This window comes from Natrix helvetica (genome assembly GCF_964273705.1).
Source record: "Natrix helvetica genome assembly, chromosome: 1".
In the NCBI taxonomy this organism is placed as follows: domain Eukaryota; kingdom Metazoa; phylum Chordata; class Lepidosauria; order Squamata; family Natricidae; genus Natrix; species Natrix helvetica.
Window position 1 is genome coordinate 328651464 of NC_138548.1, and position 72089 is coordinate 328723552.

Genomic DNA, 72089 nt, shown 5'->3' on the forward strand with positions numbered 1-72089 from the left:
AGATGACCCTGTCAGGTAGGCCATGTAGCCTGAAAACATGTTGGATAAACATGTGGGCGGTGGTGCGGGCTGTTGGTAATCCTCTGACACGGGATAAAATGCGCCATCTTTATCAGCATGTCTACCACCACAAACACTGTGGTAAGAAGACAGCAGAGTTGAAGTCCAGAATTGAAGTCCAGACATCTTCAAATTGCCAAGGTTGAGAAACACTGATCTAAGCTCTCTCCCAGCTTTGAGCCACTGGCTCTTAATGGGCTGTGATCCAACTACAGGGCAAACAAGTTGCAGGATCTTGCCTTCATCTATTGTCTCTGGTTTAAGAGGTCGATCAGAGGAGGAGGAGCTTCCGGTGATGGCGGTCGCCTCCTGAGCTCCGGAGAACGCCGCGGAGCTCCCCCGATGGGTTAAGGTCTGCTACTGGGCCTCATGGCATCAGAGGCCCGAGGGTCTGATAGCCCGTCCACCCTGGCTTGGTTTGAGCCCGTTTCGGGCTGCCAGGGTGGTCGGGGGAGTCTGGAGTCTGGTGGAGAGCGCGGAGAGCGCGGAGAAGGAAGGAAGGCTATTTGGAGCGAGGAGAAGGCGGGGCTGTAATGGCGGCAACAGCGGCAACAGCAGCAACATGGAGCGGAGCACGGAGTGGAGCGGAGCACGGAGCGGAGCGGAGCGCAACGTGGTGCGCTGTGAACTGCGGGTTGTGCCAGGGCGAATGGTGAAAGATACTGGTACTGGAGAGGACAATAACAACAACACCAAAGCAGGACAGATGGATGTGAGGCGCAAGCTGCATTGCTGCTGGTGGCTAAAGATCTTGTGAATGAAACCGGAAGAACCAAAGGCCGGGGAGGAGAACAAGACATGGCTAGGAGGTGGTGAGTTAGCCGGGAGAAATTAATTGGAGGCAGCTATGGCGGCGGGTGAGGGAAAGAAGGGTCGCCATTGCCTGGACTCCTGCTGTTTGCTTCCATCATATCCTGGCTGCTCCCAATGCCCCTATGCCCCCCCCCCCCAGGCCTTGTCGACGCCAGCAGGGGACGCCAAACACTAACTATCAGTCTTTGTGGACCTCTAAGAAGTTTAGTAAATTTCTGGAGAGGACTACCCTAAACATCTGGAGAGGACTACCCTAAACATCACCCTGCATTTTTGGAGAACCCTGGAACACCGGGTGGGAGCCTCTGGAACTATCCTGAACCACTGAACTAGTGCAAATAGTCTCCCACCTTTGGGTCATCCTGCCATGAAACATCTTGAACAGTCTTTCACCTAATTACATGTAATTAAGGGTATTCGATCATTCCCACCCCCTTCTTCTCTATCTAACTATTTTAACATCTCCTTCCTCCCTCCAAAACCCCGACTCATCAGTCATCAACTTTTATTACCTTTTATCAACTTTATCAACTTCCTATCAACCTTTTTAGCATCCTGATCCCATTGGACTTTTAACGAACTATTTATTTGAGGTCAGACCTGCTCCGCCTGAGGGAGGCCCCTCTCTCGCAGGTATGGCCCTTGGCTCTCTCAAGGGCCTGCCTTGATGACGGGTTTGCGAACCCCGAGAGGTGGAAGAAACGGAGGCTGAGGGGCTTTTTATCTAGATGTTTTTTATTATTATTAAGGGGTTCCAGGGAGGGGGGGTGTGATAACCAGGCCGGGAGAGGAGCCAGTGCCAATGCCGGATGGACAGGTGAGTCTGGAAAGGAAGTGAGCGGAGTGGGGGGAGGAGAGGGAACATGTTATTCCAACAGAGGGTTGTTTGATTACAATGGGGAGGGGTGGATGCGAGGACAAAAGAAGATTACAAGGTCGGTTGGGAGACCGTGGCTGTTGGCTACGCCCGGTCGTTTGTACCAACCCCCGCAACCTAGGTGGCCAGGAACTACAGAGCTCGGGCCTACGGCTGATGCTTTGCAATGCAAGGTCCGTAACCAACAAGGCCCCCCTCATTAATGAGCTGATCTCCGAGGGGGAGCTGGACCTTGCAGGGATAACGGAGACCTGGTTGGGCCACGAGGGTGGTTTACCCCTCGTGGAAATGTGCCCACCAGGTTTCCGCGCATTCCATCAGCCTCGGGCCCTGGGTAAGGGTGGTGGGGTGGCGGTAGTTATACGGGAAGGTCTAGAGCCGAGGGAGTTCACTGTTCCTCAGATATCCGGGTGTGAGTCCCTTGGTGTGAAATGGGGCCTAGGGAGGCAGTTGGGCTTGCTGATTGTATACTTGGCTCCTCGCTATACATCAGCGGCCCTGCCCGAGCTCCTCAAGCTGATCTTGGAGACGGCGGTTGAGATCCCCAGGCTTGTGGTTATGGGGGATTTCAACCTGCCGTTGATGGGAGCAGCGTCTGAGGTGGCTCGGGAGTTCATGGCTTCCATGAAAGCCATGGGCCTGACCCAGTTAATTCAGGGCCCCACACACGAAGGTGGCCACACATTGGACCTTGTTTTTGTATCTGAGCAGTGGACGAGTGATCTGGGTATAGGGGACTTTGTTGTTACACCCCTGTCATGGTCAGATCACTCATGTCTCCGGCTGGACTTCCCTGGCGCTACCCCCCACCGCGAGGAGGCGGGACCAGATGGTCCAAGCTGGTACCGCCCCAAGCACCTGATGGAGCCGGATAGGTTCCATACGGAGCTTGGGCCATTACCTGTACCCCTGACCCGCGCTCGGTCGGAGGACCTAGCAACCGCCTGGAATACGGCGGCGGCTGGGGCCTTGGACCGGGTTGCGCCTTTGCGACCTCTCCTGCGGCAGCGACCCGCCCGGGCTCCTTGGTATACCGAGGAGCTGAGGGTGATGAAGCGCCACAGGAGACGTCTAGAGAGCAGGTGGAGGTCCTCACGCTCCGAATCTGATCGAACACAGGTAAGAGCCTACTTACGGACCTACCTTGTGGCATTAAGGGCGGCCAAACGTAGATATTGCGCTGCTCTTATTGTGTCCGCGGATAACCGCCCTGCCGCCCTGTTCAAGGTGACCCGCTCCCTCTTGTCACAGAGGACGCAGGGGGCACCCTTGCAGGGCAGAGCAGAGGAGTTTGGGGAATATCTGCAGGATAAAGTCGCTCAGATCCGGAGCGGATGGGCCCCCCTCAGTGGACCGGACGGGCCGCCAACAGCGAGTCTTGTGAGACCATTCTGGGAGGAGTTTGATTCTGTTGCCCCCGAGGATTTGGATAGGTTGCGTGGACGGCTGCGACCAACCACATGTTTAATGGACCCATGTCCCTCCTGGTTGGTACTGGCATCTTGGGAGGTGACCCGAGGCTGGCTTCTGGGCCTGGTGAATGCCTCATTGGGTGAGGGATCCTTACCAACCGCCTTGAAGGAGGCGGTGGTGAGGCCCTTACTTAAGAGGCCTTCACTCGACCCAATGGAGCTAGCTAACTATCGTCCAGTCTCCAACCTTCCGTTTCTAGCGAAGGTTGTTGAGAATGTGGTGGCGCAGCAGTTTCCGCGACACCTTGACGAATCCGAGTATCTAGACTCACGCCAGTCCGGCTTCCGACCCGGGCACAGCACAAGACAGCCTTGGTCGCGTTGGTTGATGATCTCTGGAGGGCCAGAGATAGAGGTTGTTCCTCTATCCTGGTCCTATTAGACCTCTCGGCGGCTTTTGATACCATCGACCATGGTATCCTATTGCGCCGGTTGGAGGGGATAGGAGTCGGAGGTACCGTTTTGCGGTGGTTCGGCTCCTACCTCTCCGACCGGAGGCAATGTGTGTTGACAGGGGGACAGAGGTCGACCCCGAGGCCACTCACTTGTGGAGTGCCACAGGGGTCGGTCCTCTCGCCTCTCCTGTTCAACACATATGTGAAGCCGCTGGGTGAGATCATCTGTGGTTTTGGGGTTGAGTATCACCTCTACGCTGATGATACTCAGCTGTATATTTCAACCCCAAACCACCCCAACGAGGCTGTCGAAGTGATGTCCCGGTGCTTGGAAGCCGTCGGGGTCTGGATGGGGGACAACAGACTTAAACTCAACCCCTCCAAGACTGAGTGGCTGTGGCTACCGGCACCTCGGTTCAGCCAGCTGATCCCATCGCTGGCCATAGGGGGCGAACAATTGCCCCCTGTGGAACGGGCGCGCAATTTGGGCGTCCTCCTTGATGCCCGGCTGTCAATGGATGACCATGTGGCAGCCGTGGCGAGGGGGGCGTTCCACCAGGTTCGCCTGGTGCGCCAATTGCGCCCCCTACTGGACCGGGATGCCCTACGCACAGTCACTCATGCGCTGGTGACGTCCCGCCTGGATTACTGCAACGCTCTCTACATGGGGCTGCCCTTGGGACGCGCCCGGAGACTGCAGTTAGTTCAGAACGCAGCCGCGCGGGCTGTGATGGGGAGTACGAGGTACTCCCACGTAACACCTCTCCTGCGCGAGCTGCACTGGCTGCCTGTGGTTTTTCGGGTGCGTTTCAAGGTGCTGATTACCATCTTTAAAGCGCTCCATGGCACGGGACCTAGTTACTTGCGGGATCGCATCCTCCCACATACATCCCTGCGGCCAATTCGCTCACACAGGGAGGGACTTCTCCTGGTGCCGTCCACTAGGCAATGCCAACGGGCGACGCCAAGGAGTAGGGCCTTCTCTGTGATGGGCCCAACCCTCTGGAATGACCTCCCCCCCGACATTAGAACCACTTCTGACCTCCGCTCCTTCCGGCAAAAATTGAAGACTCACCTGTTCCGATTAGCAGGCCTGGCATAATTACAACTGTCCCTCCTGGCAAATGTATTATTATCTGGTTATCTTAGGGGTTTTTTAATTCGTTGTGTCTGTTTTAGGGATTTAAAATTTGTATTTATATAGCTTTGTACAGTTCTTTTAATTGCATTTTAACCTCCTCCAAACTGTACATATTTAACTTTTTTACTGTATTTTCTGATATTTCTATGGACTGTACACCGCCCCGGGTCCCTTCTGGGAGAGGGGGCGGTCTAGAAGCACCAAATATAAATAAATAAATAAAATAAATACTGGAGACTTTTTAGGTTCTGAAATGTGATAACATTAAGAAAGCAAGAGGAGGAAACTAGTTAGATTATCATTCATCTTAAAAAAATTTAAAAGTATATATCAAGGTAAGAACAATATGATGCAATGAATTAATTTCATTTTCTCAGTACAATTTTTTTTATATGAAAAAGAACTTTCTGTTTGGTATCATATGGAATTCCGATATTTAGTGAGCATATTTTAAGATGATATACAAAATGTTTGATATGCAATATCCACTACCTATCTTTTATGCTAAATGTAACATGAAGATGAAGGTCATTTTAAATGTGGAAAAAAATGTAGATGAATGAATACTTCTAGCTGGATCATAGATGGGAGACAGTGAAATGAATGTACATTTTATTGGCATACTTTTATCTATAGATGCAGATGCTGGTGAGTCATAAAAATTGCGTATGTATGTATGTATGAATTCTGGGAGTTGAAATCCACTAGTCTTAAAGCTGTCAAGTTTGCACACCCCTGTTTTTTTTTCTAAAGGGTTGGGGGTTCAAGGGTCTTGTAACTTGACAGCTTTAAGACTTGCATGCTTCAAATGCCAGAATTTCTGAGCCAACATTTTGGTTGCTAAGCAAGAGTGTTGTTAAGTGAGTTTCACCACATTTTGCAAGTTGGCCATACCCACCAAGTCACATGACTTCCAAGCCACTCCCACAAAACAGGCCGTACCTACAGAAGACGTTCTAAAATTTTTTGAAACCCATCACTGGGCAGGATCTAATCTGGGTTGATCACCAGGACCAGAGGTTTTGCCTTCCGAGTTTCGGACTCATGCTAGAACCCATTTTCCAGCAACTTCTCTCTAGCAGAGTGTGAGCTATTCCATGTGTGGTATTTAGATGGTGCCTGTTGTATGTGGCTTTTTAAATGCTGATTGGGGTGTCTTGATGGCTGGCTTTTAAGTCGTTGGCTGTTGTTTGCTTGTGCTGCCCTGCTCTTATCATATTGTACTTGATATGCTGGTGGTAAATCACTTGTTGTAAAGTTGAATGTGTGTCCTTGTTCAGTCTGAGGCTACCAATGAGTTCAGGTCTCCTCATCTGACTGCTCGCTTGTGTTCTTGCAATCTGGTGGTGATTGTAGCTCCCTCCCCATCTGTCCTACATAGTCACAGGGACAATCCACGCAGGGATTTGGTAGATTACATTGGAAGTATCTCCCACCTCCAAATGATCTTTACAATGCATAATTTGTCCTTGTACGGGCCTCTGGGCAGTCTGTGATGCCCACTTGCAGACCTTGGAAGCTGCATTCTACAGCTTCCAAAATGTTTTTGATGTATGGCAGGATGTGGTATGTTGCTTCTTGTTTCTTCCTTTCTCTCCACACAATGTTGCACAGACTACTTGTGACAAACGATTGTGGGTACCCATTCTACTTGAATTGTTCATGTAGGGTGGGTTGTTACCAGCATTACTGCCGATTAGGCACGCTCTGCTCACATGCGCATTTCCACCTAAAAAGGTCTGTGCATGTGCACAATGTTAGAAAGGGGAAAAAATAACATTTCTGCAATGGAGATTGTTCTGCGCATGCGCGTAACCAAAAGTAAAGATGGCACCGCCAACAAGCAAACTGGTTCGGGTGCGTGAGCGGCCGAGTTACTACCTACTCGGACAAACCGGGCCGAACTGGTAGGAACCGAACCTACTTTCCAGCTATTTGGCTCGCTAGGTATTACAATGGGTCCTCACCCTGCCATATATTATTCTGATACAACTCTTTTTGTGTGTGAGAGTGGATGGTTGCTGTTGAAATTCAGAATGCATGGAGGGTTGGTGGCCTTCCAATAGAATGCCCTTTATAAAGCTCGGAAGACTAAATCTCTTCTTCTAGTGCAGTGTTTCTCAAACTTGGCGACTTTAAGTCCTGTGGACTTCAACTCCCAGAATCCCCCAGCCAGCATAGCTGGCTGGGGAATTCTGGGAGTTGAAGTCCACAGGACTTAAAGTCGCCAAGTTTGAGAAACACTGTTCTAGTGCCTGAGCCAAATTGGATCCTACAGCATTATCCTGGGACACATATATTCACCTTTCTTCATTTAGTAACTTTGGATGAATACAATGAATAGTTGTAAGTCAAGATTACCTATAAATACTTGTAATCAAAGCATGTCTGATCCTGGAGATCTACAAAATGGGTATCAGATTTATAACTGTACTAAGTATGTTTGACACACTCTCTAGCTTTCTAGCAAGAAGTCGGCAAAGGCTGCTAGGTTTATCAATCTTGGAATTAGAATTTTCAACCATTAAAGTAAAAAAATGTTTCTAACCAGGGGTGGGGCTTCAAAAATTATAGCAATGGGTTCTCTGCCTAGTTGCTGGGAAGGTGTGGCCATGGTGGGTGTGGCCTAGCTGGCTTCCTGCACCAAGGCGGGTGGGGGGGAGGCATTTTCGCCTTCCCCAGGCTCCGGAGGCTTTCCATGAGTCTCTGGGAGGGTGAAAACTGCCTCCCCCTCCCTCCTCTGAGGCCCTCTGGAGTCCTGAAAGGGGCCTGTTCCCGGCCTTCCGGAACTTCCAGGAGTTCCGGAACTTCCCTCTCTAAGCCCTGCACTTATCTCGCATCCAAAACAGGTCGCATGGAGACTCCTGGGATGGGCAGGGTGGCAGGGGAGGGTGGGGTAGGTGGGGCCAGCCAGGGGTGGGATTTGGAGGCTCTCAGAACCAGCCATAAAATAATAATAATAATAATAAATTTTATTTGATTAGCCGCAACCCTCTCCCGAAGGACTCCCGAAGGACTCGGGGCGGCGTACAATCAAAAGGATAAAATACACATAGGACACACATACATACGAAAAAAACAAGGACAATTACATTACATAATGTTAGCTATGGATTCTCCCAAACCCAGGCGAACCCATAGCAGCCCACCCCTGTTCGTAACATTTGAGGGAGACAGTGGATTCCCTGGCACATGAAACAAGAAAAACCAATGTTTTAAGCTTTGTATTAACAAAGATATTTATAATACAAGCTGTTTTTAAAAAACCCTGTGGGTGCTGAATTCAGTTAAATAGAATCACCCAGTAATAGGAAGGTAATAGTTTATTAAGTGGTTCATCTTACAAACATATCAAAATAAACAATCTAATTCCAGGGTAAGATAGATAAAAGAAAATACAGTAATACAATACGTAAGTGATAAATACAAAGAATACAAAGCATTCAGGGAAATACGACACCTTCACAGGATACCTGTAAAATAATGGGAAGGAATAAGAGCAGTTTGGTTACTTAGGAGAATAGGAAAGAACAACCTATCTACCCTCAGCTATAGAAGCAAACTATATAACTTTGGGCTAGTTTCTTTCTTATCCTAATCTACCCCATAAAATTATTGTATATTGAAATTAGAAGAGGAAATGCTACTTTGAACTCCTAGAAAAATAGTCGGATAATCTGACCCATGTATAACTATACCCAATCTATATCTATCAAATCAATAAATATGTACAGGGAAGTAATAATAGTTTGCCATTTCTCCATATAAGGTGTCCCTATAGAATAGTTAAAGATCCAATTTAGGTCTCTGAAAGGTCACAGATTTTCTACCTTGAATACACATAATCAGTGTTATTATTGTTTAAAAAATTAAATAGAATAACAGAGTTGGAAGGGATCTTGGAGGTCTTCTAATCCAATCCAGGCAGGAAACCCCCACACCACCTCATACAAATGGTTATCCAATCTCTTCTTAAAAACTTCCAGTGTTGGAGCATTCACAACTTCTGGAGGCAAGTTGTTCCACTGATTAATTGTTCTAACTCTCAGGAAATTTCTCCTTAGTTCTAAGTTGCTTCTCTCCTTGATTAGTTTCCATCCATTGCTTCTTGTCCTGCGCTCAGGTGCTTTGGAGAATAGCTTGACTCCCTCTTCTTCGTGGCAGCCCCTCAGATATTGGAACACTGCTATCACGTCAGTGGAACAGCTTGCCTCCAGAAGTTGTGAATGCCCCAACACTGGAAGTCTTTAAGAAGATGTTGGATAGCCATTGGTCTGAAATGGTATAGGATTTCCTGCCTAGGCAGGGGGTTGGACTAGAAGACCTCCTAGGTCCCTTTCAACTCTGCTATTGTATTGTATTGTATGTCTCCCCTAGTCCTTCTTTTCATTAAACTAGACATACCCAGTTCCTGCAACTGTTCTTCATATGTTTTAGTCTCCAGTTCCCTAATCATCTTTGTTGCTCTTCTCTGCACTCTTTCTAGAGTCTTCACATCTTTTTTACATCGTGGCAACCAAAACTGAATGCCGTATTCCAAGTGTGGCCTTACCAAGGCATTATAAACTGGTATTAACACTTCATGTGATCTTGATTCTATCCCTCTGTTTATGCAGCCTAGAACTGTGTTGGCTTTTTTGGCAACTGCAGCACACTGTTGGCTCATATTTAAATGGTTGTCCACTAGGATTCCCAAGATCCCTCTGACAGTTACTAGTTGATAGTTATTTGTGACTGACATTCTTTTCTTTTAAAAAAAATCATTTTGGATTGTCATTTTTAGAATAATATTGAAATTTTAACCTCTGTTCGCAGCCCAAAGAACTATTGCTTAACCAGGGCAACATGGTTTACCCAAATATGGTGCATACTGCTTCTGCGTTTAGCCCAGGTTCAAATCCCAGAAGGGTATGGTGAGCCGATAAGAGCTAAAATAGCTTGAAATAGATCTATACTAGTCTCCCTTTATTACTTTGTTGGTAAATATAAATTTAACACAAAAATGCCCAAAGAGTTGCTTGTGTGAGATGGGTGGCCAAATACGTTGAATAAAATAGAATTAATATAAAATACATGTGTGCAACTACAGCTATCCTTTCCTTTCCTTTTTCAAGTACATGCTTTTTAAAAATTCAGATATTTTTTCCCTGACTGCTAGGGTTTTTCTTTAATAGCTAAAGGTAATTGTAAAGGGAAAAAAAAGGAATATAAACAATATATCGTGACTCTTGACACTCCATTGCTTTCTTAAATGAGAATAATAAAATTTTGCAGATGAACAAAAGAGTGGGAGGAAGCTATCTGATTTACAATGTTTTTGAGATAAAGAACACCATAAAAAAAAGAGAGATCAATGTGAATAATAAACCATTGTTAACTGAGTCATGACATTTCTATTCTTAGGGAAAATCTGAAGAGTAGAAATCTGCAAATGAGCACCTTATGCCATTTTCAAAGTGGGAGGAAGATGTGTAATTATAATTTCTGAAGTGGTGAAAGTTTTATTTTAAATTGCAGGGGAAAATAATTGAAAAACATATCGACATATCAATATTACATAAATTGCTTTAATTTTATTAAGCTGGATGTGGGAGCAAATCTTTTCTTCTTCTTCTTCCTGCCATTTCTCTCCCCCACCACCACCACCACTTTTACAATTTCTTGTTTTGCATGATGTTCTGGCTACAGAATATCCTCCCCAAAGGCCATTTTATTACAAAAAGTGCAGCAGGAGAACCATAGGAGAGACAAAATGCCTCCAAATGTCAACCCTATCATACATTTATCCTGCTCCTTCCAGTAGTTTGAGACTTATTTAAAAATTTCCTATTTTCAACATGGATTTCACCATTTGTTTCTCGAGGGTCTACCTTTCAATGCCTTTTCCTGACACATTTGACATATGCAAAATGAATTTTAACTAAACAAGTGAAAAGAAAAAGAAGTTTTCTTCCCAAATGTCTAAGTTAACATGGCATGAGGTCCTTACATTTTCCTTAATCAAGGGGACAAGGAATCACGGATGCAATCGCTGACAAAATAATTTCATCCCATTCAGACTTAAAGTAGCTATGCAGATTAACAGTCAAGAATGAAAGGAACTGTAAACTGACTTGCAAAATATGCTGGTCCTCACACTTTGTAAACTGAGTACAGGAAGTCCTCGACTTACAACAGTTCGCTTAGGGCCAACAGCACAGAAAAAATTGAGCGTTTTTCACACTTATGACCATTGCAGCATCCCCATGGACACGGGATCAAAATTCAGATGCTTGGCTACTGCGGCTATGACGGTGGCAGTGTCCCTGGGTCATGTGATCCTCTTTTGCGACCTTCTGATGAGCAGAGTCAATGGGGAAACCAGATTCACTTTACAACTGTGTTACTAATTTAACAACTGCAGTGAGTCACTTAACACAGCAAGTAAAGTCGTAAACGGGGCAAAACTCATTTAACAAATTGCTCACTTTGCAAAATAAATGTTGGGCTCAGCTGTGGACATAAGTTGAGGACTACCTGTATTTAACTGCAGTTTTATGCATAAAAAGAAGCACTCTATCCTTCTACTACTTTTGCAAGGATACCCTAATATAACCCCTCAGGTCACGAACCATCATAAATCACTTGGGAAGGCTTTCCCCCCCCCCCCTGTTCCAAACCAGAAAAAGAAATGCTGCAAAAAGGGGGAGGAAACAACAACGTTGGAGATAGGCTGTCCTTGCTGTTGCCAGTTCTTTAGTTAGCTGCAAATTATTTATTTAATAATTTATTTAATAATTGTTTGATAAATTTCATTACCTGCAAATTATTTATGATATGATATATGACCTATCACTTTGTTGTTTAACACTGAAAGATTATGCACCAGAGACAAATTCCTTGCGTATCCAATTGCGCTTGGCCAATAAAGAATTCAATTCCATTCCATTCCATTCCATTCTATTCTATTCTATTCTATTCTATTCTATTCCATTCCATTCCATTCCATTCCATTCCACGCCACGCCACGCCACGCCACACCATACCATACCATACCATACTATACTATACTCTATTTTATTATTTTGATTATGACATATCATACATGGATAAGCAATATATATTAACATTTCACTTAGATTAGTAAAACACAATAAAATATAAATGTTTAAAGTATCTTATGTTCAAACACCAATGTGTAGGGCATCTACCCATTGAACTGCAGCATCATTTATATTAAAAAAAAGTCAGATAGCAATAGCACTTAGACTTATGTACCACTTCACAGTGCTTCACAGCCCTCTCTAAGTGGTTTACAGAGTCAGCATATTGTCCCCAACAATTTGGGCCCTTATTTTACCCACCTCGGAAGGATGGAAGGCTGAGTCAACCTTGAGCCTGGTGAGATTCAAACTGCCAAATTGCAGGCAGCCAGCAGTCAGCAGAAGTAGCCTGCAGTACTGCACTCTAACCACTGCACGAACACGGCTCTTGCCTTGGTCAGCCTTAGTTTATCAGAAAAGTTCTCAGATCCATTCTTCCTATCCCAGAGGTATGGACTATCCGGGCATGGTCAGGTCTTGCGGTCTCCATGCCATGGAACCAGGACCTTGAAGTCTTGGCTCTAGGTTTTAATAAAAAGCCTCTCTGGAACTGTGTATTAAGCTTTCATCCCCTATGCACCAAGAGGCTTGGAGTTATCGCTGCTGCTTGAAACAGGTCTCCGAACAGCTGGAATGAGAGCATATTGCTTAATATGTTATGCTTTCTTGTGGATCGGTTTAATATGCTTGCTACAGTTAAACAATTAATCCTTATTCAGTGTGTGCTTATTGTCTCTGGATCTAGCCTGGGCATCTGATCACTGACCTGGCAGTTGGTAAAACAATGTGCAGGAGGAAAGGGATTAAGATGAGACAAGACATACATGACTTCTGCAGGTTGAAAAACCCTTCGGACAGCTGACTCTAAAATCTGGCAATGGAGAGTTCAGTCAACAAAAGAATTCAGAATGGGGGCTATCCCCAACCCTGGCAACATTAAGACTTATGGACTTCAACTCCCAGAATTCCTCAGCTAGCCATGCTGGCTAAAGAGTTCTGGGAGTTGAAGTCCATGAGTCTTAAAGTTGACAAGTTTGGAGCCTGTGTTGTAGAGGACTGGGACAAAGGAGAAGCCGAATTGTACAACACCCAAACTCCAGCCAAATATTAAAATTTCATAATACTGCAATAAGATGGGCAAACTGAGGATCAGCTTATCTGAATCTTGGTTGTTTGGGCGTTCATAGAATTTGGCTATTTATTTGCAACATAGCAAGTATGTAGCTCAAATCCAAACTTCTATTTATCAATCATATGATGGGTCTAGATAAAGATTTGATCTTGCGTGATTCCTCCTGGATGTTCAAAGTATTTTCTTAGTATTAAACAATGGCATCTGCTATAACAAGGTAGCATATGGTTTTGACTATCAGGTGCTATTTGTTGTTATGTATCAGGTTACCAGCAATCTGTGTATGCTCCCCAAATGTTACCTATGCGTTTGTATGATTATAGATTATTGTTTCATGATTGGCCAAAATCTGCTTGGATACTTTTTTTAATTTACTGGAAGAGCAAAATGCAAATTTTTCAGTAACACCCCCACTTTATAAGAGCCAACATCATTACATTATTATGACTTGGGGAATTTACACTCATATGGGAAGTCTGGGGGAAAAGTTAAAACTATCTGAATCAAGTAATTTTGATTTCTCCCCACCATTCTAGAACATCAGTTAGCAAATAAAGACGACAAATCTATGAAAAGTATTGTTCTCAGCTCAGTATCGGAATTTAGCATCACAGATGTGCCATCCAAAGACACCAGGAGTGACAGAAAACTCTCGGACTCTACTACATCTTCATTATCATCACTCCAGAAATGTGAAACACAATTCAGCTACCTCGAAGATGGTGCATCAGGCCACGAAAGAGACAATAATGGTACGTTTTGCCGATGAAGCACATTTTCATGAATCTTCTATCCCCTTTAGTTATCCTTAGTTCTGGACATCAAAAAGGAAATGGGGCTTTGGAGATGGGTTTGACATTCCATTTTGTGGAGGTTAGATGCTGTGTGATTCAGGTTTATATGAAATGGATTTGTGGGTCTGAAGCTGTGAAGCCTCATATAAAAATCTGAAAACCCTTAAAAAAACTGTTCATGTTGGAAACTGTAGGCAAGACAGGTAGGAAAATGTTGGTATCTTAGTCAAACTTTTGTCTGAATATATGCAATGACACAGTGGTGGGTTTGGGATCCCAGTGCAACCGGTACGGTGCAACGAGGCCGGGCGCCGATCACATGAACGTGCATAGTGCATGTGTACATGCGTGCAGCATGCACATGCATACTTACCGCCCGTGATGCTCCGCGATGCCTCTGTGATGCTCCAGCTGCTCAGCGGAGCATCGCACAGGTGCTGTATGCTCCGTGCGCAGAAGCCCTGAAAACTTCAAATACTGGTAAGGAGCGCAGGTGGGTGGGCTCTCCGGAGCACCGTACCGGAACGGTACATGGTGCTCCCACCACTGCAATGACAACATATTCTCACAGCAATGACAGAAATTCAGATTTCAGCATTCTTCTTCTTCTTGACAACTTACAGAGCTAAATGAGGGAAAATTTACCCCAGACCATTTTTGACATTTTCTCATTTGCCTAAAATATGAAACTGTGTATGTTAAATGTTATGCAATCTTAGCTTGGAAGCAACCTGTAAGGTTTTTTTTTTTTAAATGAAAATTGGCTATTTTAAATACAATTTTTACTAGTCATTGAATGGACTGAACTGTAAAAGTCTTCATTTGCAACCTCTCATTGCTTTGCGTAATAATGCAAGCCTATGGTAAAATACCAATTCACTGACTTTTTTGCCTTAAAAAAATGTGTTTTAAATGCTAACCCTTTGATTCTTAGACAGGAAAGAGAAAATATTGCAGTATAGCATCTGGCATACTTTTAGCTCAGAGATTAAATCTTTCTGATCTTGCTGTTTATAAATCATAGTAGAAAGGATTGTTATTGAATAGTTATCACATCCATCACTAAACTGTACTAAATTTGGATTGGTGCAATAAATTACAGTGTTCAGAAACAGCCATTGGGGTCAGATCTATTTTATGGTTTGCAAAATTCCTATTTCCTATGCTACATGTGGTAAAGGGTTTTTATTTATTTGGATTCATTTAAATAGTAAAAAGTAAATCCCCAAAGAATTCTATACTGTAGGGGCCTAAAACTGATTGGCTTTGGAGGAAGATCCCCATTCCCAGGTCGAAAGATAATCCAGAAGAGTACCATGATAGATAGCATTAAAAGCTGCTAACAAAGCACTACCCCCATCTTCACCCTGCCAAAGATCATCTAAACGTGCAATTAATGCTATATCAGTTATTTATCCTGGTCTGAGCCCAGGGAAGTTAGAGACAGAAGACAATTGCCCAGAATTGTTAAATCCAGAACTAATTTTTTGATGATGGGATAGAATATCACATACTCTCAGAGTTCCAAATAACATCCTCCATGAAATAAGAGTCCAAGGCTAGAAATTCCTCAAAGCTCCCATTTATTAGAAGAGCCGTGTTGGCACATCTGGGAAAACCCAAATCTGAAATCTTCCTGGTTTTCCCCAACCCAGTTGAAAGTTCAACTGCTGCCCCAGCACCCACATGTCCATCACATGGTCCAATCAGTCACTGGCCCAAAAAAGGTTCCTCTCATTGACACTCCTCCAGGTGCCCGGGCAAGATGACCTTGACTCTCTGAGAAGGAATGCTGTTTTGACTATGAAGCTACCATGCTCCATACAATCCCCCCTCCCAATTTCCCACAGGAGAAAATGTGGCAGGCTTGAAAGGCCAATGTAAAGATGGCTTCCAGGCTTGATACATACTATATTTACATGCTGATAGAACCATGATGGCGAACCTATGGCACACATGCCACAGATGGCACGCAGAGCCATTTCTTAGGGCACGCAAGGTGTTGCCCTGTGAGCTCCAGCGTGCACTTGCCAGCTGATTTTCGGCTTCATTTTCAGCCATTTTTCACCCTCCAGAGTCTTCAAGGAAGCCTCCTGAAGTCTTTGGGGGGTGAAAAACGACCCAATGTGCAAACCAAAAGTCGGAAAATGGGACATTTCCAGCCACCAGAGGGTCTCCGGAGGGGGGGGAAGGCTGTTTTCACCCTCTCCAGGCTTTAGCGATGCTACATGTGTGTGTGTGTGTGACCCACCCATGCACAGTGATAGCGCGTGTGCACACAGTTTTGGCACACCTTTAGAAAAAGGTTAGCCATCACTGTGATAGAACCATTTTTCTCTCATTGATCAATACCTCTTCCTGAATCCATCACCAAATTATCTCCTGAGAAGAAGGCATGGAACTAATACTTAGGTCACTGCATTCACAGCCCTGAAGTCCAATAGAATCAGTCTTCCCAGATAATATGCTAGATCATGCTTCAGTTCCGCAGGACCCATGCAGCTGGAGTCCAACTAATATTTCAGGCAATTTTATCTGACAAATGCCTGAAATAGACTTCATAGGAATGTGAATATGTTCCTCAAGAGGGACCGGGTCACCTTGCAGGCCCCTGACTGGCTATAAGTGAAAATGATAAGATTTGTCCTGCTGTCACTGCTGCCTTAATTAGTATTATGGTGGGTAATTTTGCTGAATAATGACTTGAAAAGCTCCCTAGATGTTATGAAAGAAGCAGTCGTGTATTCCAATACCTGAGAATAGGTCATTATAAGGGTTATTTTATTGAAGAGATTGACCAATAGAAATAATCTCTCAAATATTCAATCCCAGTTTCTGAATCCCAGAATTATTTAATTTAAACATCAACCAGAGCTAATCAGAACTGGCTTTAATTAAAACACCCTGTAAACTACGTATACAAACAAACAAACAATGTGTTTGATTTATTAAACTATGACTCTAGCTAAAGTAATCCCTTGATATTACTTTACCTGCTGTCCCTTGAGATTAGTTCACACATAATATAAGGAAGGGACATGGTTCATTGCCGTTCCATTAGTGGTCTTAAAAAGAAGAAACAAAGGCATCCAGTTTAAATTCAGGATTTGCCTACATGTTGAAGGATTCATTGAATCTACCAATATGTTTTATTATACTATTCATTTTATGATGACACTTGCTGTGAACTGTTAACCCCACATTTAATTAAATACCCTGGTCACTCTGACTAGTTTTACTTAAAACATTTAATCCCAAATTCAGATGATTCCATTTCCTTAAGTGTGGCCAAATTTTGTCATGTTACATGTAACACATATAGCAGTTTGTTTGATTGGTTTACCTAATTGGGTAATCAATATCAGTTTTTATGTATATAAGGTGCTTTATGGACTGGTCATTGACCACTATAAAAATTCACTCTCTTTCTTATGATATACATATGTATTGATTTACAGAGAAAGCTGGATCTTCTAGAAATGCCTTAAATGTTCAACCAATGACCTAAACCTGTGATTCCTCAAAAAGGATTTTTATAAGAATTTTTTTTAGTTCTTCCTCAATTATTCAATAACTTTCACTTTGAATTAAATTGAAGGTAAAGTTCCAAGCAAGCTCATGGAATTGCATTCTTCATTCTGCTGAAACACCCAAGAAAGATGTTTATAGATTGCATTTACAGAAAGGCTAGTTGATATTGAATTTCAAATTATTCCTTGTCCGCCTACCCGCAGGATGATTAGAAAGAAAAAATGATGATAAACACAGGACAAAATCCCATCTTCTTCACTTTGTCAGCCTAGGGTTGCAACTTCGGATAAAATAGATACTAGAAATACCATATTCCCAGAAATAACTACTTGTGATATTTTTCTCCAAAATCAAATAACCTGTAAAATAAGATATCTCAGTGGTATCCATCTATCTATAAGTGGCAGCAATTCTTTCACCATTCATGTGTACCTGTGTACACATTTTGTGTTGGCACAGGTACACACAAAAACACATTCCACTCCCTCCTTTTAGCAGAAACGTTGAAGAAGAGGAAGAGAAAATGGAAACTGGACAAAGATGAGGGCAGTAAAGGCACTAGATCAGCGATGGTGAACCTTTTTTGGCTCGCGTGCCATAAGTGGGGGGAGCGCAGGGGGGGGTCGTGTGCAGGCGTGCCGCACCCATAATGCGATGCGTGACCCCCAGTGTGCATGCGCACATTACAGGCGCTCCCCCTCCCATTTTTACAAGCTTTTTTCGCCCTTCCCAGGCTCCAGAGGCTTTATAGGAAGTCACTTCCGGTTTGCTCAGAGGATCGTTTTGAGCGCTCCGAAGGCTTCAGGGACTGTCCGGAGGCTTCCCTGACACCTCTGGAGGACTTCCGGGGGGCGGGGGGAGGTTGTTTTTGCCCTCCCCAGGCTCCTATAAAGCCTCTGGAGCCTGGGGAGGGCGAAAAATGGCTTTTAAAAAGGGTGAACTCAGCTGGCCAGTGCGCACATGCGCGCTGGCCAGCTGACAGGGCAGCGCCTTGCGTGCCCTGACAAATGGCTCCACGTGCCACCTGTGGTACGCATGCCATAGGTTCGCCATCACTGCACTAGATGAAGAAGTTGAAGACAAACGAAGGAGAGTATTGAGGGTGCAAAATTGGGTAGAGATGAATAAAGGGAAGAAGTAACTGAAAAGAGAAAGATGATTAAGTTGCAAAAAAGGTTCAATTCACCAGGCAAACTGAAAAGAGTAGCTAATTTTCAAAAGTATTGATGCATTGAGGCTGTCTTTTGCAGGTTTCATTCTTTTGTTTTCAATAGTTTCTTCTATTGCTATCAGCAAATGTAAGAATAAATTTGAGGCAATTATTTGTGGGGAAAATAAATATATTGTATATGGAAGAAGCGTTAGGCATGTATTATAGCAACAATGGACAACTTGAAGTCCAGGACTACTTGTAGTTCTCAGATGATGAGGCTCCTCCCAATTATCCCAATTTTTAATGCAAAAATACAATCTTGAATGCAAAAGAATGAGAAAACAAAAGCCATGAAGTACAATTGCATTTCCTAAATTAAATATATTTAATTTAGTTAAACTTAAAGCTTTAAGTCACTTTCAGTCAAACATTCGGGTCTGTGTAGGAATTCAAATTAAAGTATTCCTGTCAGATAGCTATTCAGCCTCTACTTGAATGCACAATATGATGGGGGAATTTCCTGTCTTTCTGGGTAATTTATTTTAATTTTGAGTGTTAGAAATCTATTTGTTGTCCTATATCTTCTTTATTCTGGACTACTTTAAAGTGTGTTCTCACCAATTTTTGAGAATGGCATATTAATGAAATTTCAGTGGCACCCTCCCTCATAAGATGTACATTCTCACATTTAGCTATATCTGGAGCGATGAGAAAACGTATATTGACTTCTATGAACTAAAAACAGCTCCACTTATTCCAACTTTAGGTAGCCACAAAGTAACTTTCCAGAACTAAATGAAATATGTGTTAATCAGAAACATGGCAGCAAAAAAGATTTATTTGGATGAATAATGATTTGGATGAATAATAATGGTCACACTTTACAACCTTAATTCTTACAGAAAACTTGATAAAAGAAAGAAAAATCTTGGTTTGGGAAATAATCTAAAATGAATCTATCAAATACACAGGCCAAATAAAAAACAAATGTTTGGTGCAACTTAATGATCCAGTCAGAAGAAGGAATTTAATTCACTTTGCAGAAATGATTCAGGTCACGTCATGAAGAACTATTGATAGAAATCCCTTCAAAAATTGGACTGTTTGAATCAGCAATTGGGCAGGAGGAACTATGGCATAAAGCAAGACTGGACCAATGGTAAAAAGCAACTGAGGTCAAGAAAATGTAGAGTTAAGTTAATCTGACAACAGTCTGTAGAAATTTTCAATCATTCAGGTCATCCCAGTCATCCAGGTCTGCAAGGAATATAAATCCTTCCATTCCCCACCATCTGGTCAGACCTGAAGAAGCTTCTTGGATGAGAAGCAAAATGTCTTCAAAAGAAAAACCAAGAAAGTCCAGTTGCCTCCTGAAAAAGCCCCTTTGGGTCAATTTGACAACATTATTAAATATAGTTCTTGTTGTTATCATTTATCTACTGATGCAGAAGGAAGATCTTTGCTCATGTTGAAATAAATGTGCTAATAACTTTTTTTGTGAGCAGCCAGACAGGCAGAAGACAGAAAAGAAAGTTTGGATCTGAATTTGTGGCTAATTTATTTCACGTATAAATGCATAGGAATGAATGCTCAGTTGCTAATATTTATTGTTTATTAAACATTTAAGTTGTGGGAGTAGGGAGGAATAAGTGATACATGCAAATCTTGCAAGAAAGAATTATATCCATTACCATAGTTTCATGGTATGTGGTCTGATGGGGATTTAAAAGCATCTTTAATGTAAGGCACAGTGTATCCACCGGAACATCACTTTCTTATTAAAATGTTGTCTTTTTGTGTAGTCCTTCCTGCAAATAATGGGAAGACCTTAAGAGCAATATCCATTCTCTGATTAAAATTATGCAGATGCCAACAAGGTTAATAAACTGAGAAGCGTGCATATTATTAAGAAAACAGATCTTACATTTCAAGTCGGAATTGAAAAGATGCTTAACTTCAGATTTGATATTCTTCTATCTGAGTGCCAAGGCAGACGGGAGGGGAGAGGAGAAAACTTAATAAATATATGTTACCTAAAAGAAGAGAACTTTAATTACACCATGGACTACTGAATAAAATGATTACGTTTTCTACACTGTAAATTTCATACAATTAAATGCAGTAGTGTCACCTTATAACATGTTTCAATTTGAGAATTATTTCAGTTCATTTACTCAGGAAAAAATATAAGCATGAATTTACTTAGTATCTCCCAAATCTAGTCATTTTCATTCTCTCAGACTGACTTGGGAGTTATTTGTGCTTGTCTGAACTTAAATAGATCCCTGACAAATTTAGATAAGTATTAAAATTGATAATATTATGGATGATAGCTTACTAATAAAAATTAATTCAGCACTGTGCTTCTTAGTGTTATTATCTGATATTATAAAACTTGATTTTAATGTAATATTTGGGATACTCAAGGAAGCTTTTGACTGACAGAAAGCTCCTAGGGATGAGCTGTTTTTTTATTCTGATGTTAAGGGGGTTATTGATATATAATGTGAATTAGGTTAAGAAATTTCATCAAAGGGTGTTTATAGATACCAGTGAACCAAATGGTGCTTCCCTGTAGTGTGGATAATTAGGAAGGGGGATTCACGTCTAGGCCAGTGATGTCAATAGTAAAATGTCACCAAGGTTAAAATGGGTTAAAATGGACCAAACATTTCCCCTTTGTGACAATCTATGCAACCAATCACAGAAAACATTTGTTTGTCTTTCAAATTGCTGTCCCATGGCTAAATAAAGCGCACTAAAGGGACTTGCAGGAGTCTTTAGGCAATCAGTCCTAGAGGAGATCAATCCTGACTGCTCTTTAGAACGCCAGATCCTGAAGATGAAACTCAAGAACTTTGGCCACTTAATGAGAAGTAAGGACTCACTGGAGAAGAGCCTATTGCTGGGAACGATTAAGGGCAAAAGAAAAAGGGGACGGCAGAGAATAAGGTGGCTGGATGGAGTCACTGAAGCAGTAGGCATGAGCTTAAATGGACTCCAGAGGATGATAGAGGGCAGGAAGGCCTGGAGGAACATTGTTCATGGGGTTACGATGGTTCGGACACGTCTTCGCAACTAACAACAATAACAAAATAAATAAGTAAATGCAAATAATCGCTTTCTCCCTGGGAATTTTGCAAACTTATTAAAAGAATTAAGATGCAGTTAAGATTCTTGGAATCTTCTTCCAGGAGATCCTTTTTCTTGCTAGCATTTTTTCTCCAAGTACAGGGTCTGCTTTCTTCAGATCAACTGATTATTGATCCATTAGTTGCAAAAGAATTGACTGACCAACTGATCATCATGGGCTGAGACAAATTGATTGGCCCAAAGTCCCTGAGCTGGCTTTCTTGGCCAAGGCAGGACTGTTTTTTAGCCTGATTCCTTAACTACTAACCAAATTGGCTCATTCTCATTTAAACAGGAAAATAGTTCAGCTATCAAGCCTGATTAAAACAAAATAGTCTCCATTACTTTTTAAAAAGTTTTTTATTTTTTAATTTTTTTTAACAAACATCGATGTGTGAACAGTGTAGCTGCCAGGTGTTATACATTCTAATACAAATAAAACTAATAGCATTAGTCACAGTTATTACTTTCAACCAACTTATATATTTTTAATAGTAATACATATTTAGATAAAGTGACTCAATTATTCCATGTCTTCTCTTATTATTGCTCTTACTTTATTATATAAAAGTGTATTCATTAATCTTCCCCTTCCTTATTTCTATCTCTTATTCTAGATTTTAATCATGTTACCCTTTCTTACAAAACATTTTATTTCTATCCTAACTAACTTCTAGTCATCTCACCAATCTACAAAAAAAAAGAAGAGAGGAAAAGCAAATCAAATCAAAACAACACTAAAGACAAGAAATCATCCGTCCATCATCTCTTACCCGCTTCAATACTTTAATTGCTATGCTTTTTTATTTTTGACTTGCCTCCCATATTCCTCTCTAGGATCTTTATCTCTTTCTACATCTGCTTCTTGGCTGTTCAATCTGAGTATTTTTCCCACCTCTACCCTCCCCCACTGCCTAGTTTGGAAGATTTTTGCCCATGCAGAAATCTTGTCTCCATTTCTGATGCAGTACCCACACATTAGTACTTTTCTTGGAATAAGTATTTAATCTGAGTCTTTTAATTTAACATTCTCTGTGACATCTCCTTTAGCAATTTATTTTGTTTTATTGTTTAAAATGGGATGTTAGTCTGCACAGAGCCAAGGAGATATTTTAAGCATAGTAAATGAGAGTCTGGGAATCAGGAGGCCAGCATGTAGGGAGAAAAGTTTAAGCCACGTGGTATACTGATCCTGGCCATGATTACACTTATTTAGATGCTTTGTACGTACACATTCTTTTCACAATCTTTTTCTCTCTCTATCAATCTAGTTTTTATGGCTGCAATAAATAAGATTCCTCTAGCTAAGAGGGACTTCCTGCTAAACAGTTGCATTTAATTTGTGCTAGAAAATGTTTCTAGTGATTCGTAGCATAAGAAGTGTATGAATCCTTTACTATTATTATTTTTAATGTGAAGAATCTATCACAATGCTGATGGATTCCCATTTCTCTTGTGAATCTCACTCTCTTTGCCCTTTTCCTTTTGAACACAGATGAATGTGCCACACTCATCCTGGCCTGCTTATTCTGCCAGTTTTGGGAGTTTCTGTTCATGTTGCCCGACGTCTGTGAAAACTGGCTGATCGATACCTGCTGCCCTTCCCATAGATACTACCAAACATCAAGCGACACTTCCAACAACGGTGACTGCAGCTGCAACTGTGACGTTGATTGCAGCATCCTTGAGACTTGTCAGGAAAGTGGAGAATGTCTTGAACTGGCTCTGGAAATCTCACAAGTCTGTTATCACTAGAGTAAAAATACTTGTGGGGTTCCCTCAAACTATCTCCGAGGAAACCGAAGGATGGATTGATTTAAATCATAATAGCAAGCATAGAGCAACATGTTTGCCAGCTTCACCTGTTTAAATGCATCTTCTTTTAAATCCTGTGCCGCCTGTATAGCTTGTGCCCTCTCGCCTCAAATGTAAGATGTTCTGGATGAGAAACTGTCTTGTAATGAAGTTTAAGAATCACGTATTTAATATTCCAAAGTGGGGAATATAGATATTGTTTTCCTTTTCTGATAAAACTCAACTTCAGGAAACTAAAGGCAGTTTCGTAAGTAGTATATTGAAGACAATTCTCTCCACTATAAATATGTCTTCACTCAACACATAATTTATAAGATATGCTGAATTTAGTACTGTAAGATTTAAAAACAGCTCAGAGGTGCTTTTTCAAGAGGCAACTGGACTTTCTGGTTTTTCATTTCGCTTTGCGAAACGTCTTCAAAGAAAAACCAGAAAGTCCAGTTGCTTCTTGAAAAAGCACCTTTGGGACAACCATGACTTGGTTGACTGAGAATGTCCATAGACATTTAATGACAGCATTGGCAGAAGGTGGGGAGGGTTTTTTGCTTGTTTTTTTAAAGTTATTGATTTAATGGAGCATCTATCTATAAGATATCTCCATCTCAAGTATCATTTGGAGAGAGCAAATTAGAAAGAGGACAATAGACTAGATATGCCTTAATTTGACCCAGCATGGGATATCCCAATTTATTAGTGAATCAATCCAATTGCTTGCCATTTTTTTTTTTTTTTTTTGCAAATCTTATTTACAATTGATACTGTACTTCCTGGAGAAATGCTTGTCTTATTTTGGGACCTCAGCCAGCTTATCTTCCTAATGGATTTTATATATAAACATATTCCACATTGTTGGCGATTATTAATAATGAATGATGTTATGTCCTTTTATAATTAAATTTTCATTTTTACGGTCTCTTATGACACACCCACATGCATATACTTCATTTCAATCAGAAAATGAATTAGAAAGAAGGCTAGGCATAATTACAGTAAATGTACATTTAAACATATTTTGAGTGTATTATAAAGAACATGTATTTTTTACCATGGTTCTGAAAGCTGTGAGCCTGAGATTTTCATTGTGCACCAAAAGATTACGGCAGCATGATGCTTCTTCATGCTGTTGGTTCCACCAGAAAATAAGGCCCAATTATCATGTTTTAAAAAATTTTCACTAGTGTATGTATGTATATATATATATATTGATTTTCACAATTGTATCATGAGGAATGGATTTTGGATGCCATTATACTGTTGCAAAATAAATTGAATTTCAGAGATGAACTAATGAGAGTTCATTTTGGATGTTGTTAAAAGTGACAGACTCCACCCCTGTCTAAAATCTGTCTGTGTGTGGCATGAAACACCCACCCTCAGCAAAAAGGAAGAATGCAAAATGTGATCATTGAGAAGACTAGCTTATAAACTACCTCGGGGCAACCATATTATTTTATGCATCTCTATTTCTTAGCAAGAGATAAGCTACTGTATGTTCTAGTGTACATTTTATAGAAGCACAGTCAGCAACTGGTAAAAACCTTGAGCCAAAAGCCAGCAGTTTAGAAGGACACTTACTTACTACTAATGCCTAACCTGGGTGACTGGATGGAACTGAACCAGAGGTGGTATTCATCAGGTTCTGACCACTTCTGGAGAACTTGTAGTGGAAATTTGGAATAGTTTGGAGAACCGGTAAATACCACCTCTGACTGGCCCCACCCCTATCTATTCTCTACCTCCTGAGTCCCAGCTGATCGGGAGAAAATGGGGATTTTGAAGTAACCTTCCCCTGGAGTTGGGAGGGAATGGAGTTTTTACAGTATCCTTCCCCTGCCACACCCACCAAGCCATGCCACACCCACCAAGTCATGCCCACAGAACCGATAGTAAAAAAAATTTGAATCCCACCACTGAACTGAACATTTACTGGATAGATACCCTTCCTGATGCCACATGGAGTTTGCAGCGGGTATTTTTTCTTAGTGCCCTAGGAGAGCAACACCTGCCACTAGCATGTGCCACTAGGATTGAACTCTCAACTATCTAAGTGGCAAACAGTGTTTTTCACCACTAGGCCACCACACTGCTCAACTATTATTAATACCTAGTTGTGTGCATATATATGTCTTCAAGTCACTGTTGACGCTGGATGCTTTTGGACAAGTCTCTGCAGTTTTCTTGGCAAGATTTTGGAAGTGGTTTGCCATTCCATCCTTCCTAGGGTTGAGAGAGAATGACTGGCCCCAGGTCATCGAGCTGGCTTTGTAAGTAAGGTAGGATTAGAACTACCATCTTCTGGTGTCTCAACCACTATACCAAACTGTCTCTGCAATTCCTAGACTCGTAATTCCAACACCACATAGGCTGTTGTGTTTTTATTTCAAATATATGCATATATTTAAGTGCATTTATAATTTGTGTCTATTAGGCATTTATTTCTATGCTACATAGGAAAAGTGAGTGAAAAATACAGAGATAGGAAAAGAAAAAGGTATAGTTCTAATTGGCAAACACTTACTTTACAAACACTTGAAACATGAACAATTGCAGTCATTTGAATTGGGTTTTAAATAAAATAAAATAATAAATAGAGCTCAAAAAAGGTATTTAAAAGCAGGTGCATTACTGAAGAAATATTATTTTTGAGTTCTTGATTATTAAATTGGATAGTACAGATTTCTTTTGTTCAAATATTGTTTTTCTGACTGCAGTGGGTAAAAGAGAAAAGCCATGATAAGTTACTATATTTGGAAAGACACCTTCTCTCTGTCTCTGTCTCTCCGTCTGTCTATCTTTCTCTCTGTGTCTCTCTCCCTCCCCTCATTAAAGAAATAATCAGAGTTCAAATATAGATATTATGAGTGACCTGGTGGTGTAGTGGTGAAGACTCTTGCACTTGGAAGGTTGTGAGTTCAATCTTTGGTAGCAGCAGATATTTCTGTCCTAGGTGCAAAGAAAATCTGCTGCAAACTCCACATGGCATCAGGAAGGGTGTCGCCAGTAAATGCTCAGCTCCATCCAGTCGCCCTGACTCTGCCCTGAATTAAGGATTAAAGGAGTAAAAAGGGAGTTTAAATATAGATATTTTATCCAAAGTTATAGACTCACAGCAAGAAGTATTCTATCATTAGAATTTCTAGAAGTTTCATTTGTATTTCCCTCAATGGGGAACTTTTTATGTATTTGGGAACTATTCTAAGTCAGGAAAAGAGCAACTCATTAGAATCCAAGAAATTACAGAAAATCCAATAAAAAAATAGCAAGAATGACAGGTGCATGGAATTAAGCAAGAAGAGCTCATTCTCCCTCGCCAAATGCCTAGGTAAAGAGCCAAATTTCCACTGGTTTTTTTAGAAGAACAAAGTAAAGGCCATCCGAATCTCAAGAGGAGCCTCAGTTGGTGCTGGTACAGAGAAGGCAGGCTTCTAGTTCTGATGGGTGACATAGTTTAATCAAAGGAACTTGGACCACACCAAACCTGTAGAATTGAATCAGCTAGGCAGATGTTATGGGAGACATGTGGTCCTTCAATCAACAATCCCTCTGCTATGATGTCAGACTTTAGAGGTAGCAATTAGCCCTTTGAATCATACCTAGAAGCAAATTGGCAATCAGTGCAGTTCATGAAGCAGAGGTATCCCATGCTGGGGCATGCCCATCACTGCCTGCGCCTCTGCATTCTGGACCAGTTCAAGCTTCCAGGTTGTCATCAAGGGCAGCCCCTTGTACAGTATGCTGCAATAGTCAAGCCATAAGGTTAATAGGGCATGAGAAACTGAAGTGCATTTGAAAAGCATAGTACATATTTAAACAAATTGAGTCATAGAATCATAGGGGTGGAGGGGATTTTAAAGGTCTTTTCTTTCAACTTCCTATCCAAGGCAGGAACTCTTATACCATCCTGGACAAATGGTGGTCCAATCTTCTCTTGAAAATCTCCAGTGATAGGGCATCCGCAACTTTAGGAGGCAAGCTTTTCCACTGATTAATCAATCTCACTGTCGGGGAAATAATTTTCAGGTTGGATCTCCTGATGACTTCCTTTAAGATCACCTGCTTTTAATCTCTTATCTTCCATTTGCTTTGTCAGGAAGTTTGTGTCATTCCTTGATTTTAATTTGCCCCCAGATGCAGGTCTACATAGCTAGCTTTGATTATATTACACACCCTCCTAGCAGACTACCAGCCTACACCAACATATAACCAGCCTACACCAACATATAACAACACACCCTTCTAACAAACTACACATAACAATGTAATCATTGTCAGGGTTCCAAGTAACACCCCCAATGAAAAAAGACTCCAAGGTTTGAGGTTCCTCAAAGTTCCATTTTATTAGACATGTCATATTGGCACATCTGGGAAAATCCGAATCTGAAAGTTTCCAGGTTTCCAGATGAAAGTTAAAATCCCTGCCCAGCACCAACATCAGAGGTGGGTTCCTACTGGTTCAAACCAGTTTGGCCAAGTAGGTAGTAACTTGGGTGGCCACCCCACCCCCAATCGGTTCTATCGGTGGTGCCTATGGCACTGCCATCTTGTTTTTTGATTCTGCGCATGTGCAGAAACATTTTTTACCTACCGCGCAAGCGTGGATGCATGCAAATCGTGTGTGTGCCCAAAGCGCATCCCTAAGCGAACTGGCAGTAGAAGAAGCCAGAACCCACCCCTGATCCACATGTCCATCACACGATCCAATCAGGCACCTTCCCCACTGGAGATGCCTCCCAGTCACACCAGTCCAGGTGCAGGACAAAACGTCCTTGAGAAAGTAATGTTATTTTGACTATATCTACTCCACTCTATATAATAACCCCTCCCAATTTCCCACAGGCTTAAATGTGGCAGGTCCGAAGGCCCAATGCAAAAGATGACTTCCAGGCCTGAGAACCATCCCGATTGCAAAGATTTCTTCACAGCTCATCTAAGTCTCCATGTTTGCTTATTAGAATAAAGGGTAGAAGGGATCAGTCAAGAAAAAAAAAATCCCAGTGACAATAGAACTATTCACCTTGAATCTCCTTCCTGACTTTGCTGTACATTTTCTCATTTAGAAATAGAAATCATGGCCAGGGAGAGAACAGTAGGTGCTACTAGGTAAATTGTATAAAAAGAATTCTATTAGCTCAACACAGAGGAAAAAAATGAAAGACTTTATATATCTAATAAGTATGATGTACAGTTAAAGTACCACATCCACTTTGGGGAATAGACACAGAATTGTTCACAACAGCACAAGAAAACAGCTGCAATTTTTGTTTTATTCCATAATAATACATGCTTCATTTCACGCACAATGTGAGCATTTGTAGCTCATAATATTTGCATTTAATATTGTAAACTAAACAAGGTCCTGCACAATAAATTTCATGGTTTATTTCAGTAAATCTTACTTCTTTTTAGACTCTATTTACATATAGTAAAGTAGCAAATGTATTTACATTTACTTGGAAGTATGTTCATTTAACTTAATGGAATTAGCTGAAATTCTGAAGCACTGTATCTATGGGCCCATTTTCCTGTGAACTCACCAAACATATTAAATGAAATCTGTCCAGGAAACAAGAAGTTACTTCTAATGCAAGTGTGGTCAGTTTAAGATAGTTTCAATCAACTAAACTGGGAAGATTATGACAAACCCAAGCAAAATGGTGACTGTCTTCTATTCTATTCTTTCTAATCTATTCTATTCTATGATGGGGAAAGTAAGAACTTTCTCAAATGTCCATAAGATTCTTTCTTTCTATACCTGATTGCAGAATGCACTCAATTCTCTGTCAAGGTAAAGCTAAGTAATTAGACGGGGCTTGAGTCAACCTGCATTACCTATAGAAATAGAGAAAAACCATGATTATTCAAAACATAATCCCAACTGTACATGAGAGGTGAAAAGGCCAAATAAATGACATAATACCATTGTCACAAGGCTTTTTTTTTTGCTAGGGATCTCATGCTGACGAATACATACATCTTTCTTGCAATTAAATATAAATTATAATATCAGTGCTAAAGTTCCTATATTCTCTAAGCTATACAGAATTTGACTATTTGTCTGTGTATGTGTTACATAAATCAATATGATGCAGTCAATGGTGGGTTTCCATTTTTTTTACTGCCAGTTTGCTCATGCATGGACACACATGTGCGACACTTCTGCACATGCACAGAAGCATCGGGCAGGTGGGCAGAGCCTCCTGCCACCACCACTACTGGTTTGCCCCATCCAGGTTGAACTGGGAGCAACCCATCTCTGGATGCAGTCTTATACAGTTATGCAACTCCATCATAAAAATATTCCTTAATATTTTAGGTTATATCCAGTTCTTAGTCATATACATTTTGTTCAAGTCCATCAGAACTCATTCCAAAAATCTCTCAATACTTAGTGTTGGAACAAAATACTAAGTCCACTTAATTGCTTTTTGAATTTCCAGGAAGGTTAAAGCTAATGATCCATACCTTAATAGTGAACCACAGATGCTGAAGTCATGTGAACTGCATTTTACCTTTATGAAGAGCACAGGATGCCAAGTTCAGTAAGGGTAAACTGATTTTCTACACACTAAACAATTTCTGGATGGAATGAAAATTCAAAAATTGGTCACTTTTTTGTTTAGATTTGCTTATTAAATATGTTGATGCTTGTTTTGCCAACAATAATATTAATTTTACATTGAAAAGATGAAAATGCTCAGAAACATGGATGCTCTTTTTCAAGGAATATAACATCTCACAAGGTTTGTCTTTTTTTCCAAGACTATTGCTCTCAAATTACGAAAACAGATATTTCTAAGGGCTTTATTTTCACAGAGAGGAGATCAAAACTTCAAGCCAGCCACTGAATAAAATGAGGCAGCTGCTTTAAAAGGCTTGATTTAGGCTTAATTAATCACCCATTGCTCTCCTGATCTGCTGCCCAGAATAGCTGAAATCTGGATGTTGAAGTCCATACATCTTAAAATTGCTGTGATTGAGAAACACTCCTTTAAGCTACTAAAAATACACCTTCCTGTTCAATGCAGGAATCAACTTAAAGAATCCCTGACAAACATTCCTCTTAATTTAAATTGATGCCAATAGAAAACAACTGGAGGCGTTTTCCTGCTTCATTCTTTTAGGACAGAATGCCACCACATATTTCATTGTGGGGTGAATCTTCCTTTACCAATAAAACAAGAAATCTCTTTATCTTTTTTTTCCCTAGAGGTCCAGTCAGTTTGGCCATGCTAGCCAGCATATTCAAGGAACCAGCCTTTAATTAGTATAACTACAATACTTATATTAATTATATGACAACTGAAGATACTCTTCAAAAATTAATGATTTACTTTTGTAAATGCCTATCCTTAATGATTTTCTAAAGGTCATTTCAAGCACCTTCAAGGCCCTTAAATTTAATTTTAGAAAGTTAAACTTGTTTATGGTAGCCAGCGGCACTCTAATTATTTCTTTGCTAGTCTTGAGTTTGGCAACAATCTCAGTAAGATGAGATGACACCAAACTAACTACACATGTATTGAGATCATGATATATCATAATTGCATACATTGGTTAAGACCTCCAACACAAGTCAGCGCAAGCGTCATATCATCATTACACATGTGTCAGCATTTGTTCCCGTTTTCCTTCCTGTGGTACTCAACAGCATGCTAACTGTCATGAATTCAGGGAGGAATTTGTGTTGCAGGAGAGTTACATGTGCCAGTTCCCAGGTCAAGGAACTGTAAAAATTACAGAATTATGAGCCCTGCCTAGGCTTCTCCATCACTCATAGGAGGATGAATGCATTTGGCTGAAGGCTCATGGTAAATGTATGAAGACCTTTTCAAGCAGTTGAGTGGAGGTGATATTTAGCTTTCCTTGTGAGAGTAGGCAAATTATATAGGGCAATTATTACACACAATGCTTTTAAAATTGGTTTAAATAGTCAGGGTTAATGTGCACTTGTAACAGAGAATGGAGACAAAGTTGTCTCGCGTACATGATTTCCTTTCTCTCCACTTGAAAAAGAAATGATGTCCAGCACTGACATCTTTCTAAGCTGTCAAAATATTATGGGCTCTGCCAGAATGTTAGCAACATATTCCAGATCTCCTATACATCTATCTTCAGAGAAGCAACAACATGTCACCACTATGCCAGTTGCCATACCAGCTTTGACATATTTGTCTGTTCTCTTCTGATTGCTATAATGCATAACAGCCTGTAGATTTATGCTGAGACTACGACAATAGGAAAACATGAAACCAATTGTATTCTTTCTGAGACAGGCATGCTAAGGAGCATTTCCATGAATCTAAAGAAGCACTGCTTGGCTTCCAAAATAGAGGAGGCCCAGCAAACCAGCTCAGCCTTTAGATTTTATGACCTTACCAGATAGCAAATTGCACAGGCTGAGCCTGTCACAGTCAGTTTAGCCAAGCCATTAGGAGTCCTTTAAACCACATAAAGTCTTCAGTATGAAATGGGTATCCTTTTCTTTTTTTGAAAATAAAAATGTTGGAGGTTGGCTAGAAATAATCAATTACTGTAGGAAAAACAGTATTCAATTAGAAGGGCCAAGGTACTGTATGTGTGAATCATGAACTTAATGATACTAAAAGAATCTGGCACAATTAAGATGCTTCCTTAAAGCTTATCCATATGATAATGATATGACAAAGATCACTGTAAATCAATGCATGTATTAATAGACTGATGTGTAGACTTGACACAAATAGCATGAATCTTTACCTTTGATATCAAACCTTCCAGACAGACAATTAAAAATAGCAATAACTTGAAGGATATACTCCTTCCAACTGCCCAATTTAGATTTAATTTATTTTTTATCTGTATATAATATTTTATTTTTCTGAATATAACGATGATTATGTTTCTATATTATATCCTTCAGCTTATTTTATTGAGATTTAGGTGGGAAGTGGGGTTTTGGCCATACATCTCTTCACCACTGTGCAAGGGTCAGTAATGTTGAGGTGTTTGGGGGTTGGAGTTCATCATCCCAACCTTCCATAGAACTGCAGTTGTTACTCAATCAACCACCGCCATTGTATTATTCTGCCCTAGGACCCCAAGATAATGGGACACTGCTATTGTGTCACCCCCTAGTCCTTCTTGTCATTAAACTAAGGTAAAGGTAAGGGTTCCCCTCACACATATGTGCTAGTCATTCCCAACTTTAGAGGGTAGTGCTCGTCTCCGTTTGAAAGCCAAAGACACAGCACTGTCCAGAGACTTCTCTGTGGTCATGTGGCCAGCATAACTAAATGCCAAAAGTGCACAGAACGCTGTTACCTTCCCACCAAAGGTGATTCCTATTTTTCTACTTGTATTTTTACAAGCTTTTGGACTGCTAGGTTGGCAGAAGCTGGGACAAGTAACAGGAGCTCACTCCATTAGGTGGTGCTAGTGATTCGAACTGCCAAACTGCTGACCTTTCTGATCGATAAGTTCAGTGTCTTAGCCACTGAGCCACCATGTCCCTGTGATTAAACTAGACATACCCAATTCCTGCAATTCTGTCTACCATAGTTGTAAAAGCTCACTGAGTAACTCTGGGCAAATCCTAGTCTCTCCACCTAATTTACTTCATATGTTTGTGGCTGAGGCAAACAACTGGAAGAGAAACTACTATATTATGTCACCTTGAGTCTCCCTAGAAGAAATACGAGAGGTTAATCTAGTAAATAAGTAACTTGTAACATAAGGCTTCTGCATTAAAAGAATATCCTGCATCAAAACTTCTGCCCATGTCCAGAATGTCGGTAATGGGTATTGAATTTAGATACCACAGACAGATGTTATCATCTGACACACAATACTTTTGTCTTAAAGATAATTCATATGCTCAGCAATCTAGGAAGTGACTAATGTACTTCTGTACGTGAAGCTGTTTTATTATCATTTATAAGCTAATTTATAGCAACAAAGTTATCCATCTTCTGACATAATTTGTTGCTAAGCAGTATCCAGTCCCGATGAAGAAGGTGGATACTATACTACATGTGCTTTTATTTATGAAAGTTTATGGCTCGAGGTAATGAAGGATGAAATAAAAATCTATTGACTGTAACTCATGAGCAACGTGAGTGCAGTCATTTTTATTGTTGGCTTTACTACAGATGAAAAACTCATTGATTACTACTGTATTGTTTATTGTAATTACTTATACTTAAGGCCCCCGGAATATTTACACAGAAGAGCCATAAAAATGTAGCTACTGTAGTTTCATGATATATATATGCCCATATATAGGTACGGGGAAAAGCAAAGACAAGTTCCTCTTTAAAAAACTGCTTTTTTTTTTTTACAACAGCTTCATTAAGGGTGGATAAATTAAAAGGCCACATAGTTTTATAGACAAAAGTCACCCTAATATTATCACTGCTGATTAAACATAAATTGTTTCAACTCCTATCCTCGAAACAACACTATAGAACACTGCACACCAAGACAACTAGACACAAGAACAGTTTTTCCTGAATGCCATCACTCTGCTAAACAAATAATTTCCTCACCACTGTCAAACCATTCACTAAGGCTGTATTGTTGTTAGTCTTTTTATCGTTCCTATCACCCATCTCCTCCCACTTATGACTGTATGACTATAGCTTGTTGCTTGTATCCTTATGATTTATACTGACATTGATTGTTTCCTGATTGCTTATTTGTACCTTATAACTATCATTAAGTGTTGTACCTTATGATTCTTGTATCTTGTCTTTTTATATACACTGAGAGTGTCAGGGGAAATTTCACCCTGAGCTAATGAGGTCTTAGACCGACGGCTTTTCCAAACAGCATATCTTCAAGAAAGCAAAAGTAAGATCCAGTAACAGGTTCTAATTAAAACAAACTTTAATATGAAAATAAGAAAATAAGAAAATAAACAGATCTATCTAATTGTTACATTTTGGCAAGAGCAAATTATTGTCCACCTTCTTGGCAGACGAACAAAGATCAAAAGGAAAGAAGTCGCTGGAATGTGTGATGTATGTGAAACGTGTTAAGCATGCGCAGTAAATCATTGCTGATAAGGCCTATGACCTGCGCAATAAGTCTTCAGTAACTATTCAGTTCAGCTAGCAAACAATTAACGCAGTGACAGAGAGCATATGCATCAAAGACAAATTCCTTATGTGTCCAATCACACTTGACCAATAAAGAATTCTATTCTATTCTAAACATTTATTAGTGACAAGCCATAAAATGATTTTACTAGAGATGTTTAAGGCATCTGACTAGAAACTGGGAGAATGGGAGTTATAGTACTGCCTTAACCATGAAAGCCAGCTGGGTAACCTTGGGCCAGTCACTCTCTCTCAGCCCAACACCCCTCACAGAGTTATTGTGGGGAAAATAGGAGAAGGGAGAAGGGAGTAGTAGCTATGTTAAGCCACTTGACTTATTTATAAAAATAAACATAGCCATAACTTCAAGGATGGGTGGTAAGTAAACTTTTTCAGTCCATCATTATTTCGAACAGTTGTTAAGCAACCAGTGATAAATTGAGGACTGCCTGAATTACAAATGTTCCTGAAATAGGGGTTTAGCCAAAAGAGAATGACCAGTTCTATGGCTGATTGGGAATTAGAGACTAAATTTTCCAAATATATATATTGCACACTTCAGCATATCTAGTACAGTCACACACAAGAACGTAATAAGAATGATATGATAATATCATTCTTAATAAGAAAACTTATGAACATGTATACATATTGCCAGTTTTTTTTAAAGAAGACTATACATGTGAAACTCTTGAAATAAACCCAAAGTTGGAAGTCCAACGCTAAAATTTCCCCAAATCTTTAATAAGCTTCTCCAAGGCTGAGCCATCTTTTAAAAGCTCTCTGTAAAAAGTTCCACCAAAGAATCCTGGATACTCATTGAGCATCCACTAAATAAATGAACAGATTGGATGCTCTTTGATGAAAGAACAAACGATTAAGAAATCATCTTTTTTCAGTCAAGCTTGAAAAATCATCTTATACAATGGATATTGTTTTAAAAAGACCGCGCTTGGGAGTTTCAGTTAACAATAAATAATAAATTCATACTTGAATAATGAAAAATAAGTAATAAGGTTAAAAAATATATGTACATACAAATAAACAACCAATCACATACATTCAAAGAGCTTGGATATGTTGATTTTTCAGCTGTCGTTGGGCATTAGGCAAAGAAGAAGAAGAGAGAAAAATCTCACAAAGGCAAAACAGCCCCACCTGTATGTCTGCTTATCAATTAAAAGATGAGTACTTGTGAGAACAGTGCAAATGTCTGCACTTTGATACATCAACATACAAATTCACTGCATGTGTACCAAAACTTTGATAGTGGACAGTTTTGGTTGAATATTGATATTTCAGCTTATCTTAATCTCTTTTCATTCTAAAAAATGCACTCCTGAAAAAAAAATTATTCAGTGAATCTCCTACGTGCTTATCTTTTGCTATGGCAATATTTATTGTTGTGACAAATAGATCAATGGACATTATGTATTCTTGTGATATTTTAATAGGTTCATGTCAAACCTGGCACATTCCTTGATGTTGTAAGCCTTCGGTAATCTCTTTAAATCAGTAACCCTGAAACTGTAAAATATAGAATGTGAAATATCCAAATAAATATATATACACACACTCATATATAGCTTATCATCAGAGACAGGTTTATAAGTCTCAAATTGAATACATTTACCATCCCTCTAAAGAAATCAATTTCACTGAATTTCTATCAACCCAGCGTGAGTCTTCTTAGCATTTTTCTAGCTGGTTGTTTACGAAGCATGACACAACACATTTCTTCTTGTTCGGATTCTTATTTGTATCTTGAAAACATCTTTGAGCATTTTCCCCCTAAGAACCAGTGATAAGTATATTTAATTATCTTATCATCCAAAAATCAATGTTTTTGTGGTTCCCAATAGCATGAAGTAATTTTTCAAACCTAAGGATAGAAACAACATTCGTGATTCTTAAATGAATTCCACCTTGGTAGCTATGGAATGCAACATCAAGATTTTAATGATCAAAAAGCCACACAGCAGGGATGTACAGTAATTTTTTTCTTACTCCTGATGTATGGACTTTTCTTGTTTGACTCTTCATTGGTGCTTTTTCTAAAAGAATTCTTGATGACAAGCACCAGGATAGATATGTTAACTAATGTTCTCTGAGCGAAGTGTGTTGTGTTGTTCACTACAAATGTCATAGTTTGTTTGTTTGAGGTTTGAAAAATGATTTGGATTTAACAGAGTTCTGTAGAGCAACCTTTCATAAGCTGCCACTCATCAGTTGTGTTGGAACGATAAGTTTATCATTCCCATTGGCAAGGAATATTGAAATTTGTAGTCTACTATAGCCAAATAGAAGAAAGCTTTACTAGAACTGCTGGAATCAATCAACCATTTCATTTTTGCATTAGAGTGGTGGGGTTTTTTTTCCAGTAGAGGAGATAATCCATTTTCAAGCTGTAGATAAGAATAAGAATCTCAAATTCTGGGAGGTATGCCAGTTTACAACTGGTTCATTTCCTCTAGTACTTAAATCCTATGACTAGAGTATAACTAGACAATCATATGCATACATTCCCTACTGATTTGTTTTAGACAACCTTTATCACAAATATACTATAATGTCAACTACGTTAAACAAATACCACTATTTTTAATATTGAAACAGAAGTTTCAAAAATGAGTACTGACATTTGCTGAACTATACAGTACTTTCAGAATAAAAATCTAGACACTTCAATAAGAGAATCTTCCTTAATTTAAATTGAAAAACCTTCAATTTTTTCATGAACGCACCACCACCAAGGACTTCCAGGTGAAGATCTACTAGATGTCCCTGAAGGAGTGGGGATGTCATTGCATTGGAAATCAGCAGGCAGACAGTGAATTGTGGCTGACACAGTCTTTCTGGATAAAGCAGAGATTGTGAAGTCATAAATCTGCACTCCAGGCAACTGCTCCTAATGAGTAGCTTGCCAAAACTGAGGTTTTTGTGGCCAACTTGTGAGTTGAAGAGCTGAGAGTTAAGAAATTTTAATCAAGCTTGGAGGTGTAATGGTACTCACAAGTCTCATTTTCTAAACAACTTATGGATATAATTGATTTACAGCTAAAGGAAGGTTTTCTGGATGGTGAGAAGAAAGGGATGTAAGAAAGTTTAAAACAGATAAAATGGATTGTTAATTTAATTTTTGGTGAAGATGCCTTTGAATAAAGTGGAATTAAAATAGACAAATGAACTGAATATTTTGTGAAAATGTTTTTTGTTTATTATTAAAAATGCAGCTGATTGGTAGATTTTTACAAAACAAACAAGAACCAGACTGTATGCTGATTGGTTGCCATTTGAATTTATAGTATGCAGGGAACAGGAAGACAAATAGAAAAGAAAAAGGAAATCATGGCTTTTATTCTTTCCTTTGGAAGTAAGATACCTTCATTTTTGAATTATGTCATTGCAATAGTAACCATCAGAAAAATGGCAAAAACAGCAAAAGAGATGAGAGGATTGCTAAAGCAACCTTCAGAAAAAAAAAGAATTACACCAGATTTACTTCAGAAAAATCTTTGACAAATTGAACTGAATCGCTTGGTGCTAAATTGTCTAAGTCACTGGATACTAAACTGACAGCTTTGAAAAAAAAGAATGGATGAAAAATTTGTAAAGATAAAAGATGAGATGAAATGGAAGAAAGCTGTATGTGTTTTATGTTTTTGTCTGTTTAAAAATTAAAAAAATCTTTATAAAAAAAGATGAGATGGAAGAAGTTAAGATGAAAACTTAAATAAGTGTCTAGATAGGTAAAACAAATTCATAACCAAATGATATTCTGGCTAGTGAGACAGAAGTTATAGACCAGGGATGTCCAAACTTGGGAACTTTAAGACTTGTGAACTTCAACTCCCAGAATTCCCCTGGGGAATTCTGGGAGTTGAAGTTCACAAGTCTTAAAGTTCCCAAGTTTGGACACCCCTGTTAGAGACAAATAGCTGGAAAGAGAATTAGGTACAGATAGTCCTCAAGTTATGATTATAATTGATCCCAGAATTGTTCAAAGTCATGCCAAGAGGGTCCCCACATGACCATGCAACTCTATTTTGTAATGGTTGTCAAGTGAACCACTATGATCATTAAATGAATCCATTGTCCACAATGAGTGGGGGTTTTTTGCAAGAAACTGGAAGCAAATGCAGTTTCTATGAATAAATGGCATCAATTGTGATCATGTGACCAGAGGATGTGGCAACGGCTATAAATGTGAGTCGGTTGCCAAGCACCCAAAACACAATCTTATGACCGCAAGGCATAGGGGAAGCTGTTGGAACTTCAAATGTGGGTCATAACTTCAGTCACTAAATGAAGGGGCTATCTGTCATTTGTTGCTATTGAAACTGAGAGAAAAGGAATAACAAAATAAATAAATATAAGCCTATTGACATGTTGCTTAACGTTCACGTATTGGGAAAAATCTCACTTGCTGTTTCTGTGAGTGTTGCCATAACATGACAACACCTGCTGGTTGTAAGACTATACAATACTATAGCCATTGTTTCCCAACCTTGGCAACTTTAAGATGTACGGACATCCATTCCCAGAATTCCCCACACCTCACAAAGTTGCCAAGGTTGAGAAACACTGCTGTAGGCTATAAAGGCAACACTGATTTTACCTGCCCACTCAGGGATACCTTTGTCATTTACCTTGTATACTGTGATTAAGTATATGTAAGTTGAAACCGAGCAGCAAAATAGACACTGAGGCAAAACTGTCTTCTGGAAACATTGCTCTTGATCTCCTTTCTAATTTCAAGATTCAGTTAGAAATCTGACAGGAAGAATACAATGTTGACAGAACAATTTAGTTGCCAGTTTTAACAGTAAAACATCCATTTCAGTTCCTTTTTAAAATGTTTATATCACCAACATAAAGGCATGCAGTGGGAAGTTAGCTGGATTTTCAATGGCAGAAGGCCATGTCTCTCACCATAGGACATAACACACCACACAAACACACAAACACATATGTTCACAGATTCCCCTTCACAACTACAACATCAATGTGGCTGAGGCAGTGGCAGAGCTGTTAAGGGAGATCAATTGAATTTAATTAATTGGGATTTAACTGAAATGTGGGGATTTTGATGTTTAGGAAGAGCTGGACGATGTACAGCACACATTTCATTGAAATGCTCTTGTTTGAAAAAGTTTTCTTCTAAAAATGCACAAGAAATTTTCAGCAGAAATTGTTGTGAATTTATTGCCTGATTTGTCAATTGACAACTTATTGAACATTGCATTGATTCTTGCAAGAGGGAAATAGATAAATTGTTGTGTAAATGAATAAAGGCAATACATATATGCTTTTTTCAGCTCTAGCAAAACCTGACTGTCATTTTTTTTTAAAAAAAATGGAAGTTGAGGAGAGTCAGTCAAAGAGACCATTGAGTGACCTATATATCTTTTCTCCGCAAGCTGTTGACTGGTGACCTTGAAAAATTTAGTTAGAAACACCTTGCAGAGAGAAACACTGCCAAACACTGTTGAGAAATAAACAAATCTTTTCCTAAGTTAAATGTTTTTCAGGGGAAAAAATATTCATTTTGCTTGAACCATTAGTTTTCACTTAATAATGAAATCTGAAAGATATTTAGCAAATCAATTAAAACACAAATTAGAAAAGAAATGCCTAGGTTAACATTTGTTTAGCACTATCAAAAATAAAACACTGACTTTTGTGAATGCAGTGATACTTTCATTTTCTCTGGGCAATTTTCTACAACTCATTATACCTTAAAATATACAGCTAATGGAGCAAATTTTGCTCTATCTTATTCTTTTTAAAGGATAAAGGTCTTAACCATTAAATGCTCAGCCAAAATCCCATTTCCTACCCAATGAAGTTGATAGTTCTGTTAGTATTTTTATTCTTTGGGGGTGCATTTTTTTTACAGTTCACCTTCAATAACTCCTGCCAATAATACTTAAATTTGGTAATTTTCTGCTCCTTTGCTATCTAAATGCACACAGAATACTTTACATTTGCCCATTTAAATATCACAGTTACATCTCATTTAGATGTCTCTTTTTCAGGAGCTTATGACTTGTAAATGTTCTTAAAAGAAAAACATTTAAATTTCCTCTAGTAAAGAGTGCTTTAATTTGGAGCTTTACAGAGAGAAAAAAACTTGATTAATGGTCCAGGACGATGTATTTATACTATCTGTTTATCTATTTTATTCAGATATATCAGTGTTTTGAAAACTATAGTAGTTACATGCCTTTGCTTTTTATAGATGTTGAATATTTAAGGCTCTAACAATATTGTTCATGTGAAACAAATTCTTTCTTTATTGCCAGTGATAAAACAAACATGACATATAAGATATGCATCATGTGTTAAGTGCGCATTTGCTTTCCTAAAAATATTTCAGTTCTCTAAGTATATTGTTAAAAAAAGAAGTAGTAAAACATGGAAATAGGCCAGCATTATGATTTGTATTGGCTGGAAAAGAGGAAAACAATGGGGATAGTGGCACAGTCCTATGGCAGTTATGCAGCCATTGTTGATATTTCTACTGATCCTCAGCCATATCAGATCAAAAAAGTCAAGATGGTGGATGTAGAATTGTGATGTAATCTGTACTAACTAGGTATGTACATTATTGCAACAACACATCACCATCTGATCCTTTGTGGCTGATCCCATAGGAACCACTTCTGAGATCCCTTTGTATTGAAAATAATAATGGTGGAAAGGTTGCTATTGTTACCATGACCAAATATTCTTTTTGTGATAACCAAGTATTCTGGAAGAAATATGCACATTGATTCCAGATTAGCTCCCTTGAAGCCCTAAATCTTGTCATCTTCTATCCCATCACCTTAACCTGCTCAGCATAATTTTTGAAGCACAAAGAATGCTGCATTTATGGAAGCATCCAATGCATTTGTTTGAAGAGACTTGATAGCTGTATTCAGATTAGACACTTCACTATAAAATTATGCAGAATGCATCGATCAAATGGGAACTGGCCAAATTCAGGGGGAGGGATAACTTCAATGGCCTTTCAAAATCCTTGCCCTAGTAACGTAACAACCAGGTCTTAGTAACAACTAATCAGAACTACTACATTCAGGTAATTTTCCATGACTATTATATATTTGAAAGAGTTGTTGTGAATATAAAATTGCAGTAGGAATGGACAGAGAGATCTTTGTAAGTCATCCTGAATTCCTTCAGAAGAAAATGGACAGATAAAAATAATTAAATATATAGTCAGGTGATAATCAAGAAGGGATGATGGGGCAACCTAGGGACAGTTCCTCTTGGACTTCATTTCCCAATTTTTCAGCTCCAAAAGCTCCATAATGCCATCATTTAATCATAACATCACATTTGTTTATTTATCCAAAAATGAGCCAAAAAAGATTTGTTAAACTACAAGACTTTTATTTTTATTTTTGCATTTTCAACTCCTAAATTGTCAGGCTCTAAGAACCAAGGAAAACATGTGAAATTACTTCTGAGCTGAGTTTCTTTTATTGTTCCTCACCTATAGACAGAAATCAAGCCAAACAAAAGCAACTCCTTTGCATCACTATAGATATACTATGGATATACTATGGGAATTACTAGAGAGGAGTTGTTTTAACTTTTTCCTCCCAACAAAACTTTCACTGCTTCTTTACTCCCTGGAATACAGCACTTCTCTCTGGGAATCACCATCTCTGAAGGTTTTCTTCCTCTTTCTTCCTCTGTCTTTCCTGGAACTGGTTCTCTCGTTTTTTCTGCATCTGAAGACAGAAAACAAAGGTTTAAATGATTTCCTTCCTCTTTGTTTCCCTGTGCTGATGAATCCCCTGAACCTAGATGAAGGATCTTGAAATTTTCTGTGAAATAGAATCCCTTGCGAATCTCCCAGATCCAACACTTACTTCATTTTATGAAATAAGACCAGATGTTTTGTGTCTTTACATATTTTCATCTGAACATTTATTTAATAATGGCAACAGTTGAGATGTATATGCCTTAAACATAAATACCCATCAGTTAAGATTAATATTTTATTTAAACATATCTACATAAGCCACCTTAATCACCAAAAAAAGAGAGGTTTATTTGCCTCTTTTCTGCATGGGATAACCTCCGATTAAGAGAGATATTTGATTGGAAGATAGGATTTGCAAAGTACCATACTGGCCAATTTGACTCCAGCAGAGCTAATTAAATAAGTCTCCTGTATATGAAATATCATCTTCAGATAACAGCATATGGCTAAATTTTCATCTTGTTAAAAGCTTGCATAAAGGCTTTCCCAGCATAACTTTTTTTACCATAGATAGGTGCTGTTTGAGGAGCCTGACAATGGACAATACTTAGATTAGGTTAACACTGGCAAGAGACTGTATCACCTATGGCTGTATTAGGAAAAGAAGAATGAGAATAATTCCCCATTATTGCCTAAAGATGTAGGGCTAAGCATTATCCGCAGAAAGCTCTTGCTGTGCGCGAGCAAGCACAATTGGCCCGGTTGCTTCAAAAGAGGTAAGGAAAGCAGGCAGGCGAGATAGCCAAACAAGCTACTGTACCAGTATGGTGGCTGTTCCCGGCTAATACCGGTACAGCTGTACCACCCAGAACCCACCACTGCACTATGCCTATTACTTCATTTACTAAACAGGTTTGAAGAGCCACAGTCATCATTAACCATCACATCCTTGTGGTTTTAAGTTGTTGTCATTGTTATTTGTTCCTTATCATTACCTAGTTTGGATGCACCAAAGACATGCTAAAGGATATAAATTAAAACAGGGTTTCCCAAACCCCAGTTCATGAATCTGCACTGGTATGTGCATCAGTTGTGGGATTCAAACAATTTTATTAGCGGTTCTGTGGGTGTGGCTTGGTGGACATGGCAAGGGAAGGATACTGTAAAATCCCCATTTCCTCCCAATCAACTGGGACTCGAGAGTCAGAGAATAGATGGGGGTGGGGCCAGACAGAGATGGTATTTACTGGTTCTCCAAACTACTCACAGTTTCCGCTACCGGTTCTCCAGAACTGCTGAATACCACCTCTGACGTGTATGCCAGAAACTGGGCCATGCAAACAAGCAAAGCCCCATCCACGGAGTGTAGGCAGCAGACAAAACCACATCCCCCCCAGTTCGTGGAAAAATCTCTCTCCACGGAACAGGTCCCTGGTGCCCAAAAGGTTGGGTGTCACTGAATTAAAATTTATAGCTGTTTTAACTGTTAGGCTAAAGTTACTTTCATAAACATATTCCATGAATTTGAACTCCAAAGCTTCAATCTCAAAACTGTTCCTTTGGATGAAGATTTCTTCTGACAAATATATAACAATACTAACTAAAGTGCCTTTGGAAAGTTCATAAGCAATAATGAATTATTAAAAAATATATTTCAATGTATACACGTGAATTAACAGTAGAATTATATGAATTGAAAGACTGGAAAAATTATGAATAGATGTACTTTAAAGGTATAAATGATTGTGATTGGTATTAGAACTGTATACTGAGACACTGAATAATGAAAGAATGAAGGATGTAACTTTGATATAAAAAGGATGTGAAGAGTTAAGTAAGAGAAATATGAACAACAAAACAGGTGAAAGGGGATGGAAAAAACCATGAGTTTGAATTTTACAGCGATGGAGGGGACTTAAAATAGAGATAGAAATAAGAGGGGAATAATAGTAGAAATATATATTAATATGCTAAGATATACGAAAAGGACAGAAAGAAGGTCCAGAATTGAAGGGTAATAATAAACTGTATGTGTAAACAATATGAAATTATGAAAATGAAATGTAATAACTAGGAGTAATAAGTTTATGTTTATTTGTATTGAAATATATGATACCCAGGTACCACACCATTCATGCGGTGATATGTATAAATAATAAAAAAAATTAAAAAGGGGGGGGGAATCAATAATGAATTATTTATGTTTTTAATTCTTAGCAGCCGACACTGAGAACATACAGATTCTGCATTGTAATGGTTACATCCAGTGGTGAAATTCATTTTTTTTTTACTACCGGTTCTGTGCGTATGGCTTGGTGGTGGGGTCCTGTGACAGAGTAGGCATGGCCAACTCGAGGTTACTCATAGCCACGCCCACTCAGTCACATGCCCCCACCACCACCAAGCCACTCCCACATAACCCAGTAGGAAAAAATCTGTGTGTGAAGTTCCCAGAAGGTGACCTAATTAATTTACAAGCCTCAAGAAAAAGTTCAAAAGAAATCCATTCATTTATTAGGATCAACATTCTGGCATGTTCTTCTGCAAAGCCAAAACTGATTCCGCTTAATTGCGTTTGAACTTTACCCCTCTATCCCCTCCCTTGTGTCTGTTTCATAAATCATATCCACCAACTAGGATGTAGAAATATGAGATCCGACTCTGGCCGAAAGTATGCATGGAATCCTCCCTCCAATGCCAACCCAATAATAGTCATGGCAACGCTTTACAAGTTGACATCGTGTTTGCCAATGTATACACAAGTAGTCCTCAACTTCTGACCACAGTTGAGCCCAAAATTTCTTTTGCTAATCGAGACAGTTGTTAAGTGAATTTTGCCCCATTTTACGACCTTCTTTGCACAGTTGTTCAGTGAACCCTTGCAATTGTTAAGGTTAGTAACACCCTTGCTAAGTGAATCTGGATCCCTCCATTGACTTGGCTTGTCAAAAGGTCGCAAAAAGGGATCACGTGACCTTGGAAACCATAATGGTCATAAATATGAATCAATTGCTAAGCATCTGAATTTTGATCGCATGAACATGGGGATGCTGCAAAGGTTGTAACTGTGAAAAACAGTCATAAGTCACTTTTTTCAGTACTGCTGTAAGTTTGAATGGTCACTAAATGAAGTATTGTCAGTCAAGTATTGTCATACCTGTAGTTTGGATGTAATACCAGGATAAATTAAATAATAGCTTTGCTTAGCATGTTTTTGTGATTTTTTTAAAAAATGAAACCTTTAATATATTTGATATATGACTTATACAAAAATTAGTGCAGAGGACTGTACTTCTTTTACATTTTATGTTTGAAGGTACAAGAATTCATATTTCCCGAATAGGTGATCAGTAGAGTAAGAGACCGGTGCCTATTTCAAAAAAACAGAATAGGTAACTTTTGAATTAAATCTACTTAAATTCTCATATCCTCAATTGTAACCCATTGATATTAGATATTAAATGCTCCTGGCTTGCCACAGCACTGCTTTTAAATGAGAAACGTGGGGGTAGATGAGTAACAGCAGCTCTGAATATTCAGAAGAGGATAAAATACTTTTTAGCAGCTGGTAAATTTAGAATTCTATGTATTAATAGAAAGTCTTACATTGACATCAGCTTTGCTCTGACATTGCAAGGCATTCGACACATGATTGACACCATAACAACTCATTTAAAGCACAATGTCAGTGCAACGGAATTAAGTTCCCTTCTTGACTTACAACAGTTTCTCCAGAAACATTTTTTCCTCCCATGATAAAATTCCCATTGACATTTCAAGGGCATATTTATTGGTGGGGGGAAAATGCCCTTTCCCTCCCCTTTTGTCTGGGTATTCAATGTTTCTGAAGAACCACGGCAAGAAAAGGAATCATGTTCTGTTGCTGCTATTATTATTAATCAGCTGTATCAAAGACAGAGGTCAATGCAACATCACATCACAATTCCAGATGCTTAATGGAACAGCTTGCAGGCTGCAGCTTATAAAGTCCTCTAAGGTGAGCTTTGCCGCTTGCCTTCTCTCCATCCTTTTCAAAAAGAAACAAAAAATTGGGGAAGAGAGAGAGAGATTGGGGAGGAATTTATTTTGTTTAGTTTTTAAATATAGCTTATCTTCTTTGTCCAGTCCCTGTACAAAGCTCATTTTGGTTATGATTCAAACTTCACAGTTCCGTCTGGCTTGCAAGATTCATTTTTCTAGCCATGAAAATGTATGCATCCGAAATAGATTGTGTTGTTTCTCTGTGTCATATAATATATGTGGGTATGGGCATAATTTTGTATTTATTTATTTTGTCGTGTTTATATAGTGTATATTGGAGGCGGTGACCCTGTGCAATGAAATTTCATTTTAATGCGTACCGATTAGTGTACATTCAAAGTGACAATAAAGTTAGTCAAAGTTCTAAGTTCCAAAATTTCCTATAACATCTGTCATATAAAATCCGTACAGAAATCCACACACTTTGACAACTTATGCAAAGAAATGCATTATCTTGATGATCTGTAAGAATTCTATAATATTGACAAACTCACACACATATACAAATACAATGGAGTACAATGACATACACATAATATTTAGTACAACCTTCATCAAAGAACTCTGCTAAATTTTAGCAAATCCAATAATAATATAATTAGCAAAAAATGAGACACTGGGGGCAATAAATTTTACAGTTTATTTATTAACAACCTTTATCCACTATAGGCTACAGGGTTAGATCAACCATGATGGCAAAAGATATTTTTAATTTGTTGGAAAATAGTGCCGTGATCCATTAACCTGCAAATATTTTTGTGCAGAAACATTCCTTCCGCTTAGCAAATGGATTCTGAATATGGATGTGTCTCACACATTATGTGACTGATTAGAGTACCTAGAGCTACACCCTAAATCAAAATATATAGTGTTTTCAAATGGATGGTGAACAATTAACTAAATGTGTAAAGAACAAAAAGCAAGTTGGGAAGTCTGTTAAGAGTGCTGGGTGAAATCCAGCCTCATTATGAGCAATGAGAGCTTTGCTATTGATTTTAAATGGGAAAATGTATTGCTTTCTTTGTTTTAATGCAAAAGGGCAATCATGGATTTTTTCCCCCAAGTTAGTATAAGAGCTTGCAAAAGCATTTGGCTATAGGTTACATAATACTCATTCTCCCCATAAGCATAACAGGATGTTGATGACAAGAAAACATTGAATAAGTGCTAATACTTTAAAAACAGAGGTACCCAACTTTTTCTGGACTGAGGACGGTATTTGACTGTTGAGTGGCATGCTGGGAGATGCAATTCAAATGATAGCAGATGGGGCCAAAGTAAAACCTAAGGTTGCCTTCCAAAAGCATCCATATGCTTTTCTTGGTTACAAAACCAGAATTTTGCCATTGTCCTCTGTTGTTTTTATTTCCCAGTCCAATTGGTCTAAGTGCTAGCCTTCACAGAGCCTTCCTTCCTTCCTTCCTTCCTTCCTTTCATTCATATCCTACCTTTATTATTTTCATAAATGATTCAAGGCAGCAAATATATATCCTTCATTCTGTACTCCTTGGGATGAGCAAAATTCTGCAGAGCACTAGTAAGAAATGGTATACAAAGAAATGAAAAGTCTGGAATAAGAAAAAAAAAGAGATCACCAATTATTCAATAGAGCCCTTCATATATATCTGATCTAGGGAATCATTCCTGGTTCCACCACATCTATTCTATACGCTCATACCTTGTCCTTTGTGTTTGAAACTTCCTACATTTTCAGGATCTCATCAACTCAGCTAAGTCAGTTTTTCTTCCTTTCAACCTAGTTACTGTTATTTCATATATTTGTTGCAATCTGATCCTTATTAGAGCTTTATATGCCCAAATCACGTCACATACTTTTTATTCTTTTGCATAAATTCAGCATCTACTCATCCTTGACCCTATCTGTTCTTGTTTTAGCCCAGAATTGTGCAATATTTAGATCTAAAGTGGACCAAGATGCTTCAGATCTGGCATCCTTAAAGCAGCTGCCCTTCTGTCCTCACACAATAGTTTTGTAGGTATACGAAAATACACATTTGAGTTAAGAAAGCATCCAAGTGGCAATAGGACCGCAAATTTTCTTTGCAAAACACAATAATATTAGGCTTTGATTCATTACTTCTTGGAATTATTCTCTTGTTGTATCATACAATCTTTCAAACATTCACTGCATATCATACAGATTCTCAGACAACAACTTAGTATCACTTGCCTTCAAAGGTACGTATAAGTCTAAACTCCCAGCAAGCAAACAACAACCATCACAAGAATTCTTTACTCTTTTATCCATTAAAAATATTAAATACATACTTGTTTTACACCCTTCTCAGGGCTGAAATATTTGCTAAGCATTCTATATATCCTTATGCATGTTTCAATCCATATTACATTAACCAATCACTATGGACTTAACACTCATGGAAACAATCCATGATTCAAATTTATTTATGTTATCTTACTCTTTCTCTGATTTTCTTTCATTTCTATATTTCTCAATGATCTGTTGAAGAGCAAAACTGTGGTCTGCCTTCCCCACTCTTGGCCTAAAGCCAGATTCACAAATTTTGCAAATTATCATACCTCATATCCATTTGATCTAAATTCTGTTAAACACCTTCCCAGGCACATTAATTCCTCTCTACTTTATGCTCATACTCACTACTTTTCCTTTTACATAATGGAATACTACCAGCATTATTTCAATTGTCAGGTACAGATGCAGCCTTCATGTACATGCTAGACAAGTCATGTACCGGCTCTGTAAGCAAACCACAATCAGAAAAAAAAAGAATGAGTATAAAATAAGTGTCAAATGAATATAAGACTGAAAGAAATCAATTGTGTTGCTTTGATGACACAGAAAAAAATAAATGGATCAAATCACACATAAAATATACAAAAGGAAAATGAGTGGATGGAGAGGAAAGAGAAAAGCAAGAAAGTTATGGTTGGGTGGAATTGATGAAATCCCCAAGGAGAAAAAGGTGAGAAATTTAAAGAACAATGTGAAATGTTCTTCATCAATCAATCAGTCAGGGATGTAGTAAATCAAGCACAGTTTGCATCAATAGATAGATAAAAGGATGCAAAGGTTATAAAGATATGGAGAGGATAATGTTGATATGCATAGTGAATAATGTTGATATACATACTACTAAAACAATCAAATAGTTTCTTTGAAACCTTCAATTGGAGGAAATAGCGCATTCGAGGATAACATTTTTTTAATGAAATGCAGAGGTGGGCTTCAACTGGTACGCACCGGTACACATGTACCTGATCGTGAAATTTAGCATGCCTTCCCGTACCTGAGCTTCTGGAGGCCCCATACTGGAATGCTCCCTCCCCTGGCCTGCCGCCCCTGCTTGGTCCCCCTGCTCACCCAGTTGCCACTCGCTTGCCCTGCCTGTCTGCACCAGGCTTGCCCTGCCCACCCACTTCCTTTGCTGGAGCGGAGGATTGGGAGAAGCCCACATGGCGCGCACTCCCTTCTCTTTGACAGCCGCCAGGTTTCCAATGAGGGGGAGGGAAGAAATCCATACGTTTTACCTCCCTCGGCATGGATTTCTTCCCCTCCCCACCATTAGAAACCAGGTGGTTGTCAAAGAGAAGGGAGCTCACGCTGCATGGGCTTCTTCCAACAGCCGAAGAAGGAGCAGGAGGGGAGGATTCAGCTGTTGGGGGATAGCCGACGTGGTGCACACTCCCTTCTCTTTGACATCCACCTGGTTTATAATGGGTGGGGGTAGAAATCCATGAATTTTTCCTCCCTCTCTGCTAAAAAGGCCAAGAGATAACAGGATGACTAACCATATTCGGTTAACCCCCAGAGCGGTAAGAGGCTGATTTGGGAGCTCTGAATTGGCTTGTAAGACACAGAATGCCATGATCATAGGATTTATTGGGCACTGGTTTTAGTTCATAGAATATATCTACGAATGTAATTGGAAGAGATGTGTGTGTTAGAGAGGGGGGTGGAGTGAGAGAGAGAGAAAAAGAGAAAGAAAGAGAGAAAGAAAAAAAGAATTGAAGGAAGGAAGGAAGGAAGGAAGGAAGGAATGGAGGGAGAGTGGGAGAAAAAAGAGAGTGACAAAAATAGAAAGAGAAAGAAAGAAAGAAAAAGAACAGAAAGAAGGAAAGAGAAAGAAAGGAAGAAAGAAAGAAAGAAAAAGAAAGAAAAAGAAAGAAAAAAGAAATAAATAAAAAGAAAGTGTGAGAGAGAGACAAAAGAAAGAAAAAAGGAGAGCGAGACAAAAGGAAGGAAGGAAGGAAGGAAGGAAGGAAGGAAGGAAGGAAGGAAGGAAGGAAGGAGAGAGAGAGAGAGAGAGAGAGAGAGAGAGAGAAACTTATGACCACAATTGAGCCCAAAATTTTGGTTGCTAAGCAAGAGCATTGTTAAATGAGTTTCACCATATTTTCCAAGTTGGCCATGCCCACCCAGTCATACGACTGCCAAGCCACTCCCACCCAGTCACATGACCACTGAGCCACTCCCACAAAACAGGTCACACCTACAGAATAGGTTCTAAAAAATTTTGAAACCCACCACTGATCAAATGGGATAACTTACTGAATGCATCCAAATTCAGGACCCATGACTCTTCTGGGATTGAAATTTGCTGAGTTGTAGCTACTTCAATGCTGCCACACTACCATGACACTTTGCTGTCATCAGCCACAGTCACAGGACCATAATTTCCAATGCTGTCTGCCAATTTCCTACAAGGAAAGTCAATGGGGAAGCCCGCAGAAAGTCAAATGTTGCTCCTATTCCCTCTGTTATTTTGTCCATCATTCTGTTTCTCTGTTTAGCTAAGGAAATATCTGTGAAGTGATGATCCAAAAGGTTATTAAATCTAATTATTTTTAATAAATATATTTAACTTTTTTGCATTACTATTTCTTATTCCTTTTCTGAGCTCCATATTTCATTGAAAGAATGAGATTAGCCATCTACATATGGGGAATAGTTTAAAGCATTGTTCATTCTCACAGAGTGCAGATGATTCAGAGATCATGTTGGGAAGGATTTACTATTAGTATGAACAATGTAAATATATCTGTATTGGGTTGAGTTAACAAGGATTGAAGGATGGAGAACTGGGTGAATAGACAGCAGACATGCATATACACATATGACTGCTTTTTTTTAGTGTAGAGATCAGGGGTGGGTTCCTGCCAGTTCTAACCTATTCTATAGAAGAGGTTCCACAAATCTACAGTGCCATTTAGAACCAGTTCCAGTCCCCTGCCCCGCCCTTCTGCATATCATCAAGATGAAGAGCGAGAGGAGGAATTCTGGGACGTGAAGTCTACAAGTCTTAAAGCTGTCAAGTTTGAACACCCCTGGGGTTTTTTTTCTAAAGGGTTAGGGATGCAAGGGTTTTGTAACTTGACAGCTTTAAGACTTGTGTGCTTCAAATGCCAGAGTTCCTGAGCCAACATTTTGGTTGCTAAGCAAGAGTGTTGTTAAGTGAGTTTCACCACATTTTACATGTTTGTCCCGCCCACCCAGTCAAATGGCTGGCAATCCACTCCCACCCAGTCACATGGCTGACAAGCCACTCCCACAAAGCAGGCCACACCTACAGAAGAGGTTATTAAAAATTTTGAAACCCATCACTGGTAGAAATGTATGTGTATGCTTTTGTGGGGTTTTTTAATTTTGACTTCCCCTTTTCTGTTTCAAAATACAGAATAAAAATAATCCTCAATATAATATTAACAGATGGCTATCTTGAAAATTTTCTTAAATTTTCTTTTGTTTTCCAAACTAAGCTACCTGTTCTCTAATTAATCAGAAGTTAAGATAGTGTGTTTCACTTTTGTGCCAGGCAGTAGGCCAACAGATTCAAGACTAGATTGTGTTTACCAATGCTGCAGGCAGACCTAACCCTAATCAATGCAATTGCACTCACTTTAGATCTAGTGTTATCACCATCACTATATGTCACTCTATAGGTTTCACAAGGGTAACAAAGAGGCAGCATATTCATTAACATTTTAGCATAATGGACCAATTTACTATCCTTCACAGCAAAAGCATTCTTAGAAATCAATACTGCATATTATGTAATGATAATGAAGACCAAAGTAAGACACTAAAACATTTTAATGGTATAGTTGGTTGAAAAATGTCAGTCAACACTTTCTCTATAATTCACAAATACGTTGGAAGTATTAAATTGCAAGAAGGCATATGCTTTCTCCATTACGCATTTTCAATGGCCTTTCCAGCTAGTCAAGTCTACAGGATACTAAAACTGCTTATGAACCATCACTATTTTTACTCCTCAGTGTGCCAAAGCAGTTTGAAACCAATCAGGTATTTGTGAATTTAGAACGTAAGAAATTTGGTGAAACCACCATGAACCAGTCAATATCCCTTCCAGGTGCCAATAAGAGATTCCTAATGGAATCTCTTCTAAATTAGGTCATTTTGATTTTTCCTGAATATTTGGGGACAGCAAAGAACCTGGCACCAGTGAAAAGTGGGTGGAATGGGAACAGAAAACAACTTGCAATGTTACATTACTTGTAATGGAAAAATGGGGTCTGCAACTGACTACATGATAAGGTTGTGCATTGGAACTAGAAAGTAATTCCTCAAGATCATATCATCCACTTGAAGGATGTCCGGGTATTGAGGGGATTATATTTAACAGATTCTTGATGTTATTTCCATAGGACATCTGGATTCCTTTAGTTTTCACTAGTTTTCACTGAGCCTCAGTGACACAATGGTTAGAGTGCAGTACTGCAGGCTACTTCTGCTGCCTGCCAGCTGCCTGCAATTTAGCAGTTCAAATCTCACTGGCTCAAGGTTGACTCAGCCTTCCATCCTTCCGAGGTGGGTAAAATGAGGAGCCAGATTGTTGGGGGCAATATGTTGACTCTGTAAACTGCTTAGAGAGGGCCGTAAAGCACTGTAAAGTGATATATAAGACTAAGTGCTATTGATATTGCTATTTCCCCCTAGTTGGTGGTATAGGTGACACATTTGAACTCAATTGCAATATCTTGAATGTATATATAGACAGCATTGAGTACATATTCTATTTCAAATAGCATCTTTATGTACAGCTTCAGATCATCCATGTAAAGGAGGTGGGATACCTTGGCAGATGCTTTTGGTGTTTTATAACCATGGCTTGACTTGTTCAGTATTGTTGACAGGAATCAGTGCAATGACAAACAGCGATTGTGAGAGTAATTCTCCTTGAAATATTCTTCTCTTGATATATTATCTCTCCCCATTGATCAGCAACTATGTCTTCGATTGGGTCAGTGATCTTTGCACAAAGCTTCTAAAGTTTCTACTTATTCCTGTTATTTTTGGGTACTTTATTATCCAATCATGTGGCAGGGAATCAAATGTCTTCTTCTACAGTTTTCCAAAATCATCTAATCAATTACGTAGGAGCTGACCTTTCTAACCTTTTGTTCCTCTGCTGCTTGGACAGTTTCCTTTCTGCTTCAGTGGAAAAAGCTTGTTTTCACTTAAATGTTGTTGGACTGCCTCTGCTACCACACCAATTAGCAATCTGGAAGGTGTTGGTAAGCAGGTAATTGGCCTGTCGTTGCCTGGTGCTGTCCCTTTTGCTGGATCTTTCAATATCAGGTAGTTTTTGCCAGATGTTAACCAATCTTCAATTAAATCCAGTTTGTCTTATAAAAATATAAACAAATGAAACAAGACTCAGCAGTAACAATAACATGGTGAAGGATTGGATAGAGCTAAAGAATAAAAGAATTTTGACCTTAGAAGGCTATGATTTGCAAGCAGGCTGGCATATATTCCTATGGGATGATAAAAATAAAACGCATAAATACTTTCAAGATCATTTAATTAGAAGAGCGTTATTGCAAAAATGGCTCAAAAAAAAATCCACTATCTGAAAATTCCAAATTGGCTATCACCGACAGAAAGGGCAACCCATCCAAATTTTATAGATTTGAACAAAATGCTAAGATATAGAGACTTAATTGATAGACAGGGAAACTTAAAAACAATTGAAGAATTAGCAGAACATGAAAGTTGGCTGGCTAACTTACTTTCAAATCAAAACTAAATACAATAAAGATACTAAATTATATGACATCGAAACAGAACCACACGAATTGGATAAAATTATTCAAAGCTCAGATAGAAAGATGATAGGGAGAATATATAAATTTCTCCTGAAGTATAAAATGGAAGAGGAAATTGTGAAAGAACAAATGATAAAATGGGCATAGAACTTTGACTATAATATTGAATTAGACAAATGGGAAATATTTTGGGGAACAAACTTAAAAATGACATTATCAGTTGCATACAAGGAAAACCAGTACAAAATGTTTTATAGATGGCACCTGGCACCAACAAGATTAGCTAAAATCTCAACAAATACCTCCCCAAAATGTTGGAAATGTGAATCAATACACGGAACATATTACCATTTATGGTGGACCTGTGAGGAGGATAAAAATTTTTGGAAAAAGATCAAAAATTGACTGGAGGCAATAACGGGGGTTAAAATAGAATGGAAACCTGAATTTTTTTTATTAGGAATAATATCTGCGAAATACAAAAAAGAAATCCAGTACTTAATACTACATATAATTACAGCAGCAAGAATTGCCTTTGCCCAGAAATGGAAGAACAAACTAACTCCAAGCGAAGATGAAATAATAAGAAAGGTTATGGATTGTGCTGAAATGGACAAACTAACTAAAGAAATTCAGGGAAAAGAAGAATCAGAATTCTACCAGATATGGGATAATGGTATAGGTGGATGGAGGAAAGAAACAAAAATCAATGAAGGAATATAACAAAAATAATAGTTATGAGTAAAATAAGAGAGTTAAGAGTGGTGAAATCCAAATGAAATACAATAGAAGGGGAAATAATATAAGGTGAGCGGTATCGATTGATAATTGCTATTAGAAAGAACAGGAAGCTCCTGTTTGTATTGCATTGTGTAAATGTGTTGAACGTCTAAGTTTTGTGTGTGTGTATTTTACATGTTTGTTAATAAAATTGAAAAAAAATTCAATTTTATTAACAAGGCAGGCTGAATTAAAACATAATGAGAGTCCCATCTTCTCCCCCCACCCCCTCAGCTGAGCTGACCATCAGAGAATCAAGGTTGATGAGTTGCCTGGGATGGGACAATCTAACAAGTCCTGTTTTCCTAGTGAAGAATCACACTGGTAAGACAGAGGGCCACAAAAGGGATATGTCTATGGCAACAGATTGGTAATAATGCCCTCCAGCATCAGAATGCTGTGATGGAATGTGCACCTGGAGGAGCAGAAGGCAGACCTTTGGCAACATAAAGCTTTTCCAAAGAGAGGCCTGGATTAAGAAACTGTGCAGTCCAGACCTGGATGAGGAGAGGGGAAGAGATTCACCCTTAGAGTCTCTTAGGATATCTCTAGTAGTTTAGAAAGCTTTATTTGGCAAGATTCTGTTTATTAAGTATAAACAGATAAAGGATTGAACTCAATTGGATTTTGCAGTGTCATCTCTGGTCTCAGATCTAACAAATGCACTGTAACTGCTCCAAAACAACAAACTAACCAAATCTAGTGGACCACACCTGGTATGCATCAGCCCCTATATGACTTGGGTATATCTATGGTTGCCATGGACTCCTGAGCTAAAATCACCCAGGAGCTAGGGTAAAATCCCTAAGGACCATTAGCGTCAGGGAATCCTCCACCAATCCAGCCATGAATCCAGCAGTCCAAGCAGGGATGTTGGTGAACAGCAAGGAAGCAGAGGTGGTATTCAGCAGGTTCTGACCAGTTCTGGAGATCCGGTAGTGGAAAACGTTGAGTAGTTCGGAGAACTGGTAAATGCCACCTCTGACTGGCCCTGCCCCCATCTATTCTCTGCCTCCCGAGTCCCAGCTGATCGGGAGGAAATGGGGATTTTGCAGTAAGCTTCCCCTGGAGTGGGGAGGGAATGGAGATTTTACGGTATCTTTCTGCTGCCACACCCACAACCATGCCCACAAAATCATGCCAAGCCCACCAAGCCATGCCCACAGAACTGGCAAGGACAGCAGTACACCAACAGCAGAACTAACTGTTCTCAAGGCCAGCTTAAGCCAAGGAGTCTCACGTCCAAATGGTCAAGGCATAACAATTCAACAGTTGCTAGGCACTAGAATATTAATAAGTTGAAAAAAAACCTAAATGAAACTCTGAAGGACAAACTTAGAAACTTTTTGCCTGACCTGATTCCTCTTTATCCCTAACGTCTCAAACACACAAAGAAGAAACCTTTGGAGAATTATTTAAAGGCTTAAAAACCAAACGCTTGAATAACATAAAAGCAACAGACCTCTTGCTAGAAGTGCAAGTTAAAGATCTGACTTTAAAATATGAGGGTTGAATGAAAAGTAACCCATGTGTGTAACTTTAGTTTAAAATAAGAATATTTTAATAAACAAAATAAGGAGAATATTCCTTATAACGAGCTCTCACTCAAAGTGACTCTGGGCAGCATAAACAATTAAATAAAACAATACATATGTAAAAACAACCATTCAAAAGAATCATAATTAAAAATAGATACCATCAGATGCAAGGGAGAATAAATTCATCCCGATGGTGGTGCCATCTTAGAATAGCCACTGTCCTCTGGGACACCTAGGCCTGATAATAGAATATTAATAGGGATGGCACTAATCTCAGTAAGAATAGTTTCTGGTATGTGTTATTTTCTTCTCCTCCTCTTTTGTTTTTGCAAATTTGGATTTTATGGCTTTAATTCTCTTGCTTTTATTGTATCCTCTGAGTGTCGCCAGATTGCAGTAAGATAGAAATAAATAAATAGATAGATGATAGATGATAGATGATATGTATGTATGTATGTATGTATGTATGTATGTATGTATGTATGTACATGTATATATATATATGATGATAGATAGATAGATAGATAGATAGATAGATAGATAGATAGATAGATAGATAGATAGATAGATAGATAGATAGACAAGCAAGCAAGCAAGCAAATTCATTCAAACAAGTCCATTCCTAACATGGTCTGTAAGGGGGCGTGCATAAGTGCACCAGCGTGCCTAATGTCCCTGTCCTATTGTCCCCATTTATTGGTACCCATTTCCTGTGTTCTTATTCATGTTTATTCTTTTCCTGTTATCTTGTACATGAGTGACAAACAAAATAAACAAGCAAACAAACAATAAATTAAATAAACAAATAAATAAAATATGTAGCTGATGTAAATAAATAAAACGTAAGATGCAATAAGAAATAGGGATGGGAAACTGGACATATTATAGGCCAAGGTAGCTGGGAATTGGAGCAAATGATTACCTGCTATGCCCAAATGGGGAAGAACTAGTGGAAGTAGATGAATCTATATTTTAATTATGATGAGGAAATGGATGAAGCATTTTAAGACATCTGCCTATGCTAGCAGAAAAGTAATGGATAATGTGTGGTATGTTGAAAGAAATCAATGTTTGTTGAAATAAGCAAAAATAATGTATGAGAAGGATGCCCACTTTATTCTATGGGAGTGAGAATTATGTATAGTATGTAATAAAAAAAAACCATAAAAGTAAGTTGGGTTCAGGGGGATAATGGGATAATTTTAAAACGTGTTTTGTTAAAAGGAAAACAAGAATGAATAAGGGCCAAATGCAGAAGTGTCTTCCTACCGGTTCGGCCGAGTAGATAGTAACTCAGCCGGCCATGCCCCTGAAGTGGTTCTATTGCCGTAGGCACTGCCATCTTGTTTTTTGCTTCTGAGCATGCGCAGAAGCAATTTTTTTACTACTGTGTATGCGCGCACAGTGCACCTCAAGCACGTGTGTGCCTGAAGCATGTCCCTGATTGAACCGGCAGTAACGGAAGCTGGAAAGCACCCCTGTCCAAGTGAGTCGCTAGGTACTCCCACGTAACACCTCTCCTGCGCGGGCTGCACTGGCTACCTGTGGCTTTTCGGGTGCGTTTCAAGGTGCTGATTTTCATTTTTAAAACGCTCCATGGCACAGGACCTAGGTATTTGCGGGATCGTATCCTGCCCCATACATCCCTTCGGCCGATCCGCTCACACAGAGAGGGACTCCTCCAGGTGCCGTCAACTAGGCTATGCCAGCGGGCGACGCCCAGGGGAAGGGCCTTCTCTGTGATGGGCCCGACCCTCTGGAATGACCTTCCCCCTGATATTAGAAAAAACTACAGACCTCCGCTCCTTCCATAAGAAGCTTAAAACCCACCTGTTCATTTTAGCCGGCCTGGCCTAATCCCAGCTTACCCACCTCAGTCTGCATTTTTAAATTCTATGGGTTGGTTTTAGGCCAAGTTTTAATTTTTACCAATTTGTACAGGGGTTAAGGTTTAATTTGATTTTAATGGTATTTATTCTATGTATATGGTTTTTTAATGTGGTGCCTGTACACCGCCCCGAGTCCCTTCGGGGAGAGGGGGTGGTCTAGAAATCAAATAAAATTGAAAATTGAAATTGAGTATAAAAGTGAATGCCCAAAATGGAAGAAATGATTTGAGACAGTCATATAAGCAGAATGCATGGGAGCTGAAAGTAAATGAGAATCCAGGCTGAAAGGTATAACATTAGACCGGGGTTTGGACTCAAAGAGTCACAAAGGTCCTAACCGGAAGCCACCATTCAATTCTGGAGCTGACTGGAAGTCCGGTTCCCCCACCATAGAGTCTCCTCCTATTCCCAAGACTGCCTGATTCTCAACCAGCGGGTTACATGATAGGAGGGAGCTTCCTGTCCACTTGAAAGAGAGGCTAGGTTGCATAAACGGGCTTTCCTCCCCCCACGACCTTGTCAAGCACTGGACTGCAACTTCACCCCAGGGAACCTCAATTGGGAGCAAGCTCTTGGCAACCGATTGAGGTAAGACTGTTCTTGAAGGGGGCGCAAGGCGCGTGGGGCCTCCTGCTGCCTTTGCAGCCTCAATTGGCTGCAAAAGCAGCTGTGATCTCTTCTCCCCCCCCCCTTGCTGGGCACGGCATGGCTTCCTGCCCCTCGCCCCCTTTATGGATGCAACTTGGGGGTGGCAGGTGGGGTGTGTGAGAAGCATCTTGCATGACTTCCAGCTCTGTCACATTTCTCTCCATTGACAGATCTGGAAGTCAGATAAAACACGTGTCTCGCTTCTCCCCCTCCCCACCTGCCACTCCCAAGTTGTGCCCCAAAATAGTAAGACCTCCCCAAAAATAAGGCCAAGCACTTATTTCAGGGTTAAAAAAATATAAGACAGAGGGGGAGGTGAGAAAGAGAGAGAAAAAGAGAGAAAGTATGAGAGAAAGGAAGGAAGGAAGGAAGAAAGTGGGAGAGATACACATACAAAAAGATGGAAGGAAGGAATAAGGAATGGAGAGAGAGGGAGAGAAAAAAGAGAGAGACAAAGAGAAAGAGAGAGAAAGAAAGAGAAAGAAGGAAAGAGAAAGAAAGGAAGAAAGGAAGAAAGAAAGAAAGATAGAAAGAAAGAAAGAAGAAAGAAAGAAGAAAGAAAAAAGAAAGAAAAAAGAAAGAAAAGAAAGAAAAAAGAAAGAAAAAAGAAAGAAAAAAGAAAGAAAAGAAAGAAAAAAGAAAGAAAAAAGAAAGAAAAAAGAAAGAAAATGAAAGTAGGAGAGAAATGAAAGAAAGAAAGAGGGAGAGAGAAAGACAAAAGGAAGGAAGGAAGGAAGGAAGGAAGGAAGGAAGGAAGGAAGGAAGGAAGGAAGGAAGGAAGGGAACTTATGTATGACCGCAATTGAGCCCAAAATTTTGGTTGCTAAGCAAGAGTATTGTTAAGTGAGTTTCACCACATTTTCCAAGTTGGCCACGACCGCCAAGCCACTCCCATCCGGTCACATGACCACCAAGCCACTCCAACAAAACAGGCCACACCTACAGAATAGGTTCTAAAAAAGTTTGAAGCCCACCACTGCTGAGGTACCATACTTTTCGGACTATAAGACGCACTGGTTTATAAGATGCGCCAAGATTTCGAAGAGGTAAGTAAGAAAAAAAAAGTTTTTGCCTTCCCTCAGTCCCCAGCAGCCCTCTGCAGGCTTCAGCAGGGCTAGGGCAAGGCAAAAAAGCCTCCATTTCTTTTGAAAAACGGGGGCATTTTTGCCTTGCCCCAGCCCTGCTGAAGCCTGCTGGGGGGATGAGGGAAGGGAAAAAAGCTTCAGTTTTTTTGAAAAACGGCCTGTTTTTCGCAAAAATGGGATGCAGGGACGGGGCTTCAGGAGGCCAAAAATGGCTGTATTTGGTGTACAAGATGCACCAACATTTCGACGCTCTTTTAGGGGGGGAAGGTGCGTCTTATACTCCAAAAAATAAGGTAGCTATTATTATCCATCTATCCATCCACTCATCTATCAATTTTCCTTCCTTCCTTCCTTCCTTCCTTCCTTCCTTCCTTCCTCCCTCCCTCCCTCCCTCCCTCCCTCCCTTCCTCGCATCCATTTATCTATTATTATATCTTTTTTTGAGAAGAAAGAAATGTAACTTTGATCTTTGTCCTTGTCCATTTCTTTCACATTGATTCTCCTGCCCTGTTTTTTTTTTTTAAATTCTTCTTCCTTCCTCTATGGTTAACCAATGTCCGTTGTGTGCTTTCTCAATTGTGTTTAGATAAAAGAAACCTTTTTTTTCATTTGTTCCTCTGGCACAAAACCACCATATGTGTTTGGTGTATGATATATATTGAATGAAATGGGGCTGGTCTGTTAGGACGAAGGTGACAGTAAGACTGTATTTGAGTCTCCTTTTCTTTTTCTTTTCCTTTTTCTCTATTTCTCTCTTCTTTTCTCACAGGTCTATGTTAACCTTTGGGCTCTTTCTGGTCCATAAAATATAGATTGAAATTTTCAAATTGCATCAGTGCTGCTAATGGCCATTCCCATTAGTTAGTTACACTATATACCATTATAGCACTATGAAATATTGACAGAATGAGCTGCATGACAAAGAGGTAAGTGACAGCATATCCAGGACTATTGATAAACAAATGTACACTTAGAAGTGTGCTCCTCAAGCTACCCTGATTTGAAGACCCTAAAAAATTGGGCAAACTAGACAGTTGTTGTTTTTTGTTTTTTTTGCCATCCTGAATGCATGTTGCATAGTCCATAATTCAAATCACCAAAGAGACTTATATACCGGTCACAGCTGAAGTTTGTTTTGAATAGCGGGAGGAAAGAAAGAAGAGAATATTCTTATTATTAACAAATGCATATTCCAGCACCCACTCACCCTCTACATTTGATAGCAGCTCCATATTTACAACAATTTAGATGTCAGTATCTGTTCATGCTTATTTGTCCTTTCTACACATGCTTGAACTAGAGAAAGGCACCTTCTTCATTTGAATTCATACTTCTTCTGGACAGTATCTATTAGACAAATGTTTTTCCTAGTATTTTTCTGAACCAAATGACAACTAAACAGTTTCTTCCAACTCTAAAGGTGTTCAGTAAACAGCTCCAATGAATTGGCCCCACCTATTGGGTTCAACAGTTAAACTGCTTATAATGATAAGGAAACTTTTCCTCCCTTGAATGTTTCATTCCATTAGTTGGAATAAACACTGGACTAATAAATAATTTGACTTTCTTGACTTTCCTCTTTCAGATATTAGAAATGTGCTAACATACCACTGCATCTTCCTAAAACTAAACATACCCATCTTCTCCGATCTTTCTTCATAGGGTTATTCCCATCATCTTTCTCTGAACTTGTTGAAGCTGATGTTCAAGCTAAGGCCTGATCAAATGAAAAGCAATGGAATGATACCTTTGTGTGATTTGGAAACTATTTAGTTTTTGAAGACTTTATCTTCCCTTTCTATTGGTACATCATAATACCAATTGTTCAGTTTTCAATTATTCTTTTTTGAAAGTATTATTACTAACTGTTTCCTCCATCTTGTATTTTTGCTTGTTTTCTATTCCCCTAACATCATTTGTTTCTATTGAGTTTGAATATTATTTCTGCTTTCTAGGTTTAGTTATTCTATCAAATTATCCACAAATTTGTCAAGATTTCCTCCATATCTTCTTCCAAGTCATTTATTATGTCAGGAATGAATTAAATACAGTTTAAAGTTCTGCAATTTAATTTTGGAAAACATTGTCTTCCTCTTCCTCTTTGTTTGATAAGCAATCAATATAGACATTTGTAACAATATTGCTCTTATTCATTGGCCAATTATTTTAAAGCAGTTTTGTTCAGTTTAAATTCTGAGCAAATGTTAATACTTTTGACATAAAACACAATTTCATTCTTCGATATTGCTTTCTATTATTTTGAATAAACTGGATCCTTCAGGTTTTTTTAATCCCAAATATAGGATTCATCTCAGATCTCAATTATATCTACTATGAAATCTTGCCCTTATGTGCTAAGAGTTCAAATCATTTATTTCCCATACTTTGATTAGTTGCACATTCAAGTTATAAGTTTGCCATTGTTTAGAAAGTCTGCCAATCATAATCCAAACACAGATAGATGTTGGGAAAGACTAGACTGAAGTAATCAACTCAATATTTTCTTTCAGACCTATAGTTCACCCTAAGTAGCCCTGATATACCTTAAATCAGGTGTATGGGATGGGAGATCTTCTTTAGAAACTCTAAAAGTTATATATGAAATCAGCAGCATTTCCTAAGCATTAAAACATGAAATTTTTCCACCCCCATACTTGTTCTTTTTCTTGCCAACATCACAACATCCATCTGGGACCAATTTTCCATCTTTAGTTTAAGTCATCCCTCCCTTTCAAATACGACATAATGACCCAGTTGTTAAGAACTGAACTTGTCATATCCTGGGATGATTTTCAGAAGAAAGCTAATTTTGGACAATAAGTGGGTTAGCTGACCCATCGGAGTTTTTAAGATCATCTTGCTCTACATCAGAGCTCCTCTGTGGAGAACCGCTTAACATTTTCTGACACTCTGGTGCAAGCTGCCCCACCTTTTGAGAGGCACATGGTGGAGGATGCAGGGAAGAGTTAAAAGTGACGCCTCTGCCTATTTGAACTGTTTTCTCCGCACTGCGTGTACACAGATAAACTTTTGATGTGTTAACTAGAGAATCTGACGGAGGGAGAACAAAGCAGCTGTCACTGAAAGGAAGATGCTGATGAAGAGCCACACCGCCTTTTATTGAAGAACTGTCAAGATTGATCCTGCAGCACTCAGTTTGTCTGTAGTATTTATCAAAGACCTAGATCAGATGAAGGAAATTAAAAAATCTCTCTCTCTCTCTCTCTCCTTCTCTCCTCTTAGCTGGACAGTTATTAATGGCATCCCGGACCGTGTTGTATTTTAAATGCCCAGGGAAAGGGATTTTCTTAAAGTGTTATATGCACAGCAAAGAGTAAACAAATAGTTGCTCCTAACCAAGCATAAGGCACATTCGCTGAGGCCTTTAAATGCAGCAGTTGTTATTTTTCAAATTGACTTCTGCACCAGCTTATTTGCACATTTACATGGCATTTGTTCACAGAGCTGGGCTGATCTGCTGTGCTCCAGTTCACTTCTCACAACGATTCCTGATAGAAAAAATAACATTGCCTGTATTTGAGTGTAGGAGGGCAGCAGCGGGGGGGGGGGGGATTATCATTACAGCATTATTTTCCTCGATTCCTTGTTAGAAGGCTAGCCCAAATTTTGCCCTTTGATTTCTCTCTGTGGCAGGGCAAGCAAGTCACAATTAAGAGGGCCTTTTCTAACCTAGGTGAGGTGATTCAATCCAACAGTCTTTCCTCTTTTCCTTTGAAATGGTATAGGGTTTCCTGCCTGAGCAGGGGATTGGACTAGAAGACCTCCAAGGTCCCTTCCAACTCTGTTGTTCTGTTGTGTTCTGTTCTATTCTATTCTATTCTATATGCTAAAAATAAAGAAATATAAAGAAAAATAATGCAGAAAAGTAGGAAATTCTGATCCCAGAATTTCTCATCCAGTGGAGCAACTGCTGAGAATTCTGGCAGTGGAAATTCAGAAAACTAAAAGGCAATCATACTAGGAAAACTCAAAGGTTTCAATAAATTGCATATTTATTGTAGCAGTTATTTTTTTTAAACTGCTTCCTTACTGGATTTTTAACATTTTAAAAAACAATTGCTGCTATTTATTTTATTTCATTATTCTTAAAATATTATATAATTCTTATAAAATTGAAACAAATTTATTTAAAGTTTGTAAATTATAAAAGCTATAAATGTAATTAAAATGTGTTCAAACTTACACCGATGCAATTTTATCATGGATTTCTATAATATCTTAATAAACAAATATTATAGATCTAGGTAAGACAGGGGTTGGCAAATGTTTTTTGGTAAAGGGTTGGATCTCTTATGCCTTCACAGGCATGGCTGGCAGAAGAAGGAGTGCAACAGCCTTTGGATGGCACTGCTGATGCCCAGGGTGTCCTGGCCTTCCCCACCTCATCCTGGGAGCTCATTTAAGGCCAGGTGATGTGTTGCCCACTTGCTATCCATTCTTAGCCCAGAGGCTGTATTAAAACAGATGGTGGGCCAGATTTTACCTACAGGTGATAGTTTGCTGACTCCTGATGTAGGGCACTAGAGTGAGAAGAATAGTAGGCCCCATAGTTTCTTGAAGAAGTTCAGTGAAGAAGTTCAGCCTTCTTCACTTCTGTTATCAATATTTAAATATAAATATAAGGAACTGTTTGGCTACTTTGCTATTGATGAAAAACAGGGCAAACATCTCCATGTGCAGTCCTTGGTGCTCTCTGAGATTGATTCTTTTGTTACCCAACTAGGTAACATCTCTGAGCTATAAAGATTCTCTTCAAATGTCTCATTCCAACAACACTCAGTAGAATAGAGTACAATAGAATAGAATAACAGAGTTGGAAGAGAAGTATTCTAGTCCAAGCCCTGCTCAGGCAGGAAACCCTATATCATTTCAGACAAATGGTTATCCAATCTCTTCTTTAAAACTTTCAATGTTGGAGGAATTAACAACTTCTGGAGATAAAACATTCCACTGATTAATTGTTGTCAATGTCAAGAAATTTATCCTTAATTGCAGGTTGATTCTCTCCTTGATTAGTTTCCATCCATTACTTATTGTCCTACCTTCATGTGCTTTGGAGAATAGCTTGACTCCCTCTTCTTTGTGGCAACCCTTATTGGAAGACTGCTATCATGTAACCCCTAATCCTTCTTTTCATTAAAGTAGACATACCCAGTTCCTGCTACCATTCTTTATAGGTTTTAGCCTCCAGTCCCCTAATCATCTTTGTTGCTCTTCTTTGTACTCTTTCTAGAGTCTCCACATCTTTTTTACATCATGGTGACCAAAACTGGATGCAGTATTCCAAGTGTGGCCTTACCAAGGCATTATAAAATGAAGTTAATACTTCACGTGATCTTGATTCTATTCCTCTGATGTTTACAATTTATTTCAACACTGATGAAGAATGAGGATATTACACTAGCTGGCTCAGGAGATGTGGGAAGAGTCATCTGACTTCCAACAATTGCCATTCAACAACTTCTGCCTCAGGTAGCCCCCTCTATCCTGCCCCTGATCATGGCACAGCTTTCCTTGAAGATAATGTCCGCAGTACAAAACACAGATGAGACATGCAGTCCCTGAGAAAAAAGTAAATTCGTTCTTTCTATTTCCATTAAAATTTTGGGCCAGGGTGATGACAGGTAACCTGACCCATGATCCATTTGATTTGTTGAGTTAATGCATGAAAGCCATTTTGCTTTAAGAAAAGTTTCCACTAATAACATTAGAGAAGGATGATCCTCAAACCAGAGTAAAGGCACTGAAGTAGAGTGGTTTTTTTTCTCTCTTATCCTCTGGCAAAGAACATGTTTTAAAATATCTGAAGGCAGGAAAACTGAGCAAACTGACAGTTACATCTCTCAGGAGCAACAGTTGATAGTAATACCATTTTCTGAACATTCCTGCCCTCTGCTTTACGGATCATTAAACCTAGATCCAACCTGTATTTTATTTTAGGCCATAATTTTCCAATTTAGGAGGGGAAAAAGTAGTATAAAGAAGAAAGATTATGTTAAGGTTTAATTTTCTTCTTACATGATCCAGTTACATAAGATGCCAATTTTATTCTAGCGAGAGAAGTTCTTATTCTGTTGAGGGGGAGAGAATCAGTTTTCCTTTTCACTTTTTAATACACTTTCATAACAAAATACAAGTGGTCATTCAAAAAGAGTTATTCAGAAGCATACTTATTCATTCACACACAAGCAGAAATAAGTAATACAGGCTGTCTCCGCTGCAGAAAATGAAAGCTACAGCAAAAGACGAAAAGGCTAACAGCTTTTGAGGGACTTTTGAAAGCACACTGTCAATTGCAAAAGGTGTATTTTTTCCCCTTTCATGTAAATAAATAGATCACTTTACAGCAGACTTCAAAATGGAAAGTGAATGAAGGCTATTCCAAAGACTTTTATTCCTCTCTTGAGTAAAGCATTACTAGCTTGAAATGTTATTTTTAAAAGACTTGATACACAAAAGAGAGATTTACTTACAAGTATAGCCTATCCCTGATTTAAAGAAAATGTGGGGATCAGAGAGAATCGCTACCTTATCAACTGATATCTTGGTAGTGTTAATGTCAAGGCAAAAAAAAAATGTCACAGCACCAATCAGTGACCTAAAATGTGCCTTTTTCTACAAGTAATGTGGTGCTTAAGTATAAGGGAGGAGGATCTTCTATGCATTTCTGCAGCAAAGTTTGGCACAAATTTGAAAATGATGCCAAACTTTCAAAAAGCTTATCTAATGTGCAAGTACTGAAACATCCAAAAGCAGATTGAGAAAATTATTTTGAAGCACTCACTGAAATGAGATTTGCATCTGAAGCCCTGTTCAGGCTTCAGGCAATAAATATTAAACACCAATTCTTAAACAGAGTTATTCTTCCCAAAGGGATTTTGAACCAATAGTTCTTCTGATACCTGCCTGCTCCATTTAAGTCTAATTTTATCCCAACTTTGTTATAGCTAATGGGAAGAGATTGTACCTAACTGCATTCATTTGATTTGGATGTTTGCCCTTGTACACGCCGTCTTTCAGCGAGCCCACTCTTCTGACAACGAATCCTTCTCCTTCTCTAATAGTTTTCAGCCCAGTGAGGATTAACCAACTATACATTAAATTCATGCATACAAGGCAATACTTTAAAATGTTTCCAATTGTATTGGTCTTTCATGCACCCCATGCTCCTTGGAGGTCCTTCTTTTAGTATTGTGATTTATACTGGTAAGTTGCTACTTGGAAAAAGGACATGGGATGCAGACTGATATACTATAGGTGATTTTTTTTTAAAAACCGCATCTTTTAAAGTTGTTCTTATACAGTTTTTGCCCCCTTCCAATGGTTGTTTTTTGATCAATACCCGTTGTTCTGATTTATTGGCTGATGCAGTGAAATGCAGTGAAAAAATACTTTTAATAACTCAATAGCAATTGCACGTTTTTTAAATTAACATTCAGAGCATGTGACAAGCTTCATGGAAAGAACAGGGCTTAGACCAAGGATGTTAACTCTTTCTTCTGATCGTTCACAGCAACAATACTTAGTACAATCAGCTATGGACTTCAATAGTTCTTGCCCACTGCCCTGCATGTCTAATCATTTATGGGTTTAGCAGAACGTTCATAGATAGCCAAAATGTGACGTTGGTGTTCTTTTTTAAGCTTCATGATATGTATTATTTACCATTAGATGTAGTTAGGCAGAGAGTAAATAATTAAATCCTTCAAAAATGGAAAGCTTTCACCTGGCATGAAAATAAATCCATCTTCCTCTGGACAACTCTGGAAATATCAGTAGGCAGGAATGATATTACGTAAAAAGCCAGTTTACCCCTGGTTAGAAAAATGGTATATTCAAAATGCAGAAGGATCCTTTGATGATCCTTTCTTGAGCATTACTGGTAGCCTTTGAATGGGATTTAATTGCCATAAAAGAGCTAGGAAAATTCTTACTTGGAGTCAGTGGTATGAAAAAGAATTAGGGTCATAACTGCACAAAGTCCCACTGCTTTTTTTTTACAAGTATTATGCATGTGACACATATAACATAGAACAGGGATTCTACTTGCTTAACCTGAAAGAAACGGGAAATTCTGGAATGTATGAAAATGGCTTTTAAGAAGCAACCTAAAAGGTACCTTTCAGTCAGTACAGTGAATTATTTTAATTGGAAGTGCAATTAAGGCCTTAATCATTCAGAGGAATCCTAAGCAAATAGTCTCACTTCCACATTAATATGTAATTTGTGACATCCTATATACATCTCCAATTCCTCAAACTTAAAACAGTCTATTGGGAGAGGGAGGGGAACCCAACTGGGATTTTTTTTAAGTGTAAGAAAATTACAGGTTCACAAATTTAATAGCTCTTCTAGAAACTGTTAAGAGTCTGTCAAGCAAACTTTCTTTCCTTTGCAGAATTAATGAAGCTTGTTAAAACTATATTACTTCAAGTAGCCTGAATAATACGAGTGGTTATAAAGGATCAATTTGAACTGCTCAGAGAATATTTTGCAGACAATGGGCAAGAAACTTTTGAAATACAGAGGAATATTTTGGATATACGAATATGCCATGTCATGTAGCTCTACTGGAAATTTTAGACATAAACCCAAACACTACAGTCATAGGAAATTCCTATATCCCAATAATTAGATTTTCACATGTTGGGCACATGGAATAGTATATCAAGGTATTTAGGAAGCTATGCTCTGACTATTAGGGATCATTTACTTTTGGGGCCCTTGTTGCCATCTACTATTACCTCCATATTTACTTTTAGAAAATGCCTATTTAAAACATTGTTACTATTCAGCTATGATTCACAATGTATGAAAGGGACCATTTTTAGCCTAATGCAGCCTTCAATTTGCTGGACTCACACTTCCCAGTTTCCATGATTCTCATTATCATTCTCTAGGTGAGCCACGAATAGAATTAGGTTATATTTTTCCTTGGCTATCCACAATCAACTTACAGTTTCTTTTGCCAGCTGTCTTCTTAGAAAATTTCATCTCTTTTCTACATTTTATGTATATGGGATTAGCTAAAATACAAAAATACGAATCATCTGTATTTAATGTTGGTTTAGCCAATTCCTGCAGATTTGAATACCCATAAATGAATCATCCTTGCCAGATCTCCATATGTTGAAATTGTTGAAAAGCATGTTGCCAGGATGATTAGCACAAGGGACAGGATTCTTAAGTCACCAAATATTATCCAGGATACCAAATACCATCTAAGCACAGGTTGATACTAGTTTTTAAACGTTGATGGGTCATATGGATCTAAAGCAAATATCTCCCTTTTTTGCCTGCTATGGTAGGAATAAGTTCAAATCCCATATTCCTGTCAAGTTTACAGAATAGGCTTTTTACATACCCAATAAATCTACTTTCTCTCTCCCCCTCAGTTAAATCTAATACAATGCAGAATTTACCTCAGTAAATAATTATTTTTAAGCCTAAAATTTAGGCAGCATTAGGTTTTGATGTTATGCTAATGTTTGACAATTACTAAATGTGGATATCAGCCAGTATTTTTTTTAAGTTTAATTTAAAGCAATTTGACAGGGAAAGGTTATTACTTTAGTTGCCAATAAAAGCTGTACTTTTAACATAAGTGTACACTAGACCCTAGGGTATGTGACTATTATCTTTTCTGCAATTATGTGGTGTTCTACATAAATGCTAAAAATTAGAAATATCAAAAGTACAAACTTAGATGTAATATTTTAAAAGTTGAAAAGATAAAACAAGAGAGGGATTTGATGTAAATGTAAAGGTAGGTTGAGATTTCCCCCTAGAGGTAATGTTTGGAATATCATCTAGCTTTTTAGTTTAATGCATGCATTCAGGTTTTAAATTTGATTCTAACAGCAAGTCATATTCATCTTCTTTTGTTAGCACTTGTAGTAAGCAAGTAACCCCATTTTTAATAATCAGTCTAACGTAGTTTTAAGGAACTGAAAAGCTTGTTCATCATTCTGGAGCAACTGGACTGACCCTAATAAATTTATTATCTTAATTATGAATTTTGGAATGTTCTAAAGGATTTAAAAATGACATTAATTTTAGAATTTCTTTCTCTGTTAACACATGCTTTGTTACTGCTATAACACGTGCTCTGTTAATGCATTTTCTGTTAACACATGCAAATATTATTGCTGTAAATACACATTAAATATTTGATTTCACACTGAAAAAGCCTTTTGATAACTGTTTTAAGTGCCTAACGGATTTGTAGGAGTGCCAACATAGCCATTTATATTTATATAGCTCCTAATATACATTCAGTAAAACATGAGTTGGAAACTTCACCAACATCTGTTTCTTGGAATCGGTCTCCTATTTGCTACTCTTCCGGTTTCCCATCTTGCAGGTTAATTTGGCTGGCCATCTATCAGAAGAAAGTGGAAAGACTTTTGGCTACTTCTGTTAACATTGGTAAGGCAGGATAGAAAACGGGTTTTGAAAAGTAAAGCTGAAAAGTAGAAGTAGTCTGGACATGGAGCCATGTTCAGGAACTGAGCAGTAGGGATGAGAAGTCAAGAAGAGAGAAAGAAAAACTGGAGAATCAGACTGGTTGAAGTACAGCAACGGGGTGGTCTGAAATGAAGTTTGAAGTTGATCTACAGAACGTCTTCCAAACTCAAGTGTTTGCATACAGCTTATAATACATAAGATCAAAGTAGACCACATTCTTAAAAGTCTTAAGACAATTGCTTTTGCTGTTTGAAATAAAATGGGAAGTACCTATGCTAAGATTTCAGCTTATGGTAGCTACATTAGTAAACATTACTCTCCCTAGGAAATTCTCTCCCTAACCCCCATTTTATGTTTTTGCAATGAGTTTATTTTTTAATTGTTTTTCTGGAAGTTTAAAAATCAAATGAATTTGTTTCAATTCTGCTATGTTGGTACTTAATATCTATTGAAGTCTGTAGCGATTCTGTCCTCCAGGTCACGGTTGTCCCAAAGGTGCTTTCTCAGGAGGCAACTGGACTTCCTTGTTTTTTTTTCCTTTGAAGACATTTCCAGAGGAGAAAATTACAGACTACAGGAACCAGAGCACTACTCAGGTGACCCTGAGGACACAGATAAACCTCCAAGTGCTTCAACAACCCTCTGAAAGGATGCAGATGACCAGCTGTCTGCAAGGAATATAAAACCTTCCATTCCCCACTATCTTGTCAGAGCTGAAGAAGCTTCTTGGATGAGAAGCTAAGCGTCTTCAAAAGAAAAAACCAGAAAGTCCTGTTGCCTTCTGAAAAAGCACCTTTGGGACAGCTAATATATATTGGCAACTCCAATATGTCTGATCTTAATGAATCCACAAAAGTTAATTATGTTATATTCTAGTTGGCCTACTTATAATATTGACAGCACTAATCCAGAGATTGGCATTTCAAACTAAACAATGAATAAGTGAAGTTGCAACATGTGAATTCAACCAACATTAAATGGAGAAAGAAATGAAATTGAGAACCATCATGATTTATAGAGGAAGATTATAGTATAGTGTAGTTTAATGGCAACGATGTGACTCATTTTGTGCATTTGTACCAGATGTTTCCAGTTTTAAACTGCAAGAATCATTATGTATGCACACATGAGTTCTCAGGTCTGATTACTCCATGGTTTTTTGACCAGTTCTGGCTGGAAAACAAGGCTTTCACTTACCAGTTAGAAATGAAAGGATTATGTTTCTAATTATTTGAAGTGAGTTATTTTTCCTCAATAGGGGCTCATAAAAGCTACAGGGTGCAAATCCCCCTATATTTAATTTGAAGAACCCTTGCTTGTGTATCACACCTGGATTTAGCAGCTGGTCTTAAAAAGAAAAT

The 72089-nt window shown here is 38.9% G+C and overlaps 1 protein-coding gene across 1 annotated transcript; it reads left to right on the plus strand.

The window, feature by feature from the left end:
• Positions 1–907: 907 nt before the first annotated feature.
• On the plus strand, positions 908–23337 carry MDFIC2 (MyoD family inhibitor domain containing 2; the record flags this gene model as incomplete). The annotated part of the gene is made up of 3 exons (XM_081967924.1): positions 908–917; positions 13509–13724; positions 23078–23337. The coding sequence occupies 3 exons, from the start codon at positions 908–910 to the stop codon at positions 23335–23337; spliced, it is 486 nt and encodes a 161-aa protein (XP_081824050.1).
• Positions 23338–72089: the final 48752 nt, after the last annotated feature.